Below are 71,940 nucleotides of genomic sequence, written 5' to 3'. Positions count from 1 at the left end.
TATCACTCCCGGCCTAATGTTACTTGTTGTACTAGTCAGCATTGCACTTTGTGATATTTCACTACCCTGCATATATAAAGATTGCATACAATTTCACCTTGCTTAATTTGTTTTTGTTATATTTTTTTTTATTCAGCGTATGAGACTCAATTTCAGACCCTCTCCATGAGACCTGCGCCTGTGTTGATGAGCTTGTGTTGATGAGCCTGTGTTCATGAGCCTGTGTTCATGCTTATCACACATCTGTCCTCCACAAGCCAGGGAGTTTCGCGTAATACAAGCGCTATCCTCTCACGTCGCCTTCTCCACTGGGTCGTATTTCACAGGCCGCGCATCAGGGTTGGCTCCCGCGCCCCGTACACCCACGTTTCCTTCCCCGGATGCCACTCCCGTTTCAATTTTTCTCCTAGTTTCGGGCAGGCTCTATGGCGTTCGTCCATGGGAGGCCGCTGTTAACCCTCATGCTCCCCTTCGGGGCAGCCCCAGACCCCGGGGGTCCCAGAGTACCCCACCCTCAGTAGAGACCGGTGAATGAAAATGTTAACCCTCGTGCTCCCCTTCGGGGCAGCCCCAGACCCCGGGGGTCCCAGAGTACCCCACCCTCAGTAGAGACCGGTGTATGAAAATGTAAAAAAAAAAACAGAACGATCATTTGGGGTCGAAGAGTGCCCCAGAGCGATTCTAATGGGTTCGTCAGGGGATCGGGAAAGAAAACGTAGCACTTGGGGACCACGCACAGAAGATGCTGCGGCACCATGGGGGTCATTGATACCCCAGTACATGAAAATGAAGCATAATCACAATAATAATAATAATAATAATAATAATAATAATAATAATAATAATAATGAAAATAATAATAATAATCACAATAATAATAATAATAATAATAATAATAATAATAATAATAATAATAATGAGAAGAAGAAGAAGAAGAATACAACACACAGACGCTTCTGAGTTTTATTTTATTTTATTTGAAATTACACTCACGATACAACTGAGGCAATCTGGAAGGCAAAATAAAAGTCAACAACGGGGTTGAATCAGCCTTTCAAGACAAACGAATCTCAGTAGATATGTCAAGAACAGGTTTACATGAAAAAAAAAGAAGGTTTACATTAAAAAAATATCAACAAACTGTCCGTGTTTCAGGCGCTCGGTGCTGTACAGCGCCTCCTGTGGACGAACGTCATAGAGCCTGCCCGAAACTAGGAGAAAAATTGAAATGGGAGTGGCAGCCACAGAGGGAAATGACGACCTATCCAGGCATACCATTTTAGGGACATGCGCAATGGGGGGGGTGCGTTTTTAAAACGCCCCCCCCTCCCCCCCGGGGCTTTATTTTTGATTACAATATCAACAAACTGTCCGTGTTTCAGGCGCTCGGTGCTGTACAGCGCCTCCGGTGGCTGTGAATACATGATAAAAATATCACCGTAGGATGCGTGCATTGAAAGAATCAGCCTTTCGTTACAAACGAATCTCAGTAATCTCCTTTGTAACACTCTGTGACCAGTCGCAGCTGGCCGATTTTCACCACATCCTCTCCCACCAGTTTGTCGTAGGCCTCGGTGATGGCGTCGAAGATTTTCCTCGCCGATTTCAGCTCATGCAACAGCGTCTCCGCCACGGTGCCGACCTTGACGTCGTCCGCTTCAATGTTGCGGGCGATCAGGAGACGTTGAATGGAAGGAATGAAACGAGGCGTGAGGAGTCTTTTCCTGATGCTGTAATAATGTTCGGCGTAAAAGTCATCCTCCAAGACTCGCAGACACTCGTGTTGTCTCTGGCTGGGGTGATTGATCTTGCACCCGTTGCACGCGTCGGTGCGGTACTCGTTGATCACTATGTCGAGTAGGTGATACACCGCAGTTTTCACGGTATCGACGAGTAAAGAAGACGCCCAACCGTCAAGCTCGGCGTCTTGCCGCTCGCCCGCCGCTGCATCACACTCCGCGTCGGACAGTATCTCCCCCTCTTCCGAGGAACTGTCAGTTGAGCTGTCCGAGGAACGGTCCTCCTCGTCGCGACGCAGGGGTGCAGAGTCCATCTCTTTCTTTTTATCTCCCTCGGTATTGAGCGAGGGAGACGGTTTTGACAAAAAAAAGGTTTCCGAACGAACGAGACAATCGCCTTCTTTTGAAAATATTAGAAAGGGGGGCTTATTTTTTTTTGTCGTTGTTTATAGCCACTTCATAGAACAGCTACAGCATAGGCAAACATTCAGCGAGTAAGTAAGTAAGTAAGTAAGTAAGTAAGTAAGTAAGTAAGTAAGTACATAGACTGCATTAGAACTAGAAATCCGAGAAAACAAGTGAAATGAAAGTCAGCCTTCGTAGTGTAACAAGGAGAAACGGGGTGGGTTTAGCTAAGCGAACATTGCCAGTGTACAATTTTACTGAGAATATCCAAGGGCTCCACCGAGCCCCATGAGAACATAAGATGTTAGTACGCTCCTGCGCCAAATAATCCCAGGGAAGCGAGGCCGAAGAATTTACACCGCTCCTTCAATTCGATCCTCTCCTCTTCTTCCCTTTTTCTTTGCTCTTCCTCCTTTCTCCTCTTCAGCCTTTCTCTTTCGAGTTTCTTCTGGGCCGCCTTATACATCTCGTTGGTGTAGTGGTTTCCTCCATTGAAATCCACCATCATTTCATCTATTTCATCCAGAAGACAGCCCCGGAGTGTCGATCGCAGCGATTGTTCTTATGTCTTCGCCCTCTGCCTCTTTTCTGAGACAGCCGTCGGTGACAGACTCGGGCGAAACGTCCTCTTTGAAAGCGTACGCATCCCCCAGGATGGTGTTTCCGGACGCACTCTTTCTCGAGCCTGTTTTACCGACCAGAAGGAGTCTCAGTTCTTCACGGGTCGCAGAGCCTGCGGGGTTGGAGAAACGATGGTTACATTTGAATCATTCTAGAAAAAAACAAAACAAAACATGAAACACTACGTTACACTAGGCTATTCTTTTGTTATCTTTGTATCGATGTTGACAGCAAGCAGTTTGTCTACATAAATCGAGTACCACAAGCAGCACACAACCCTGGGATTGCACTTTACCTTTGTATCGATGATGACAGCGAGCAGTTTGCCCACGTAACGCGAGTAGCACAAGCAGCACACGTCCCTGAATCCGGCCTTTGGTCGCCAACATTTTCAGTAAGCTAAGAAAAGGAGAAAGGAAAAAGAGGTGAAATTAAGGCACATTCAGGGAAAGTCTTTCAGATCAGATTACCAAGTTAGACCACACTGAAAATACGCGTTGAATAAACCATGACCCCAAACTGGTCGGTTGTCCCACGTGTTTCCCCGTAGCTGCTCCGGGCGCACACACAATGAGCCCTGGTTTCGCGACGCGGGCGTAGCAACAACCTCCTTCTCCTCCTCACTGCCTCGTGTGTGTGTGTGTGTGTGTGTGTGTGTGTGTGTGTGTAGGAGGTTCTGGGTTCCTCAAAGACGGTGGTGTTCGCGAAACCCACCCTCCCCAAAGCTAAGGGCTCGCCAGCTAGGCCCGTGAGAGCGAGGGTCCGAGGTCCAAACGAAAGGCTGTGTTCGCGTAACCCGCCCTCCGCAGACCTAAGCGTACGCTACCGAGGCACTTGAGAACGATGTAGAGGGAGCAAGGATGAGGAGGAAGCAAGGAGTGTCTGAAGTCCAAACGGAGGGTGGTGTTCGCGTAGTAGGCAGGCCACAGAGCTGCTCTTTCACTAGCGAGGCGCTTGAGAAAGATGTAGAGGGAGCAAGGATGAGGAGGAGGCAAGGAGTGTCTGAAGTCCAAACGGAGGGCGGTGTTCGCGTAGTAGGCAGGCCACAGAGCTGCTCTTTCACTAGCGAGGCGCTTGAGAAAGATGTGGAGGGAGTAAGGAGTACGAGGAGCAATGGAGAGCCCGAGGTCCTCACCATAGGGGGTGTTCGCGTAATAGGAAGGCCAAACAGCTTCTCTTTCACTAGCGAGGCGCTTGAGAACGATGTAGAGGGAGCAAGGAGGACGAGGAGCAACGGAGAGCCCGAGGTCCAACTGGAGGGCGGTGTTCGCGTAATAGGAAGGCCAAACAGCTTCTCTTTCACTAGCGAGGCGCTTGAGAACGAAGGAGAAGGAGCAAGGAGGACGAGGAGCAACGGAGAGCCCGAGGTCCTCACTCAGGCCCATTTACGCGTAACCCAAGGCCCATCCGGCAAAGCGCTCACCTGCGAGGAGCAGGAGAATGGAGCAGAAGGAGGTCGCAGGACTAGGAGGCAAAGAGAGTCCGAGGTCCTCACTTAGGCCGGTTTACGCGAACACTGCCGAGAAGGAGACGATGATGATGATGATGATGATGATGATGACGATCTAAAGTTGAGAGTTGTTTCCTCCGGCGGTTCGGGGTCCCTCCGGACCCCAGTGTTTGCCATCGTAACTTACGAATGGCGGTTCGGGGTCCCTCCAGACCCCAGTGTTTGCCATTGTAACTCACGAATGTGTATTGGGGTTGCGAAATACCCCATCGTGGGTACGCTTTGACCCCATAGTAATCGTGGAGTAGAGAACATCCCTGCTCCTCTCGAAGGCCGGTTTACGCGTAACCCGAGGCCCATCACGGTAAGCGCTCGCCTGTGAGGAGCAGGAGAACGGAACAGAAGGAGGTCGCAGGACTAGGAGGCAAAGAGAGTCCGAGGTCCTCACTTAGGCCGGTTTACGCGAACACTGCTGAGAAGCAGACGACGATGATGACGATGATGATGATGATGATGATGATGTGAAGTTGAGAGTTGTTTCCTCCGGCGGTTCGGGGTCCCTCCGGACCCCAGTGTTTGCCATCGTAACTTACGAATGGCGGTTCGGGGTCTCTCCAGACCCCAGTGTTTGCCATCGTAACTCACGAATGTGTATTGGGGTTGCGAAATACCCCATCGTGGGTACGCTTTGACCCCATAGTAATCGTGGAGTAGAAAACATCCCTGCTCCTCTCGAAGGCCGGTTTACGCGTAACCCGAGGCCCATCCGGCTAAACGCTCCCCTGTGAGGAGCAGGAGAACGGAACAGAAGGAGGAAGGAGGACTTGGAGGCAGGGAGAGTCCGAGGTCCTCACTTAGGGACGTTTACGCGAACACTGCCAAGAAAGAGACGACGATGACGATGATGATGATGATGATGATGATGATGATGATGATGTGAAGTTGAGAGTTGTTTCCTCCGGCGGTTCGGGGTCCCTCCAGACCCCAGTGTTTGCCATCGTAACTTACGAATGTACATTGGGGTTGCGAAATACCCCATCGTGATTACTAAGGGGTCACACAGTACCCACGGAACACAGAGCGCCCGAGGTCCCCACTTAGGCCGGTTTACACGTAACTCGGGGCCCATCCGGCAAAGCGCTCACCTGCGAGGCGCAAGACAACGGACCAGAAGGAGGAAAGAGGACAGGGAGTAACGTGTAACCCGGGGCCCATCCGGCTAAGAGCTCGCCTTCGAGGAGCAGGAGAACAGAGCAGCAGGAGGTAGGAGGATAAGGATGCAGGGGGAGTCCGAGGTCCTCATGGAAGCCGGTTTACGCGAATACTGCCCTCTGCAAAGCTAAGCGTCCGACAGCGAGGCGCAGGAGAACCGAGGAGAAGGAGAAAGGAGGATGCTGATGCAGGCAGAGTCCGAGGTCCTCGCTTAGGTCGGTTTACGCGAACACAACCGAGAAGGAGAAGAAGATGATGATGATGACGATGATGTGAAGTTGAGAGTTGTTTGCCCCGGCGGTTCGGGGTCCCTCCAGACCCCAGTGTTTGCCATCGTAACTTACGAATGTGCGTTGGGGTGGCGAAACACCCCCCATTGTGGCTACTAAGGGGTCGGCAAATACCCCCGAGGTGATGAGACAGCGGTAACGAAATACCCCCCCCCCCCCCCCCCATTGTGGCTACTAAGGGGTCGGCAAATACCCCCGAGGTGATGAGACAGGGGTAACGAAATACCCCGTTGCGAGCAACGCGGGGTAGCGAAATACCCCACCACAACATCGGTAAAGGTAGCGAAATACGAGTTACTAAGCGTGTCGGGGTTGCGGACAAATTGCCAGCCAGAAAGACAGAAAGAGTGCACACCACTGACAAGGACATGTCCCGCACCAGGCCGTGGGTGGCGAGGAGGGATCGAGGCGTAGCAGCATCAACGGCATCAACATCTGCGTCAGCGTCGCAAACCTCTTGGGGAAACCGCGGCTCCTTCAGCGGAAGAAACTTAGGCACATCGTGCACTGCTGCTGCTGCTGCTGCTCCTGCTACTCTATTACGACCCGCTACATTTCATTATCAAGGCCTAGCCAGCAAAGACGCAGAAGACAACACGGTCGGCGGTGGTCACATAATAGACAGGTCCGAACACGAAACCTTCTCCAGAAAGACAGAAGAAGAAGAAGAAGAAGAAGAAGAATTAGAAGAAGTCAGTGTCCATCTAACTGACGAGTTTGAACATGACAAGAAAATTGCCTTTGTTTGGGCCGAGGCGCAAGCATCCGGCTTTGAAATCTCATCGCAACATTACCAGGGTGACGACTCGGAAGATGACTCGGAAGATGACTCGGAAGATGACTCGGAAAAAGAGTCGCAAGATGACAACGAGCACTCTGAGGCCGAGCTTCGCGACGAGGATGCTATGGGGGGCACTGAGGATGGCGGTGATGATGGTCGCGATGATAATTACAGTGAAGACGACGACGTAGATTACGACGAAGCTGTAGGCGATTGCCACAAAGGTGGCGGCGATGACGATTATCACGAAGATGGTAGCGACGAAGACGACACCGACGACTACGATGGAGAAGAAGAAGAAGAAGAAGAAGAAGAGGACGAGCAATCGTCGCAGTCGATTTATCCCAAACCCCGCGACCTAGAGCAGCGAGGAGGCCCCACCGAAGAGGCTCTAGCCGCGGTCCGAGATGAGGCGTCCTCGTTCATGGCGTACTTTCCGCCCGAGATAGAGGACGCCGTGGTCGCGATGACCAACCTGGAAGCGTCCAGGCGCCGCACCGCCATCGACGGTTGGAAGCCCATGGGCCGCGCCGAGTTCCGAGCCTATGTGGGGCTGCTGATACTCGCCGGCGTGTACAGGTCGCGAGGCGAGGCCTGCGAGAGCCTGTGGGACGCAGAGAGCGGCAGGTCTGTGTTCAGAGCCACGATGCCGCTCAAGACCTTCCGGGCTTACTCGAGCGCCCTGCGGTTCGACGACCGAGAGACCAGAGAGGCCAGGCGTCGCAACGACCGCGGTCAATACGACAAGCTGGCCCCGGTCAGAGCGGTGTGGGATGAGTGGTGCGGGCGCTTGCCTCTCATGTACCGACCGGGACCCGAGGTCACCGTGGATGAGAGACTGGTGCCGTTTAGAGGTTTGTGTGATGATGATGATGATGATGATGATGATGGGACGTATGGGATGGATAGTCGGTTTTCCTCACTGTATTTTTTTTTGTACTTTTTGTATTTTTTTTGGGGGGGGGGCTTTTATTTGGTTTTTCTCCCTGTGTGCTTGTGAAACTGAGATACGTTCTGAACTCTTTCACTCGCTTGGTGCATGTGTGTCCGACTGTCTCTCTGTGGTGATTGTGATGATATTGGCATGTATGGGACGGATATTAGGCTTTCCTCAATTCCTCAATGTATATTTTTTGTGTACTTTTGTGTGGATTTCTGCCTGCGTGTTTGTGAAACTGGGACAGCTTCTGAACTCTCTCTTGGTTTCTTGTCGTATCACCCACAGGAAGGTGTCCGTTCAGGCAGTACATGCCCAGCAAACCGGCCAGGTACGGGATCAAGATATGGGTCGCGTGCGACGCCCAGTCCAGCTACGCGTGGAAAATGCAGGTGTACGCCGGCAAGCCCGACAAGCTCGGTCCTCCCGAAAAGAACCTGGCCGCCCGAGTGGTCATGGACCTCACCGAGGGACTGGCGCCTGGACGCAACGTCACCTGCGACAACTTCTTCACGTCGCGCGAGCTCGCGACGAGGCTTTTTCGCGAAAGAGGCCACACATTGCTGGGCACCCTCCGAGCCAACAGGCCTGAGATCCCCAGAGAGCTGCGCTGCGTCAAGGGCAGGGCCGTCGGCTCCACCCAGGCCGCGGTGCTCCGCGGCGGCCCGGACGGCTGGTCACCCAACGCGGTCGTCCTGTCCTATGTGGCGAAAAAGAACAAGAACGTGCTACTCCTCACCACCTCTCCGCGCTACGTCGGGCCCTCCGGGTCGCCGCTGGAGCCGAGCAGCAACCCCGACGGCGGCGGGGGCGGCTCTGCGAAACCCTCAATGGTGCTGCATTACAATCGCACCAAGGGAGGCGTCGACAACCTAGACAAGGTTGTGGGGACCTACAGCTGCAGGAGAAAGACTTCTAGGTGGCCCGTGGCCCTTTTCCACAACATGGTGGACGTGGCGGCCTACAACGCGTTCGTCCTCTGGAGGGAGATCCACCCGGACTGGATGTCGGGCAAACTCAACAAACGAAGGCTGTTCCTTGAGCGTCTGGGCAAAGCGCTCGTTCTCCCGACGCTCGAGGCCAGGGGACGACGAGGAACGCGAGGAGGAAGGCGAGAAGGAGAAGGAGAAGGAGAAGGAGAAGCCGTCTCCACTCCTGATTCCCGCCGCGACGAACCGCGGGAAACCCCGGTCAAGAGGCAGAGGTGCCGCGTCTGTCCCAGGAGCAAGGACGTCAAGACCAAGATCGTTTGCTTCGCCTGCCACGTGCATGTGTGCTCGAGGTGCGCGCTCACGTACTGCCCCAACTGCGCCGCGGCCCGCTGTCCGGTTTCGCGACGAGACCCCTCCGACGACGACGAGCGCCGGGGCCCACCTGTGTCTGCTTGACCCCTCTTCCTTTCTCTCTCTCCCTCTCCACCTCCGAAGATGGTCGAGAAAAGCTACCTATTGACACACCAACTACTCGTAGGCCGAGCGCGTCTGCGTCGACGACTCGGGACATTCACGAGCTCCTTCTCCAAAGCTCACGTCACTGGGAATGGACACGTACGGTCGTGACAGCAGCAACGACGGCGAGAACGGCGACGAGGGGATCCCGGTCTCTGAATCGGACCGAATCGGACCGATTGGAGAGCGCGAACCGGGGGAGGAGCGATCGTCGCGGAAACCGAACGAGCGTCCCCGTGTGCTTCAGGGATCACCCGCCAGTCGCTACTGGGACAAACACAAAAGAAACGCACCGGTTCAAGCCGTGGCTCCGTTCGACGGGACGTGCGCGTGTTCCGTTTGCAGAGTCGAGAAAACCCGGCGCGCTTCAAACGCCACCCCAGAAACAGCGAGAGACGTCTTCCGACACTATGCGTGGATTTTCGATCCGCCGCAACCGCGCGGCCGCCGTCGCAATCGATGGAGGGTTACAGCCGTTTAGGTGTCTTTGTCTGATGCTGCGACGGGACCCGCTTTAACCGGGGGTCCGCCTGACCCCCACCTCCCCCACCCCAAGCTGCCTCCGCAGCCCTTTGTTCCGTTTCGTGACGAGATCTGGTTCCGCGCTACCGGGGTCCGCGTGACCCCCTCACACGCACACACCTCTCTCCCTCAACCCCCCCTCACCGAGCCTCCGCGCAAGATCCAGCTGCACCACGAGCTGGGGGTCCGCGTGACCCCGCTCCCCGAGCGTTTTCTTTTTTTTTTCTTTTGGTCCAGGCCCAGGGCTGCACAAGGGTTAAGTAGACTAGACATTGCTGGCGCTCACGGTGAAAGAATTTTGTCAATACGACCTGTACTTTTCATTTGGGAGCGATTTGTTTCGGCCTGACTTTTCTGTTAATTTTAAGCAGCAAAAGTGAGGTGCATGTCTGTGTGCGTGTGTACTGAGCCATTGGGTGCAGTCACTATAGCAACCAGGCTCACACCTGCCTGCCTAACGAGCTCTGTCTCTCACTGTGCCAAGATTCATCTTAAACACTTCTCTTTCAACTGCTGCTGTGTCCACAGTGTTTGCTCTACAGCCATCATTTTACCCTCAAAACGAAGACATCCATGTTCTCTTTCCAACACCGTGTCTTTCAAAGGTCAGAGTTTTAAACCTTTAAAACTGTGTGGATCCAAGTGGAGGGATCACATTTTAGTCATTCAGTGATTCAAAGAATATGAACTTTTATTATTCATTCAGATGTTTTCCGATTCTAAATTTTCTTTTCTCATTATTTAGGTTTTTCTAATTTACATTTTAAACATTTTCAGCTCTTTTCCAACTTCTTCTGTGTGGATTTCAGCTTTTAGCAGTTCAGCACTTTTGTTTTCAGGTTAAAATTTCTGTATTTTTCATCTCATTCAACATTTTTAACTTAAAATTCAGCAATTAATTTATTCCAGTGCATTTATTTAGATTCAAGCATTCACACTGCAGTTTCTTCAGAAAATGCACTTTCTAGTTTTTTATAATTTTTAATATTCACATGTTTACATTTTCAGAATTGTAAAACCTTATTGTGGATGTAAGTGCCAAATTATGTGGACATTTTGCATCCAACTCATTGTGTAACACTTTATTTTTGTATTTGACGGTTTTGGCCCCAGGAAGATTAGCAACCACTGTTGTGGAAGCTAATGGGGTTCCTTATAAATAAACAAATAAACAAACCTTTGCCATTTCTGTTTGTATTCCTCTTCAATAAAAGCCCACTCGCATCACGTATGCCTGCATCTTGGGTCCTTTAATAAATTCCACACGGCTCGCCTCGCTGACCGTGACAAGAACACACCATTCTATAACCTCAAAATATTTTGCAGTTGTTGGAGATGACTGGAAAAACACTTTCAGTTTGAGTCCTTGTTCAGTCCTCTGTCGGCTTTCCATTATAATATTGTTAGCTCTGCTAGAGCCACTCGCCGAGCTGGGGAACCACTGCATCTAGTGCTCCGATTACCACTGGGACCACTGTTACCGTCACCCTCCACATCTGCTCAAGCTCTTCTCTGAGCCCTTGGTACTCCTCAAGCTTCTCGTGTTCCTTCTTCCTGATGTTGCTGTCTTTCGATATTGCTACGTGTATTACTATGGCCATGCTTGTCTACCACTACTATGTCTGGTTGGTTAGCTATCGCCATTCGGTCCATCTGTATCTGGAAGTCCCACAGGATCTCAACTGTGTCATTCTCGACCACCGTAGGGGGCGTCTCCCATTTTGACCTCAGAACTTCCAGGACGTACTCGGCACAGATGTTTCAGATTACTACGCCGGCCACCTTGTTATGGCGTTCCATGTATGCCCTCCCTGCTAGCAATTTGCATCCTGCTGTTTGTGTGCTGGATTGTCTCAGGGGCATCTTTACTGGGGCTACTGCGGTCACTTGGGTCTTCACCTAGCACGCCATGGCTGACTGATCTGGATAGGGACAGTGTCATAGGGCAACTTCAAGGTGGTGTCCCAAAAAACAAGTTGCAGCATTATTAGGAGTGAGCTCTTTTGTACCATCTCCAAATTAAAGACCGAGTTACATGACATGACATGTGAGAGACAGCTTGAGAAGTTTCAGTCCACACATTAGTTTTTTCATAGCCGAATGAAGTTATTTCAAGTGGATGTTTGTGTCGAGCATGATCATCCCTATAAAGAATTTAAATTGTCTAGTAACAAACGATAAAGTAACATTGACTCATCACTGAAGACTACAGGAGCTATGAATAGAAAAATATTATTTTAATTTCAAAGGTTTACAGTTGAATACAAGATGTTTCCAACCAGTTCATTTAAGATTCTGAAAATCTGAACTGCAGTACGATCACATTAGCCACATCTATCATCAAACTCCTCTTTTGTTGCACTTTTTATCCCGTGACTCATTTGTTTAGTCGTAACCATGTTCTGGCTTTTTTTTTTTAATCTCAACCAAAGAGACATAAATGCCACAAAAGTGCACCTGAAGCTCAGTAAGCAGAATTTCACAATGATTTGTGCACATTATTGAATGGTACATGTGGGTGTGGTCTCCTCATTACCACCATTCATTTGCCCATTCATGTCTCACTGTGTCTTTTGCTAAACTTGTCGTGGACCTACCTAGAGATGGAAAGCTTCGCACCATAACTAGAAAGAATGTTCAAACGAGCCACTACTGGTGCTGAAAATTTGGTAAAAAGCATCCATGTGATGACAGTTAATGACTGAAATGCAGACTTCATTCAAGGAACTAAAGAAGTTTAAATAAAGATGAGTTTGAACTATTTTGGTAAAGAGAATATTTCATACATCCCTCACCTTTGTCACAATTATGCTGCCCTAGCACACTCAGTAATTAGTTTTTGAATGTGAAATATACGATTCACTAAATATTCTCAGACACTGTTTTCCCTCTGCAGATGTGCTCTCTCTTTATTTAGATTGTTGCTGACATTTAGGAACCGGATGTCTTAGAAATTGTTTTTTCAAAAGTTGTGATTTTTAGAGGAACATATTCTAACTCTTTTAAAGAAGTGAACTGATAAAATCGTGTGCTGTACACGTGATGGACAGCAGCTACTCTGTCAGGCCTAAAATGAATAACAGGAAGCAGCCACAAAATTCACTTTTTATTCCCTCTGATACCATAAACATACTTTATCTCATTTCTAAATGATGCAGTAACCCAGTTAACTTGAAGTCTTATATAATCCAAATATTCCAGAAATATTCCAGAAATTAGTCTTCCAAAATATTTTCTACAGTTAAAAATACTGACTAACAGAAACAGGTTATTAAAGCTGCAGTTTTAATTGTTACCAGGCATAAGTGTTTATTAATGTGTTCATCAGCAGATTAGGTATAAACAGACAACATGGTATAACATTGTGTTAATAATGTAAAACACTCTAAGTCTGTATGTAAAGTAAATGAACAATTTACTGTAGCATTGCTGTAGATAAATACAGCGTGCACACATGGGCAAAACAGTTTTAAACAGCAGTTTACTTTATATAAATGTGTTGAATAATACTTTTTCATGTTAGCTGTAAGATTTGCTAATATGCTAAAAAGTTTCTTAAATGCTTACAGAGATTTGTGTGATAGCAACATGTGTTTATGTAAGATTGTGATGCATTATTGCAGAAATTTTAGCTCAGTGGTTTTGTTGCTTTTTCACAAATCCATTTCATTTTGGTCTCACATGGAAGATCGTTCCAGCTCTTGTAGAAGTTTGCTTTGGGATACAACGCTGCACAGTCCTCATTGTTTTCATCATTTGGTTCTCCATCGTTCCAGTACCTGAAGCAAATGACGAGTTACACTGCTGAGACAGGCCGGGTACACCCTGTTAGCTGTAGTAATGCAGATTGTTGTTTTGCTTTGTGCACTGCATTTTGCATTACATATGTATGTGTATATAGAGATGCATATGTGTATGTATGTATACATGTGCATATATGTCATTGCTGTATGTATAGATGATATCAAGCTGATAATTGTAATAATTTTAATTGCAACAAAAGGGATTGGATTAATTTGCTCTACTGCGCCATCAAGTGGACGATTCAAGTGAAACAGGCTATTTGATTATAATGATGTGATGTGTAAACCTCTAAACTGAATAAATAAATTGTTTTCATGGTTATTTATCCCGAATATTGTCTCAGTATGTCTGATACAAAAGAGAAAGTGGAAACTATCAAGACAGAGTTTTGGTATGATTGTGTAACTGTGTAATCATGCCTATGTACATCTGGATAATGATACAAACTGTGTGGCGCTTCACTTTTATAGGATCTGTGTTGTTTATTTATATTATGGTTCTTATCTTTTGTGATATTTATTACTATGTGCATACTTTATTAGAAAAGATGAGTTTAAAAAAATCTCTTCCTTGCTGGTTCCATCGAAGAAGAAATGCTCAATTAACTATGTAGCACGTACGTAACCCAATTCCGCAACACAATGTGATGGGGGTAATCAGCTGTGTTTTGCTGCCCAATTTATTTCGAATCTGGCGCGAACCGGCGAGCCAGTTCCTGAATCAGTCACATGGTACGGACTGCCCGCGAGGCCTCGAACGTCACTGCATACGTAATCAAAGCAAGCCTCGAGACCAATGACTGTATAAAAGACGCGCTTCACAAAAACTCCTCCGAGATTACCCGACTCACAGGACACATCACTAGTTTTTATCATAGTTCATGGTGGAGAATAGCTGCTCACATACGCATGTGTATCCGAAGATCCATACTTGGCCTGCCTGGGGTTGAAAGTCTCGATAAATGCACGTCATTTTGGCGGGTATGGCTTATGCGAGTGTGACGCTTAGTTTGAGCTGTGAAAAATAATAACATAATTTTTATATTTCAAGATCACAATAATATTCCAATTTAGAACTACAAGTTAAAAAAGAACTAACACAAATAAAATACACTTCCATTTTTTTCCTAAACCACGTGGAGCCGCAGTATAAAGACTAAAGAGCGGCTCTGGAGCCGCAGGTTGCCAACCCCTGTCCTAGACCGTGGTGTTACATGTAATAGACAATGAAAACAGGACTACATAAAATGCAATTTGGTCAACAATTGAATGACTATAAAATATATTGAGTCTTTGCATGTGCTAGTGAAGTGCCTAGGTAGATTTGATCACTGTCAATAGAAACAAGTCATCTGACTGACAGAGAGAATACCAAGACCTCAGGAGGACAGTTCATCCTCAATCAATCCTTTTCAGCTCGTTTTAGAGCTGAAAAAGCTTCTCGGATGAGAGGTGAAATGTCTTCATGAAAAAAGTCCACTCGCTTTCTTTCCAAGCTTTTTAGAATAGACAGCTTACTATAAGTAACTTCGAATTGGCAGTATATATTTTGAATTATATACATTCAAGTTCAAAAGAAACTTGAATGTAACTCCTTGTCCAAACCTGAAGTCATTTCTCTTAATTTGCACAATCAGACAACAACATAACAAAATCAACCAGAGCTCAAGTGGCTGTTTAGAAGGATCAGCTTCTTCCTGAGGTCCTTCCTCACCTCCAAACACCCACCAGAGGAGCCTCTGCTTCACAACCAGCAGCTGTTAGTTTCATTTTCAATGTAATCGTTTTATCTGTTTAAAAATTACACATCTTTAAAAAAGATCAATGTTTCACTGTATGGTCGAATTCTCTTATTCATGCAAGTCCTTAAAATGCATTCATGTATATGAAATATGTCTAGTCAGGCGAAGAGAAGTCACTGTAATAACTCCATATGAGGCTCTCAGTAAGCTAAAATGCCTACTAGACATATTCATATACATGAATGCATTTTAAGGACTTGCATGAATAAAGAATCGACCATACAGTGAAACATTGATCTTTTTTAAAGATGTGTAATTTTAAACAGGATAAAACGATTACATTGAAAATGAAAACTAACAGCTGCTGGTTGTGAAGCAGAGGCTCCTCTGGTGGGTGTTTTGGAGGTGAGGAGGACCTCAGGAAGAAGCTGATCCTTCTAAACAGCCACTTGAGCTTCTGGTTGATTTTGTTATGTTTTGTTGTTCTGATTGTGCAAATTAAGAGAAATGACTTCAGGTTTGACAAGGAGTTACATTCAAGTTTCTTTTGAACTTGAATGTATATAATTCAAAATATATACTGCCAATTCAGAAAAGAGTTATATTATTGAAAGTGTTAACTTTAAATGCTTACAGAGATTTGTGCGATAGTAGTATTTACAGTAAATACTACTATCTATCACTCATTTGCTTTCACTTTACTGTTGTAAATACTACTATCTGTTTAAGAATGCCTCATTACAGAAATGTTACCTCCTAGATTTTGGTGCTTTTTAATAAATCCGTTTTATTTGGCCATCACATCTCGCATTGTTCCAGGTCTTGAAGAAGTTTGCTCTGGGATCCACTGCTGCACAGCCCTCATTGCTGATATTATTCAACTCCTTTCACTCATTTGCTTTCAGTTAGTCCACGTTATTCTCCTTTTATTACTATTTACATTGCTTATTCTGGAGGAGAATGTAATTTAGTAAATGACCATTTCCTACAAATACAAATCACCGTTGACTTATAAAAGTTTCACATGTGTAACATATTAAACTTTTACCCTTCAGTGACAAATGTTCCATCCCACCATTTCCAAGTCCCTTAATAATCTCTGCAACTCTTGTTTTTCCTCCTCTGCAGAAACTCATCCTGGTTTTTAATAAATTATGTGTCAGATTGATATGGGGAATAAACCATGAAGTTTGCCTCACACAAATGGTGTTTAATTTACAAAAGCAAAGCAAATGATGGATTGGGAGGGCCTGATCTTAGTATCGCACATAAAATTCCATCCACCCATCCATCCTCTTCCACTTAGCCACAGCTGAACACAGACCTGTCCCCCGAACCACCTTTATAGAACCTACGCACGAGCAAAAACATAATCCGAGCAAATATTACATTTGCATTACAGCAATTCAAATCTTGCATGTAAATTCAAGAACCTGTGCTTACAGCAGCATTTGTGAAGAAGCCATTGCACCCACAAGACTGTCTGAAAGTTGAAAAGTAAAATTTACCGAATTAGCTTTTATCAGTTATTGTTTGCTGTGCAGCAGTGGAAATACAACTGTCAGACAACTGTTAGTTTACTGCTGAAGAAATATTCAAAACCAGAAGATTCTAAAGCAAGCTCTGAAGCCTCTGCACTGCTGTCCTATTAATCTGCTGTACAGTGTTACAGATTTTATGATTTAAAAAATCATCATAATCAGAAGTGCACGTCATTCCTGAGAAAAACATTGTGTCTTTGTCAATTTAGTAAACTTATTTTTATAAAATGTTTTTATGCTGCAGCCAGTGAGTACGCTTCACTCAGTGAAACAGCTGTACACATCTGGCTGCAGAGGTCCACTTACTGTGGGTCCAGTCTCCACTGTAATAGTTCATCCAGATGATATTTCAGGTTCTCTGAACAGTCAGTGACAGGCTGTCTTTGGTAAGTAGCTACTTCTGTCTGGTAAATAGTTCAGGCTGTTGCTGTAATGCTGTATCAATCTAAAGGGTCTTGTTACTATTACACGCTATGCTAGTAGCTGCTGTGTGCTAAGTTTTTATGCTTTGTGGTCGTCACTGTGCAGCTAACCAGCAGATAAACTGTTTTAGATTCATCACTCTGGTCACCAGGCTTGGACCTGCAGACCACACAAGAGTTCTAGCCCGTAACGATAACACCATGACAAAGATCCCGTGTTGATATACGGCACTACTGCTGAGCTGAGCAATAAATTCCTTTTGGTCAAATTTTAGTAAAAACTTGTGTGTTTAAAAAAATAAGAAATGAAAATAATCTCTGTATATGACATGTACTTTCTACAGATAAGATGTAGTAAATATCCTCACTCTTCCAAAAGAAATGAAGGCCATGTAAAAATGAATTGTTGTCATGTGCCATGAATTCAGACGTACCCCAAGTTCCCTCTCCTCCCTGAGCAACATCTGGAGGTTGGTTGCTGTTTGGTTTGCTCTTGTGCACCTAACACTGCATCCACCAACTCTTCATGCACCACTGACAGTTACATTGTGAGTTTGAGTTTCTTCTTCATGTTTCCTTAATAAACTTTTTCTTAATTAGCATTTCTATCTGCACCTGTCTTGCTGTCATGGCTGTGTGGCCTAGTTTTGACAAAATCAAGTAAGCACAGCCTAGGCCATTTTCATGGTGCAAAGATCCTTCTTCTGTGCTGTATAATTATAATAAAATACAATCATCATACATAGTCCACAGCGGTCCCTGTTCTGCAGGTACTCTGGTTTAGATCTGCAGAGTGTGAAGGGTTGTTTCTCTCTTTATGTCAGTTATGGACTGGAAACTTCTGAAGGGTGTACATTGATTGTATCACATTCATTTAATAATAGTCTCTCTTTTTTGCCTTTGCCATGACTTCAGAGCAACTTGCCAAGTTTTTGAGCAAAATCAGATTTAGTTCACAGATGTTTTCTGTGCTGCCTACAAATTCCAATGAACCTAACCATCCATATTTATGTTTCCACATTTGTTCTTATTTATTTAGAAAAATAACAGAAATACACGATTAAAAGACACAAGAACAAGCATATCAAACAAATACCATAGCAAAAAAAGTAGATCCACATAAAAAACATACGGTATACGTGTTACAGTTTAATGCCAACTTGTCTAGTGCATAGCATTTACTCTATATGCTTTTATATCCAAAATAATGTTAATTATTATTATAATAGTTTTTTTTCTTGATACTAACCAGGCTGGCTTTAGGTTTAGTGGAATTTCTTTTAACAACAAATAATTTTCACACAGACCTCTAAAGTAATTAGAATGTTAACTGCACTGTTGTAGACTCTGAAAATGAAAAATAACCCAAAAACTGATAAATATTTCTTGTTAAAAATGCTTTTTTTTAGCATCATATCAGGAGTGAAAAGAGTTTTTCTTATTTACATTTCACACATCCAGTGCAACTGCTTCACGTCACAATTTCCATCATAGCGCGTCTTCCAGGGATTAAGGGCAGAGTGAACTGCAACCCCACAATGTTCTCCAAAATCTCCGCCGTTGTTTGGTTCTCCATCCATCCAGTACCTAAGAAAATTGCATCATGTATCGTTAACTTCAAACCACACACTGCCGGTCAAAAGTTTTAAAACACCCAATATTTTCAGTTATTTATTGCAATTCAAGTCATTCAAGTCCAATGAATAGCTTGGAATGGTACAAAGGTTCACATCAGGTGAACTGCCAGAGGTAAAAAAAAAAAAAAAGAAGGTACGGTTACCCAATGTACATTTTAGAATTATACAGAAAGGCCTTTATCAGGGAACCCAAAACAGAGGTTGATGAAGCCTTGAAAGCTGGTGCTACTAATTCCTACAGGTGTTCCAACTTTTCTGGATTACCTACAACCACCTCTGTCTGCATAAAAGCAGTGTTGGAACACACTGTGGTATCATTACCTTGTGAGCATCAGTTGAACATTACTGTACTGGAGAAAGTAGTGTGTTGCTACAAAAATGGCAAGAAAAAGGCAATTAACAATGGAAGAGAGACAGACCATCATAACATTTAAAAATGTAGGTCTTTCCCAAAGAGAAACTGCAAAGAAAGTCAAGGTGTCAGTGAGTACAGTTTGCTTCACCATCAAAAGGCAAGAAACTGGGGCAAACTCTGACAGGAAGAGGTCTGGCAGACTCAAAGCCACAACTGAATCAGAGGACATGCTTCTGAGAGTTAACAGCTTGTGTGATAGGCAGCTCACAGGACAACAGCTTCTAGCACAGCTTAATAGTGGTCGTAGTAAGCAAGTCTCAGTTTCAGCTGTGAAGAGAAGACTTCGAGCTGCAGGTTTGACAGGATGAGTTGCTGCAAGAAAGCCATTGCTTAGACGTCAGAATAAGACAAAGAGGTTTTCCTGGGCCATGTAACACCACCGTTGGACTACTGAAGTCTGATATAAATCTTTAGTTCATCACAAAGGATCTTTGAATGGCGTGGAGTAGGTGAAAGGATGGTTCCAGTGTGTGGAATCAACTGTCAAACATGGAGGAGGAAGTGTGATGGTCCGGGGCTGTTTTGCTGGATCCAGGGTCGATGAATTGTACAGATTGAGAGGCACCCTGAACCAAAATGGCTACCACAGCATTCTGCCATGCCATACCCTCTGGTATGCTCCTAGTTGGTCAGGGGTTCATCCTACAGCAAGATAATGACCAATACATAATTCCAAGCTATGCCAAAATTACCTGAGGAAAAAAGAACAAGATGGTAAGCTTGAAAACACGGAGTGGCCAGCACAGCCTCTACACTTAAACCCCATGGAGGTAGTTTGGGATGAACTGAACAGAAGAGTGAAAGCAAAGACATCTACAAGTGCCACACATTTATGGAAACTGTAAGAGACATGGGAAGAACTTTCTGAAGAATTTTGAGTTCTATTGTAGAAAGAATGCCACAGGTGTGTTCAGCTGTTATATCTGCCAAAGATGGCTACTTTGATGAGTCAAAAGTAAAAAATCAATTTTCGTCTATAACTTGATTCTATGATTTTGAAGTCAAATTGCTTATTTATACTATGCTTTCATTTCAGAGTGCAATGACATATGAAACTGTATAATTTTCAATAAAAAAAATGGAAAAATTGGGGTGGACTGTCATTGCTGCTACGGCAGTCATGTGGTGTTTGTAAAGGAAGGACCCAAAATGCAGGCAAAGGCCGTTTATTTACAGTGATGGCAAAGTGACAAAAACAGGAAATAAGGAACAGGGGGCTCCAAAACCTAAACTGGGAAAACTAACCTCATACAAACCCAAACTGAAACACAAAACGTTAAACACTGGGATACCTGGAAGCATGAGGAGACAAAAGGCACGGGAACATGGGGCGAGACAGCCAGGGATGACAGGGAGAATGTTGAGCAGAGAGATGCTGAGAAACAGCAACTAACGCAAACGGACCGACAACAAGCAAAGGCAACCTCACACTATAAGTACACACATAGAGGGAACAAGGAATGGCAAACAGGAGGCACAGCTGATCCTAATTAACATGACGAGACAAGAGACACAGACCCTAAAAGTAAAACCGGAACCCACAGACTGAACTACCGACACAGACATAGGGACATGACACAGACTCAGGGAAATGAAACAGAGCACAGATGGAGCACACTGACAGAGATAACTAGGCACACAGCAAAGGAGGCACAGGAAGAAAACCTCTCAACTAGAATACATAATCAAAATAAACATCAAATCATCAGATAATAACCATAATAAGAAGAATAATAAACACAAAATGCTGGGTCACCAAACCAGCACCATGACATGGTCTAAAACCTTTGATTGATAATATATATAATAAAATTAATCTATTTAACATAAAAGTATGAAGAAATGATTTGGTGCTGTTCTCACCTTTGTTGCACCTCTGTGACATTATTAATCCATACCCAGTTCCCCTCGTTCTCCATGTCAGTGAGTCCAATCCAGAATCCATTCTCCCACTTACTATTACTGGTTTTCATATTTTGGATCGTGGTACTCACATATTTCTAAAGAAAAAAGAAAAGAAAAAAAGAATCAGTTAACACCTAAAATAAAGTTTTCAAATGACCTAATTATAACAACCAATATAGAAATTAACTCATTTTCAGGGCACGACCTTGACTTGTACAGTACCAGTTTGTGGCTACATTACATTCACCTGCTCTACTGTTTTTGAGCAGTTTGAGCCTGTGTGTTTTGATGGAAGAGGTGGAAGAACTTTGTAATGACATAAAGACATCATCTTGTCCAAATGATGTTGTTCCAACACATTTCTTAAAAAAGATTGCCAAGGTGGTCAGTTCTGACATTTTAGCGATTTTTAATAGCAGTCTTAACTCAGGTGTTGTGCCAGCCTGCTTTAAACATGCTGTTGTGCAGCCTGTGATTAAAAAAACTAATCTCGATTCCTCTGTTCTTGCAAACTTCAGGCCTCTTTCAAAGCTTCCCTTTCTGTCAATAATTTTAGAAAAGAATGTATTTGTTCAACTGCAATCTTTTTTTATACAGTCACCATGTTCTCGAGAGGTTTCAGCGCCTAAATTGTGGAATGATTTGCCTCTCCACATCAGACAGGCTCCTACCCTCAATCTTTTTAAATGCTATCTTAAAACACATCTCTACTCATTGGCTTTTAATACTGCATGAGAGTTATTTACTTATTTATTTGTTATTTGCTATTTGTTATTTGGCATTGATGTTAATTGATATTCATTATTTTATTGTGTAATGTGTATGTTTGTACAGCACTTTGGTCAACACCACTGTTGTAATTAAATGTGCTATATACATAAATAAACTAAACTAAACTACATAACATTTTTTAATTTTTCCATCACCTGTACCTTATGTTTATTAACAGTAAGCAGATTATAGCATGTTGACATGATTGTTTGCTGTTTTTTGCTAATTGTTTACTTGATTTTTTAATAACATATATTTCTCTTTAAATTTATTTGTTGACTGCTTGTAGTTTGAGTTTTGGATGTCTATTCTGGACCCAGAAAGAACAGCTGGTTCTTGGGTAATAACATCTAAATGAAGATAAACATGCTCGATATGAAAGATTGAACTTTATAATCAGCTCTATGATTAGCAGAATTTAAATCCATGTTAATCACTCTCTGTGGTCTCTTAGGCATGTAGACTTTCTGTCTATCTGACTTATTTTTTTTACAGTCATCCTTGTTTGTTTTAACCCTGGAGAACCAATGGGGTCAGAGCCGACCCCATTGGTTTTCTAGGGAAACCATGGGGTCAAATTTGACCCCATGGGTTCTCCAGGGTTAAACCCACCTGCTCTTCCTGGTTATCGATCACAACCAGGTCAGATCCACGACTAACACAGTCCTCTCTGCTCTGATGCCAGTTCTTTTTAACAGTAGAGGACTCGGTGTAGGAGAAGAAATAGCAAGACGAGTTGAAAAGAGCCCAACCAGGGAGGCATCCACCACAAGATCCCTCTGAGAGAAACAAAGGATTTATTGTTTTTTCAAGTTAACACATTTAAAGAAAAAATAAATAATAATAACATCTCACCTAAAATTGATACATTGGACTTCAGGTTTGCCTTCTCCATTTGCAGTGCTTGCATCTGTTTCTGATAACCATCATTGACGGTCTTCAGCTCCTCAATTTTCACCTTTACTTCTTTGTGGTTGTTGATCGCGCTCTCTAAAGCCTTCTTGGCCTCCTCTTCAGCTTCGATCACATCGCTGTGGTTGCTTCGGAGATAGTCAAGCTCACTGAAGAGCTGTGTTACAGCTGGGTTGGAAATGTGCAAGGAGTCCTCTTTGACTTTGGCACCTGAAAATGTTTGTGTCAAAATATCAATAGTTGAGTCACATTTCAAAATACTGGAAAATAATCTTGACACAGTTTTGTTTAGAAGGAACTAAAATAGTTTTTTAATCAACAAACCAGAACATTTTCAATTTAGTAGATGTGTTACTGCTTGTGTTAACATGATTACTCTAACATCTTATAGTGAAAGTGTGTTTTCAGCAGTTTATCAGTAAGATTCCAAAGAAAAAAGAGGGAAATGAAACTTCTGGTGAATTTTCACACTCACAGTTAACTCCAATAACAACAGCCGTTATCAACAATACAGCGTTCAGCAATCCCAGGAGCAGTATAATCGGTGGGTACTTTGGAAAGGTTGATCCACCTGCAATAAATGAACATAAAAAATATTGTAATGTTTCAATGTTTGGCAGAAAACACAACTGACTTACATTTTCCCTCTTAGCTTCTTCTGCTTTGTAGGCATGCTTGAACAAGTGAACTGTATATCCTCATAGCTGCAATGAGTTAGCGGTCAAGCCACAAACCAGCTACATTAGAAAACACATCTTATTTGCTGTAGCTATATTTAGGTTTATCTGACCTCATACAAATACAACTCCATATGCAAGCATCCTACAAAAACACACAGGTTTAGCAAATATTTAAAAATGATTTCAACTAATGTTCTTCCACTAATATAGGCAATAGTGATTTCAGGAAACTACCTGGAAAAAAGATGAAATAGAAAGAAAAGAGGAGAAAAATTGATGGCTAAACCAGTCACTGTGGAAGAAACTCATACCTTGCCTAAATATATCATTGGACGATGCGTCATTGTTCTCATTTGTCCTTCTCTGTGGATTATCCATGACTGCAGTGTTGATGGTAATGTCACTGATCTGTCTGACTTCTCTTTTATACCCTCAAAAAAACTGACTTTGAATACGTAATGCTTACTGTGGGTGTATCAGTTCTGCCTTGAATTCTGGGCCATTGACATCTGTTCGTGTTTCTGTGAAAACCAGTAATTTGATTTAGGATGGAGGTCGGCAGCCACATGTGGCTCTTTCGTTGTTAGTTGTGGCTCAAGCTTTGGGCGGAAAAAATAAAAGTAAGAAAATTTTGCATGTTACAGGGATAGTCTTCTTTAAGAAGGTAGCCTGATGGTAATGTATTCCGTGCCACAGGTTGAATGTTGTGGCGAAAACAGAGACCGCTTCTCTGTGCACAAGTGAGTGAGAGTTACATCTGCAGCACGAAGTTTAGAGAGTGAGAAAAGCCTGTAAAAGCCTGTTACTTCTTCAAAAAAAGAGGATATGTGTTTCTTCGAAAAAACTGCATCATAGTATCTGTTAGTAGTTCCTTAGACAAGTTTTCAGAAGTCAGATCTAGAAAAACAAAACAAGCCTGCGGCTTGATGAAAAACAGAAGATGACAGCACATTAAAATGAACTGAAGTCATAATTACAGACAAATAGTTGTCACAATTATTCTTTTTACTTTAAGATTATTTGGCCACTGCTACGTTTTATTTATTTGAAAGTGGACTATTTTCTATTTGATGAATTTTCCACAAAGTGTGAACTCAAATGGACCTGCAAAATTACGTTTTATTTAAAAGTAGGCCTGCACATGCAATTGGTTTTTCCCTCCTCTTCATAGCATTTATAAAACAGTTCTTTAAAGTAAAAAGCTCTTCTTCTTATAAGAAATCTTATTAATTTTGTATTAGGTATAAACGGACTATCCGTCCGTTTGCCCCCTGCCGGCGCACTACAGACACACACGCACAAGCGCACGTGCAGCTCTTTTTGTCCCAGTATTCGTGGAGGGGCTAAAATGTGCCTGTTTATGTTGAAGGTTGCTGAGCCCTGGTCTAGGGTCTTGCTTGAAATGACATTTTCTCATAAATCAGTTATCCTGATGTTTCTAAAAGTTTAAACCAGTGCTAGTTTTTTGTCATGACTACTGTACAGATGTGGTTAACCACATACTGTATAGTAATACTGTGATGCTGTTTGTGTAAGTCTATTTTAAGAGTGCTGGATCACTAGATTTCACTATATTTTTCAAATTCCACTGCTTTAGTAGAATAATAAAAATACAAGCTATTACACAAGTTCAAATTTTCATTCCTTCTGCAAATTTGTTTTGTTTTGTTTTTCTAGATCTGACTTCTGAAAACTTGTCTAAGAAACTACTAACAGATACTATGATGCAGTTTTTTTTCCGAAGAAACACATATCCTCTTTTTTTTGAAGAAGTAAATTGACAGCACATCTTACAATAAATCAGTCTACCTTAGCTATAAAGCAGGAAACAGACAGTGCAGCTTTATGTGATAACAACAAAATCCACTTACACATGCAATTAATTAACATCTAATTTATAAATTAATTATTAATCCACTATTCTCACCCATATAATCCCAGTTACATTATGACATGTTGTTTAGTACTTTGTTTTTATGAGTTGCAAAAATGCAGCTCACTGAATTTTTAAAAAAATAATATTTGCTAATTATGATTTTAATAAAACATCCATACATCATTTTTACCTGTTTAACTGATAAAACTACAGTTCTACAGTAATTGGCTGTAACTGTTGATTAATGTAATTGTCGAAAGCTATAACCAGAGGTAGAATGTAACAGACAATACGGTAAAAAGTATTCATATAAGAGAAGAGCTTGAGAAAATGTGGAGCGTGAAGGTAACAGTGGTCTCAGTGGTAATTGGAGCACAAGGTGTAGTGACTCCCAAGCTAGGCGAGTGGCTCCAGCAGCTCCCAGGAATGACATCCGAGAACTCTGTCCAGAAGGGCGCAGAAGACCTGCTGATCAGGCACATTAATTGGTGCCTGATCAGCAGTACCTGTGAGCATAGACCCTGCTACAGCGGTCAGTTGAGGACTTCACCTAACACGCCATGGCTGACTGATCTGGGTTGGGATAATGTCATAGGGCAACTTCAAGGTGGTTTCCCAAAAAACCAAGTTGTAACATTATTTGGAGTGAGCATTTGAAGTTATATAATGACTCCTGTGAAACTTTAGTTTCATATATGAAATATTTTTAGGATTCATTTTTTGAACATTGCCTCTATCCACCCATTTTAACCCTGAGGCAACAATGGGTGGGCAGAGACAATGTTTGAAAGTGAATGCAGTGAGTAATAACTAAATTAGGTGATGAAATTCTGAATGCCTTTCTTAGCATCAAAATGAATCATATCTGTCTGGCTATTGAAAATATTTTTTTTATTCAACCTGTCTTGTAAAATCTCATTTTTGAGCCTATGCTAATAAAATCCTTCACATTGCAAAAGACAGTTAGTGACAATGTTATATAGGTCAATGGTATATAGTTATATTTTTAAAAATGCACAAAAAACCCCCATGCAGAATATTTTTCAAGTTGTATAATAAAAACAAAAATATATGTAGGAAGTGCAATCTGAATAGAACTAAATACTGGAAGTTCCACCTGAAATACCATAAATACAGAACATAATTTCATTAAATATGTCTGTAGTTTTTGTGGTTTAAAACCTATTCTGCCAACCGATTTGAGATCTACTCAATCTGAAGCAGTCTGATACTCAGGTAAACATGAAACTAAGATGCAAACTCAACAATTACAGACAAAAAGTTTTGTATGCAAAAATAAACACAGTAAAAGAATTAAGAGTAATAAAAAAGTGATCATTTCACATGAGGTAGTCTGATACAAGATGCTGACCTTAAACCCATAAGCCTGGAGGCTGCAGTGATCATGCAATCAGTATGCTGACTGTGTGAATGAATGCTGCAAGAATTGTAATATTCCATCACTGATGGTCTTTAGCTGCTCAATAGCCACCTTTCATTGTTCATGGTTTTTGTTCACATGCTCTAGTAACTTCTTGTCCTCCTCTTCAGCTTCGATCACATCACATCTGTGTGTCTTTAATGTAAAATATCTAACATCAAACTAAACTTTGGAACAAAGAGCAGTTCTGATCAAAAATCACCACATTAGCATGTTTCCATGAAAGGCTCAAAATAAATTTCCAACATGTAAAATCCCCTTGTCCCCTAAGTTGCTCAGCGTTCATTTTTTTGGTGGTCGGACATTGTGAAATTCTACAGAAAAGGGAAACTGAAGTTGTATTTTTGTCACGTAGACTGTCATAGACACAGTTAATCCCAAGAACTCCAACGACTACCAGCAGAATACCATTCATCAAGTAAATGGAAAGCCTTGATTTACACTTTTTACACGCTAATATATGATCATTATCTTAAATCTTGCTTTAAAACTATCATCAGGCTTATAAGTAACAAATTTAACTTAACTTAAATTTAACTAAAATTGTCTAGTAAGAAACTATAAAATAACATTAACTCATTACTGAAAACTACAGGAGCTATGAATAGAAAAAATATTTAATTTAACAGACACAAGATGTTTCCAACCAGCTCATTTAAGATTCTGAAAATCTGAACTGCAAACGAGCCACTACTGGTGCTGAAAATTTGGTAAAAAGCATCCCTGTGATGACAGTTAATAACTGAAATGCAGACTTCATTCTGTATAGCTGTAAAATTTGCTAATATGCTAAAAAGTTTCTTAAATGCTTACAGAGATTTGTGTGATAGCAACATGTGTTTATGTAAGATTGTGATGCATTATTGCAGATATTTTAGCTCAGTGGTTTTGTTGCTTTTTCGCATTTAATTTGGGTAACACATGGAACAACGTTCCAGCTCTTGTAGAAGTTTGCTTTAGGATACAATGCTGCACAGCCCCCAATATCCTAATCAAACAAATAAAATAAAAGTTATTAGGGTCATTCTATCTCCAATCAGCAAAGTTTTTGAACATTCTCTTCTTGACCATTTCTGATTTGCATAAAAATCTTATGGTCCAAGGTCTGAATATATATAATGGTTGTTGCGGATTTCAGTTTTATATAGGAAATAGTTTTGAATATTGCCTCTTTCCACCCATTTTTACTTGAGTAGACAGAGGCAAAGTCTGAACATGAATGGAATGACTGATAACCAGATGAGGCAATTATTTTTAACATGAATATCTGAAAACCTAAGATCGATAAAGGCCTGGAATGATCACTACCTGGTCTTAGCATGAAAATGAATCTTTTCTGTAATTTGGGACATTTATATGAAAAACTGTCTGAGTTTTGGCTAATTAAAATATTTTTAAAAATTCAAGCTGTCCTGTAAAGTCTTATATTAAAAGTGATGATTTCACATGTGGTAAGACGCTGACCTTAAACCCATAATCCTAACACCTAACCAACCATAAGCGTAATGCCACGAATGCTGGAGGCTGCAGTGATCATGCAATTAGTATGCTGACTGTGTCAGTGAATGCTGCAAAAATTGTAATATTCCATCATTGATGGTCAATATCCACTTTTCATGGTTTATGGTTTTTGTTCACATGCTCTACTACAGTGGTTCTCAAAATGTGGTATGTGTACCACTGGTGGTACTTGGGCTCCCTGTAGTGGTATGCGGGAAATCTTCCCCCCCAAATTTAAGATTAAATAATATACCATTGTGGACGTATGCAAAGGTGCCAAAACGCTGATGGAAAAAAACCAGCTTTTTCCCACGGTGTCAAAATCTCAGGCACCATCGATGAGTTGGTGGTCCACAGGAGTATTGGTGGGGATGAAGAAGATGCCATCAGTGAGTCGTGAACTATTGCCTGGATGCCGAAGCTTCTGGTAATCCAGTAGCTTAATCGCCACAGCAAAAATTAAAACGTACAGCTCTGTTAGCACTTCCGACATAAATGAAGACCGAAAACTCAACAGCAGTGGTGTTTGGCTAGCAGCAGTGGCTACTGAATTTGGGCTAGCTAGTATATAATAATGTGCTACAAGGTGGCTAGCTACACAGCTATGGTTAGCCCCCCTTTTCGGGGGGCTTGTTCAGATTAAATAGAACAAGATAGAAGCATCAAAGCATGTTGAAAACACAACAGCCCTGATAAACGCAGAGTAGTTTGTTCATATGTCATCACATAAGACCGGATTTCCCACCTGCTGTGAATGTTTTATTGCAGTATAATTGTTATTATTATCACTTGTTCCATCCTGTTTATGACAGTTAATATAAATAACATTTATATAAGAAATAATATTGTCTCGTGTAAACTGTATGTGGTGCTAAATAGGCCTATACTACTGTACTTTAATGTCGGTCACAAGGGTGGTGCTCCAAGAGCCATATATTTTATGAGGTGGTACTCATTGTGAAAAGTTTGAGAATCACATGCTCTAGTACCTTCTTGGCCTCCTCTTCATTTTCGATCACATCACATCTGTTTGTGTGTCTATAATGTAAAATATCTAATATCAAACTAAACTTTGGAACAAACACCAACGCCGATCAAAAAACATCACATTAGTATGTTTCCATGAATACCCTCAAAATAAATTTCAAAGTACTTTTGAACATGTAAAATCCCCCTGTCCCCTAATATAGTTGCTCAGCGTTCATTTTTTTGGTGGTTGGACTGTGAAATTCTACAGAAAAGGGAAACTGAAGTTGTATTTTTGTCACGTAGACTGTCATAGTAACAGTTAATCCCAAGAACTCCAATGACTACCAGCAGAATACCATTCATAAAGTGTTGATTTACACTTTTTACATGCCAATATATGATAATTATCTTAAATCTTACTTTAAAACTATCATCATTAAGGCTTATAAGTAACATAATGATTTAGGACACACCATTTTATAACCTCAAAATATTTTGCAGTTGTTGGAGATGACTGGAAAAACACTTTCAGTTTGAGTCCTTGTTCAGTCCTCTGTGGGCTTTTCATTATAATATTGTTAGCTCTGCTAGAGCCACTCGCCGAGCTGGGGAACCACTGCATCTAGTGCTCCGATTACACTGGGACCACTGTTACCTTCACCCTCCACATCTGCTCAAGCTCTTCTCTGAGCCCTTGGTACTCCTCAAGCTTCTCGTGTTCCTTCTTCCTGATGTTGCTGTCTTTCGATATTGCTACGTGTATCACTATGGCCATGCTTGTCTACCACTACTATGTCTGGTTGGTTAGCTATCGCCATTCGGTCCATCTGTATCTGGAAGTCCCACAGGATCTTAGCTGTGTCATTCTCGACCACCGTAGGGGGCGTCTCCCATTTTGACCTCAGAACTTCCAGGACGTACTCGGCACAGATGTTTCAGATTACTATGCCGGCCACCTTGTTATGGCGTTCCATGTATGCCCTCCCTGCTAGCAATTTGCACCCTGCTGTTTGTGTGCTGGATTGTCTCAGGGGCATCTTTACTGGGGCTACTGCGGTCACTTGGGTCTTCACCTAGCACGCCATGGCTGACTGATCTGGATAGGGACAGTGTCATAGGGCAACTTCAAGGTGGTGTCCCAAAAAACAAGTTGCAGCATTATTAGGAGTGAGCTCTTTTGTACCATCTCCAAATTAAAGACCGAGTTACATGACATGACATGTGAGAGACAGCTTGAGAAGTTTCAGTCCACACATTAGTTTTTTCATAGCCGAATGAAGTTATTTCAAGTGGATGTTTGTGTCGAGCATGATCATCCCTATAAAGAATTTAAATTGTCTAGTAACAAACTATAAAGTAACATTGACTCATCACTGAAGACTACAGGAGCTATGAATAGAAAAATATTATTTTAATTTCAAAGGTTTACAGTTGAATACAAGATGTTTCCAACCAGTTCATTTAAGATTCTGAAAATCTGAACTGCAGTACGATCACATTAGCCACATCTATCATCAAACTCCTCTTTTGTTGCACTTTTTATCCCGTGACTCATTTGTTTAGTCGTAACCATGTTCTGGCTTTTTTTTTTTAATCTCAACCAAAGAGACATAAATGCCACAAAAGTGCACCTTGAAGCTCAGTAAGCAGAATTTCACAATGATTTGTGCACATTATTGAATGGTACATGTGGGTGTGGTCTCCTCATTACCACCATTCATTTGCCCATTCATGTCTCACTGTGTCTTTTGCTAAACTTGTCGTGGACCTACCTAGAGATGGAAAGCTTCGCACCATAACTAGAAAGAATGTTCAAACGAGCCACTACTGGTGCTGAAAATTTGGTAAAAAGCATCCATGTGATGACAGTTAATGACTGAAATGCAGACTTCATTCAAGGAACTAAAGAAGTTTAAATAAAGATGAGTTTGAACTATTTTGGTAAAGAGAATATTTCATACATCCCTCACCTTTGTCACAATTATGCTGCCCTAGCACACTCAGAAATTAGTTTTTGAATGTGAAATATACGATTCACTAAATATTCTCAGACACTGTTTTCCCTCTGCAGATGTGCTCTCTCTTTATTTAGATTGTTGCTGACATTTAGGAACTGGATGTCTTAGAAATTGTTTTTTCAAAAGTTATGATTTTTAGAGGAACATATTCTAACTCTTTTAAAGAAGTGAACTGATAAAATCATGTGCTGTACACGTGATGGACAGCAGCTACTCTGTCAGACCTAAAATGAATAACAGGAAGCAGCCACAAAATTCACTTTTTATCCCCTCTGATACCATAAACATACTTTATCTCATTTCTAAATGATGCAGTAACCCAGTTAACTTGAAGTCTTATATAATCCAAATATTCCAGAAATATTCCAGAAATTAGTCTTCCAAAATATTTTCTACAGCTAAAAATACTGACTAACAGAAACAGGTTATTAAAGCTGCAGTTTTAATTGTTACCAGGCATAAGTGTTTATTAATGTGTTCATCAGCAGATTAGGTATAAACAGACAACATGGTATAACATTGTGTTAATAATGTAAAACACTCTAAGTCTGTATGTAAAGTAAATGAACAATTTACTGTAGCATTGCTGTAGATAAATACAGCGTGCACACATGGGCAAAATGGTTTTAAACAGCAGTTTACTTTATATAAATGTGTTGAATAATGCTTTTTCATGTTAGCTGTAAGATTTGCTAATATGCTAAAAAGTTTCTTAAATGCTCACAGAGATTTGTGTGATAGCAACATGTGTTTATGTAAGATTGTGATGCATTATTGCAGAAATTTTAGCTCAGTGGTTTTGTTGCTTTTTCACAAATCCATTTCATTTCGGCATCACATTTAACGTCGTTCCAGCTCTTGTAGAAGTTTGCTTTGGGATACAACGCTGCACAGTCCTCATTGTTGATATCATTTGGCTCTCCATCGTTCCAGTACCTGAAGCAAATGACGAGTTACACTGCTGAGACAGGATTTCCTTTCAAGCGATCCACATTAATCGTTATTCACCTTTTATCTTATTCATGTAATTTATCCATCAGGAGGACAAACACAACTGACTGCTGATTTACACAAGTTTCACCGTGTGTATACGTTTAATCAGGCCTCCTCCTGACATTCTTTTGTTATTTATGTTTTCAAAAAATCATTCCCTTGATATTAATTGTGTTTTAACTTTTTTTCTTTTTTTTTTTAACAGTCCTTTGTGGCTTTTATGTCTTTAAAAAGAACTATATAAACTTTACCTAATTTTCACATTACACGCTACATTAAATTTAAAGACGCACAGTATTCAAAGACCAAGAAGACGTTTTTGTATATCTGTATGCGGAGAATGGACTAATTGTGCAATTAAAGCTAAATGAAAACATAAAAAAGTTGAAGTACAATTGTATATGTTCATCCATTGTATTCTATCTAACCAATTTAGCGTAGCAGGGGGACTGGAGCCTATCCCAGCCACCGTAGGCGGAAAAGGCCGAGTACACCCTGTTAGCTGTACCAATGTAGATTGTTGTTTTACTTTGTGCACTGCATATTGCATTACATATGTATGTGTATATAGAGATGTGTATTTGTATGTATGCATATATGTGCATATATGTCATTGCTGTACGTATAGATGATATCGAGCTGATAATTTTAATAATTTTAATTGCAACAAAAGGGATTGGATTAAATAAATTTATAATGCCTCCTAACTCATCCTAGCAGGTAAAATAAGCTGTGTAGTGTTGTTTGAGACATCTCAATGCACCATACACTTTTGTTGTTTATGTTTATATTTCTTGTTGTTTGAAATGAAAGCAGTCATTTTAGATGACACTAAACTCTTACCCTTCAGCAAGTAATGTTCCATCCCACCATTTCCAAGTCCCTTCCTCATGGACGTCTCTCAGTCCGATCCAGAAGCCCATTGGGTGATGAGGCGTATCTTGATGATCTATTGTTCTGCTTAGCCAATCCAGAAACTCAGGGTCTCTGTGAGGCATCCAAGGTCTCACACGGCGAGGAACGTGAGACTCCCAGACCAGGTCACGAGTTTGTCTCGGGGCAGCTTGATGATTTATCAAATAATTGACTGTTGAGTTCTAACAAAAAAAGAAACAAAACCAAAGATAAATTTTCAGAAATCTGCATGAACACCACTGCACAGAAATACTAACAAACCTCTTCCTCTTGGCTGTCTATGATTATAAGATCTCCTCCCTGCAGCTGACAGAAGTCTCTGGATTCCTTCCATGTTTTGAATTCATTTGATTTCAAGGGGAAGTAGTAACATACAGAGTTCATTAAAATCCATCCTGCAGGACAGTGTTTGCAGCCATCACCTGTTTCCAAAACATAATGCCACTATTATAGAAAATTATGAAACAAATCATTATGCTTTTACAATTTTATCATATACAGAAATAATGAAACAGGCCTTACTAAGCATTGATAAGCGTGTTTTTATGGTTTCAATTTCCTTTGTAACTTTTTCCATCTGACTTTTATAGTCATTGCTTCGTTTTGTCTGGTGTTCAAGCTCCCAGTTGGTTTGTGTCTGACGGCTCATTTCGCTGTCCAGCTGCTTCCTGGCTTCCTTCATGGTTTCCACTGCAGTCTTGTAAGTGTCCTGGAGGTTGATGAGCTCTTTGCTGATGCGTTCGGTATCATCGAGCGTGAGGTGAGAATCTGTGAGTTTGTTATCTGCAAGTGTTGAAGACTGTTACTTTTCTTATTCTTAAGTAACAATATTATAAATCACTTGGTTTGACAACATTGTACATCATCAGTTTTATTTAGAAATGTTATTGTAAATTTCCAAGATTTGTACAAATCATTGTAGCAGCAGTACAATGAATCAATAAGCAGGCTGACAGCAAATTACTCACCTCAGCACATTTAATCATTATGTCCATGTTGTAGCACATAGAAATGTTTAGTTAACTTTGCAAACATACACATTTTCCCTGTAACTGTGCCTTCACTGAAAATGTGATTTATGTAATGCTGAGTATGTCATTTCAAGTATGTGGCTTCTTTTGGTGACACTGTTGAGCTGATGGGATTAATTTCTAAATATATCCTGATTAAAGTATAATACAAGCATAGTGCTGGTGTCACCGCTCTTATATGTCTTATGGGGATACTGTTGTAACCTTAGAAATTGTTATGTCTATATCAAGCTTTTGCTTAATAGTAAACAGAAATATTTGTCTTTTTCAACATCCTTAGAAATGTTGTTCAACAGCTATCACCAAATGGAGCACTCTTAACTCTGCACTGGAAAAAATATCCTTTACTTAACCTGTGATCACACACTTTGGTTTTCCAGTGCAAAGGCAGCTGGCAGAGGAATGGCCAAGGAAAGGAAAGACCTCACTGAGCGAAAAGATGAGGACAAAAGCTGGTGATGATTCAGTGCAGCTGGTCTCAGGGGATGAAGCAAAAGCCTGATCAACTTCTCTACAAAAACAAGGTGAGTTTAATGTCATGATTTATTTTACTTTTTCAAGATATGTTCAAGGTATGTTACTTTAATTATATAATGCTCAAGTCATTTTCCACCTCAATGTTCTCAATATTAAACCTTGTAGCTTTATTTATTTTATTTTTGGCTTAAAAGTAAACAAGAGCAACAAAAAACCCCTAACTTTTTAAAAATTCTTTCTGTTCCTCTTTTTTCCTCTGAACACATCCTGACCAGGCTCAATGAGACGGGGGAAGTAAACAGCGATACATTCACCCAGACTGCTGATGTTCCTGTATGAACTGAAAAACTTTGAACATCCAAGAAAAAGCTGAGGTTATTTTCTTTACAGCTCATATGGATCTTGATTGACTGAACATTCAGACTTTATTCAGGACTTTGCTACGGGGAGAGAGGTACCAACATGTGTGAGCACATGTGTACACACACACAGCATCTCACTTCATGCTTGCTCTTCCCCTAGACTCTTGTGTCACTCAGCAGTTGTCGTATTATTGTCTTATTTGTTGAAATTTAGAGACCATGAGCACAAGCAGGGGTTTTTGCTTGACCTCATTCTCAGAGGCCTCGCTAATATTTAATGGTTGTGAAATATGTCAAACTTTTCTCCATCCCTAAAGTTAAACAGCTGAGAGCATCTTTAGCACAGCAGAGAAAAAGATGTGCACCATGAACCGGAGTTTAAGTGATCCATTTAAGTGATCCTTATGCCTTTGCTGCTGACGAAAAGTTTTCATCAGAACAAGCACTTGTAATTGTACTCATTGTCTTTGAAAGGCAAGGGCAGACAAAACAAATCCAGTAAATGCAGTCTATCTTTAAGTCTGGCATAGTAATCTGTCTTTTTTGATTTTATGTTTTATTTTGTTTAATTTATTCATTCATTCATTCAAAAAGTCCTGTAAGCCTTGTGCTGAGAGGGCTGTGGTCATCGATCTGTTTTATTCTAATAAACCCAAATTACGGGAACACCTTTAGATCTGTTCAGTTTTATTTGTTTTATTTTTTGTTTTTATTTTATTATTTTTTATTTTTATTGTATTTCATTTTATTTTCATTTAACACCGCTTAACTGTCAGCAACTCTCATCTCAATCGCTTCATATTGCAAGGTAGAGGTCCTGCAGTGTTAATCTAGGATAAATGTAGTCTTGGCTTCATTGATGACATAAATGCCATTTGGTATTTGGCCATAACTGACTATATACATGATTCGACCAACAAGAATTTAAACCACAACTTAACAATTTGGCTGATGCAAAGAACCATGAGGCAGTGATTCTAGCTTAAATGTACTTTGGATATTGTTAAATGTGCTTCCATTTTTTGTTAATGTTTGCCAGGTATCCTGTTTAAAGAAAACACTTTGAAGTCACTTCCATGTCTTTACATGAGGACAAACTCATTTCAAGGAAAATAAAAAAGCTCAAATTTTAAAGATTGTAAATTATTTTGTTCATCGATTTGCTGTTTAGTCATTTTATGAGGAGATGGATGCCAGCATATTTTAGTATAGTTTTTGAATTGATGATAATTAAAGGAAGAGAATAAAAACCAATTTTGTTGTGTACTAAAAAAACAGAAGGTGTTCCTGGCAGAAAATTATCAGGACTTTCCAGTTTTTCTAAAGATTTTTTTTTTTTAACAGTTTAGTTTGTTTGTTTTTGGACTATTGGCAAAGTTTGATAACCATTTGTTAAATTGCAAAAAAGAAATGATTTAATAATGAAAACATTTCTGTGCACTCCTGTAACTCATAATGACTTACAGTGGATCCCCAGGCCAATATTCAGTATCAGAAGAACAGCAGCAAGAAGTGCCAGGCACACTGCAGCCAGTCTGTGGCGTCTCCCAGGACTCATAGTGAACATGGACACTAAACAGGCAGAACATTATCAATTTTCAGCTTAAAGGCAGGTAACACACTTAACTTGGTTGAAGCTTTAAAAGAGTAAAATGTGATCATTTTAGGACTTAATATTACTGTTTATTAGTAGTTTATTTAACATCTGCTCTGTACTCTTTATTTATGATTAGAAAAATCCTGTTAGCGCATGTAAACCTTACACGTAGTTGTCTCAAATCATCAAGTCCTGTCATTATATCTTAACTCTGTAAAACCTACTTCAATCAAAAGAATCAGAAACCTGACTATGGGAGTACAATGAATAAAAAGAAAAATTATTATACCTTGTATCCTGTTAGACTGATGGTAAGGAGGATACTCTTCCTTGTGCAAATCGTCTTCATAGACAAGTGTCTGAAAACCACCATTTGTCTCCTCCATTCTCACTGTTCAGTCTAAATCAGTCATATGTCAGTGCATTTAAGCAACAATCTGTCACAGATCGTGACGCCTACTACTGAGGTCATCAACAATCAGTTCCAGTGAAATCTGCTGTCTGTAAAAACAAAGAGGGAAGTCCATCCATCCATCCATTTACTTCTGCTTATCAGGGGCCGGGTCGCGGGGGCAGCAGCCCAAGCAGAGAAGCCCAGACCTCCCTCTCCCCGGCCAGCTTGTCCGGGGTAATACCAAGGCGTTCTCAGGCCAGCCGAGAGATATAATCTATCCAGCGTGTCCTGGGTCTGCCCCGGGGCCTCCCCCCAGAGGGACATGCCCAGAAAACCTCACCCAGGAGGCATCCTTGTCATGCCCAAACCACCTCAACTGGCTCCTTTCAATGTGGAGGATGGGGACCACCACCCCGGTCTGCCAGTCCAGGGGTACTGCCCCTGATCTTCACGCAACATTGTAGAGGCGTGTCAACCAAGACAGCCCTACAACATCCAGAGCCTTCAGGAACTCGGGGCAGACCTTATTTAACCCAGGGGCCCTGCCACCAAGGAGTTGTTTAACTGCCTCAGTGACCTCGCCCCAAGAGATTGGCGGGTCATCCCCTTTGCCGCCAGACTCTGCTTCCGCCATGGAAGACATGCCAGTGGGATTGAGGAGATCCTCCAAGTATTCCTCCACCGCCCAACAATTTTCCCAGTCGAAGTCAGCAGCACTCCACCCACACTATACACAGTGCAGGTAAAACACCGCTTTCCCCTCCTGAGTCACATGACGGTTTGCCAGAATCTCTTCGAGGCAGTCTGAAAGTCTTTTTACATGGCCTCTCCGAACTCCTCCCACACCGAGTTTTTGCTTCAGCCAACGCCAGCGGAATTCCTCTTGGCATGTCGGTACCTATCAGCTGCTTCCAGAGTCCCACAGGATAACCAAGCCCGGTAGGACTCCTTGTCCAGCTTTCCCTCTTCAATGAGGGAAGTGATAGATGTTATTAATGTGTAGGTGCCACAATTACTTTCCACATGGGATCTGCATCTGCTGATCTCTTTGAGAGAATTCAAAGAATTTGTTCAAATCACAGCTGAACGAACCCTCGTCAGTGTTAGGTTCACTTTTATTTATATAATAAAATGTCACAACAACAGTTGCTTCAAGGCACTTTATATTGTAAGGTAAAGACCACCACAATAATAAGAGAAACTCCAACAATCATATGACCCCCCTAAGACAACAATGCGTTGCATAAACTACATGAATTAAATATACCGTTAGCATTAGAGAATGCTTAAAACTTACTAAACATTATACACTTAGCATAAGAGAAACAAAAATGCAACCCAAGTTTTTTTAGTTGAGACTGAATCTATTGTGCTGATTAAAGAAACAATCTTTTTTTGTTGTTGTTGTTGCTACATTAGTGTCTAGATTTTCTCATTTTCTGTTTCTATTCTGAATAAACCACCAGGATGTTCAAAACCTTCTACATTTTATCAGTTTTCACATATAAGAATTCTCCAATGACTTTTTACGTTTTTAATCATTTCTTCATTTTGAAAACAATTGATCAGTGTGACCAGGTTGTAGCATTGCTTTCAGTATGAAGAGGCTGGATGGTATACAGATACCTGCAGTGTTTGGTTCTGTAAGAACAATGAAAAGTAAAGTAGTGAGAATGAACTGCATAGCTTTCAGAGAGGACTTTGAACTATGAGTTTATTAATAGCTATAACTGAGTAAACCATTAAGAGGAAGCTGAGGAATAAACAGACAAAACAGTAAAACATTGGTGCAGTAATGTAGAACAGTATGTGTCAAGGCTCTGTGTGCGGGCAGGCGGAGAGGAGGATCCAAGCGCAGGACTCGAACATAGAATTGTAAATCAAAACCACAGCTTTATTGCTGACGTGAAAACTAAACATGACATGAATGCAGAAACCAAAGACACACAGGCATAATCCGAGGGTACGACACGACACTGGGTTGAGGAAAACACAGGGCTTAAATACACAGGGTAGTAATGAGGGAATGGGCAACAGAAGGGAGACACAGCTGGGAGAGATCAGGACTAACGAGACAGGGGAGCGAAGCTAGACACACTAACATAAGACAAGGACTTTCACAATAAAACAGGAAACATGAATCACTACTCAGAGACACGGACTCAACACAGAGAGACAGACAGAAAATGACACATGGAACTGAACTATAAGTGAAACCACAATTCCTAAAACGTGGATAACAGAAACATGAAACTCCAATAATAATAATCATCATCATAATCATCACCACAACAAGAGAACAACAAAACAATCCCAGAAGCAAAATAAACCAAAGCATAATAAACTCAAAATACTGGGTCCGACGGACCCAGAACCGTGACAGTATGTCTCTTTAGAGGATTATAAACAATATACCGAAGCACTGTCCTATAAATTAATACAGTGTATAAATGTTAACTGAAAGATTTGTTAGGTTATAATTTATTAAATATTTACAAAAATCTGTGTTTCATATGCAAGTTTGGTACCTCTACCCCAGAGGCCTGGGAGACTGAGGGACTGATTTAGTTTTAAAAACATCAGTGAAAACATTACGGAGAAGCTTCATGGAATATTACATTCAAATGTACTTTAATCATGAAAAACAAGGACTTTTCAAACTGAAATGAAGGTTAGCTTAATGTTAAGCAACACATCCCATTTTCTCTTTTCACACTGATTAAACCAAGTTGGCACGTTTCCATAAACACTTAACATTTGGGTGTAGCACTGCCTTCAACTTATATCAGTCATCATAAATCATCATAAAATTTAGATTTTGTTCCAAAAAAGGCATTTAGTATTTGTATAGTAGTTTAAAAGTATCTACAGCTCCCTCATTTAATGTGATTAAACAATGAAATACACAATGCGCTTGTTAAGATATTTGCCAGTGAAAGAGAGAGAGAGGAATTGGTAAATTCATAATGTTACAGATTTAAGGGCCTTCACACAGGACTTGGTCAACAATTGAATGACTCTATAAAATATATTGAGTCTTTGGATGCGCTAGTGAAGCTCTAAGGTGTGCTAGATTTTGTCAATAAAAACAAGTCATCTGACTGGCAGAGAGAATGTCGAGACCTCAGGAGGAGAGTTCATCCTCAAAATTTAATCTTATTCAGCTCGTTTTAGAGCTGAAAAAGCGTCTTGGATGAGAGGTGAAATGTCTTCATGAAAAAAGTCCACTCGCTTTCTTTCCAAGCTCTTTGGAACAGACAGCTTATTGTAAGTAGCTTCCAAACAGCTTTGCACTGATAAATGTTTCTGTAGATTAATGTAGAAATACATTAAAGCGTCATAGTCAAGGGAACAGAGGAAAGAGGCACATAAACTCTGACTGTCTTGCACTGCCCTCTGCTGGGAGCAAGTGAAAACACTTTTACTGATGGTTGGATCAACATCCTGAGTTTGGGAACAAGATCATTGAGTGAGGGCACACTGACAACAACAACCTAGCATTATATTTTCAGCTTTCAATCGGTTGCACAGCACAACTGTCTTCATGATGCTAATATGTATTCATATAGAGATAATAGCTTTATTTTATAATATAAAAAAATAAAATCATCACTGTCTAAGAAAATATTAAAGTTTTATTGAGCAGAATGAAGGACAGGGTGAAGAAAGGTCAGAGTGTAATATCTCCATATGAGGCTCTCAGTAAGCTAATATGCCTACTAGACATATTCATATACATGAATGCATTTTAGGACTTGCATGAATAAAGAATCGACCATACAGTGAAACAGTGACCTTCTTTAAAAATGTGTAATTTTAAACAGGATAAAACGATTACATTGAAAATGAAAACTAACAGCTGCTGGTTGTGAAGCAGAGGCTCCTCTGGTGGGTTTTTTGGAGGTGAGGAGGACCTCAGGAAGAAGCTGATCCTGCTAAACAACCACTTGAGCTTCTGGTTGATTTTGTTATGTTTTGTTGTTCTGATTGTGCAAATTAAGAGAAATGACTTCAGGTTTGACAAGGAGTTACATTCAAGTTTCTTTTGAACTTGAATGTAATTCAAAATATATACTGCCAATTCAGAAAAGAGTTATATTATTGAAAGTGTTAACTTTAAATGCTTACAGAGATTTGTGTGATAGTAGTATTTACAGTAAATACTACTATCTATCACTCATTTGCTTTCACTTTACTGTTGTAAATACTACTATCTGTTTAAGAATGCTTCATTACAGAAATGATACCTCCTATATTTTGGTGCTTTTTAATAAATTCGTTTTATTTGGCCATTGTTGTGGGTTCAAATATTGAGGATGGGCACAAAAACAACAATTGGTCCAGAAGAGTCGGTCAAACAATGATTTTGATGAACACACGCGTGGGGAGATGAGCACTGCACACACCGGCATTGATCTCCGCCCAATAATACACAAGCAGTTGTTTTTATAACATCAGGGTATTAGAACGCCCCCTCATGCGTCAAGAAGGTACAATACAATAAATGTTGACGGCTTTTGACACATTTAAAAAGAACATTCTCTCCGTCTCGAGGTCAGGTGCTTCCCGTTAATCTTCTAACTCTCACTTATCTCCTGGAACAAACTGTCCCTTAGGCAGACACAATTTTGCAGTCACAAGCTTTTGCAAACTATTATTTGAACTCTTACCTAAACATGAGTCTAACTACAGTTTGTGTGTGTGTGTGTGTTCGCCCTCAAACGCACTTGGCCTCACCCCGCCCGTTGACGCTTCTGACCTTTTACCAGACAGAAGCTCTCTGTAATATGTGTAATAATCTTAACTAAGAACATATGTAATCTATTGAATAAATGCTTTACCAAAATGCCACTACTCAAAGCTTAATAAAAAGGATATAAATGAATAAAGAAATACTAATGGATAACCTGATATATGTGTTTTGTAAGCGTGTTCTTTCCGTAGCTCAAAGTCCCTAACACAATAGATTGTCTTGACATAGCGCCAAACAAAGCTTACGACCCTCCACTAGCTGACTGAGCTTCCCTCTTTAGCAAGCACAAAAATGCAGGGTGTATATAAAAGGGTTATCACTGCACCTGTAATAAAAAATGTTAATATGAGATTATGACAATACCTGTAATCCAAGTTGTAACATAATGCCGGCAGCTTCAATAAATGCTTTGATGAAATGATAATTAATGTAATGGTAATGATGATGGTTATGAATAGTAGCAGTAAAATATTTGTCTAAACTCCACACCATTACATCTCACATTGTTCCAGGTCTTGAAGAAGTTTGCTCTGGGATCCACTGCTGCACAGTCTTCACTGCTGATATTATTCGACTCCTTTCACTCATTTGCTTTCTCTTAGTCCACGTTATTCTCCTTTATTACTATTTACATTTCTTATTCTGGAGGAGAATGTAATGTTAGTAAATGACTATTTCCTACAAATACAACTGACTGTTGACTTCTAAAAGTTTCACATGTGTAACATATTAAACATTTACCCTTCAGTGACAAATGTTCCATCCCACCATTTCCAAGTCCCTTAATAATCTCTGCAACTCTTATAGAGTGACAGGCCAACAATGCCACGGTGATAATGAAGAATCAAGAAGAACTAGGTAGAATAAATCCACATCTAACTTCTAACAGTAACATCTAACAGTATGAATTCACTTCCAGGGAAAAACTAAATGAAGACTAATGTGTGTGGATTGGTCAAGCTTCAAAAAGTCCTGCAGTCAACATTCAGGTAAAGGATGAAATCAAAGTCTTGGGAATTTGTCCGAGAAGGAATGTGAAATTAAGGAAATAGCTTTTGTAAAAATCCACATCATATCAAGATTATTGTTCCTTGCTACTGTGTTTCCTCCTCTGCAGAAACTCATCATGATTTTTAATGAATTTATTCCCCATATCAGACTGATATGGGGAATAAACCGTGAAGTATGCCTCATACAAATGGTGTTTAATTTACAAAAGCAAAGGAAATGATGGATTGGCAGGGCCTGATCTTAGTATCGCACATAAAATCTCATCCACCCATCCATCCTCTTCCACTTATCCAGGGCTGAACACAGACCACTTTCTCCCAAACCACCTCTATGGAACTGATTTTTATAACCACAACGATGGGCAAAAACACAGTAGAAAGCAGCGGAAAGGTGTGTGATCTTTTAGTGAGAGGTTACAACTCAGCAACATTTCTAAGGCTCCCAACTGCTTACACAAAGGACTACACACCTGCAAACAGAGAACACACACCAACATGTGACACAGCAAAACTGTGGGGCCATTTGTCGTTCATTGTAGATGAGGTCCCACCGCTCTTCAGTTATGAAGTGAGTCTTCTGATTGGCTATACTTGTCCCCAAGTTCTGGCACCCAGACAAGTACTCTTAGGCAAAGAAAATGAGCCATATGCCATTCAAACTGATTTAGGATGGAGCATAGTTGGCAACTCAGCGCCATGCAATGCATTAGAGACACTAGAGACATGCATTAGCTCAAACGTAAACAAATGCGTGATGAAAAATACAAAAGGGATTATGTCACATACATGAATGACATTATACAAAGGGGTGATGCAGAAGAGACTGATGATAATGGACCTGAAGGTGAAACATGGTACATACTGCACCACAGCGTCTATCATCCAAAGAAACCAGAAGGGCTGCGTGTGGTGTTCGATTGTTCAGCCAAACACTAAGGTACCTGTCTTTATGACCATTTACTAAATGGCCCTGATATGATAAACAACTTGACTGGCGTGCTTGTCCGCTTCCAACAACATCAGGTAGCTCTAATGTGTGACATTGAAAAAATGTTCCACCAATTCAAAGTCAATACAAAGGATCACGGCTACTTACGCTTTTTATGGTGGAAGGGAGGAGACATGAGCAAACCACCTCAAGCTTATCAAATGACTGGACATCTCTTTGGCGCTGTTTCATCGCCTGGTTGTGCAAATTACGGATTTAAACGTTTAGTCAAAGAGAACAGCTCAAAGTATCCTGTAGACTGTATCCAGTTTATGACCAGAGACTTCTACGTTGATGAAGGGGTAACAAGCGTTGAGACAGCGAAAGACGCTGCACAACTCACTAGAGAAGCATGTGAGCTTTGTGCAAAGGGTGGCCTAAGCTTACATAAGTTTGTGTCTAACAACACTGTTGCACTCAAAGACATTCCTGCTTCAGAATATACAACAGAAACAAAAACAAAGGACATGACATTCAGAGAATCACAAACAGAAAGAGCACTCTGTATTTACTGGAACATAGAAAAGGATTATTTTACATTCAACATAGCTGTAAAGGACCAACCCCCAACCAGACGCAGCATCTTGTCCACAGTCGCAGCAATATATGACCCCCTGGGATTCATTGCTCCGTATGTTCTTAACGACAAAATAATCCTACAGGAAATGTGCCGCCAAGGTACAGACTGGGATGATCCGCTTCCTGAACATCTCAACCCACAATGGCAGTGCTGGAAAGAAGATCTGCACAATCAGAAAGGGTTGCAAATAAACAGATGTTATGTTCCTGCATCGTTTGGAGATGTAGAAAAAGAGAATCACATTACTTTTCCGACGCAAGTACAACAGGATATGGACAATGCACTTACCTAAGACTGATAAACAAAAACAAAGATGTACACTGTGCTTCCACACATTTGTTTCCAATAGAGTGCAAAGAATATGCAACAATACTACACCACAGCAATGGTTCTATGTACCGACGAGCGAAAACCCCGCTGACATAGCATCAAGGGGCACAACAGTGGCGGAACTGCTATCATTGAACTGGCTCACAGGCCCTCAATTCTTATGGGAAAGGAAATTAAAACTCCCAACTAAAGAATCTATTGAACTTTTGGTGGGAGATCCAGAGGTGAGAAAGGTGCAAACACTTAACAGCCAAATTACAGAACACAGAAGTCTCTGTGATCGTCGGACAAGGTTCTCAACCTGGTCACATGCTGTCAGTGCCATAGCACGTCTCAAACGGTTCCTACTCAGAGACAAATCAAAGTCACTCAGCACTGTAACTGAAAGACAAAACGCTGAAACGGTGATTATCAAAAACTTACAAAGACCAACATTTTCAGATGAGATAAAGACATTAAGCAAATAAAGGGTATTACCTGAGAGCAACAGAATGCACAATTTGGATCATTTCTTGGACAAAGACAATATGCTCAAGGTGGGAGGAATGCTACAACACTCATCGCTTCCAAGCACATTCAAACATCCAACTGTCATGCTAAGAGAACATCATATTACAAAACTCATAATCGCTCTCTGTCACGAAAGAATAAATCATGAATCTCCAAAAGTTGATTCTGTTCATCTGGACGTAGCGTTTTGTGGGAGAAACGTTTTGTCACTCATCCAAGTGACTTCTTCAGTCTCAGCTGACTGCAGGTTTCCCCAAACCTTATAAACAGTATATTTGCATAATGACTGAAACCAGCCCACTGAAGGAACAATGGGCTGTGAGGTCAGTTCCTTAATCATAATTATGCAAATTCCTATGACCATTGATCAACAATCACTGACCAAAACCCACTGATCAAAGAACACTGATCAATGGCCATGAGTACCATTCACAGAGAGTTGGGGAATGGCTGCAATCACAGCATTGTAAGATGGCGAAAGATGTACCCTTAGGCCCCCTCCTCGATTCAGAGATGGTCTTTCCCTTTTCACGTAAATGGCCTCCTTGACTCCGCGCTCAAACCAGCGTTCCTCCCTGTCCAGGATGTGTACATCCTCATCATTGAAAGAGTGTCCACTGGCCTGTAGGTGTAAATAGACTGCAGAGTCCTGGCCTGACGAGGTGGCTCTTCTGTGTTGTGCCATCCGCTTCGCTAGAGGTTGTTTGGTTTCCCCGATGTATAAATCCTGTCAATCCTCCTGGCACTTAACAGCGTACACTATGTTACTCTGTTTGTGTCGGGGGACCCGATCCTTGGGGTGGACCAATTTTTGGCGCAGCGTGTTTTGGGGTTTAAAAGCCACAGAGACCCGGTGTTTAGAAAAATTGTGTCTCAGCTGTTCCGATACTCCTGACACATACGGGATCACTACAGGTTTTCGCTTGGGCAGCGGTTGTCCTTCTCTCCTGGATCGGCTGGAGCTTTCTTTAGGTGTCTTTCCAGCTTTGACAAAAGTCCAGCTGGGATAACCACATTTACTCAGGGCCTTCTTGATGTGCTGTTCTTCTGCCTCCCTGACCGCTGTGTCAGTGGGGATGGTGTTCGCTCTGTGTTGTAGCGTCCTGATGACACCCAGTTTGTGCTCCAGTGGATGATGAGAGTCAAACCTTAGATACTGATCCGTATGTGTAGGTTTACGGTACACGTCAGCTTTTAGATGTCCCCCATTACTGCTGGAAATCTCACAGTCTAAGAAGGCTAACCTGCCACTTTTCATATCCTCCCTGGTGAATTTGATGTGTCGGTCCACCGAGTTAATGTGATCCGTGACATGTAGTATGTCCTGAGATTTGATTTTCACCCAGGTGTCATCCACATATCTGAACCAATGGCTTGGTGGTGTTCCAGGGTAGGATAGCAAAGCCCTCTTTTCCACTTCTTCCATGTACAAATTGGCCACGATGGGTGAAACTGGGGAGCCCATGGCACACCCATGTTTCTAAATCATGAAGGAAAGAGCTTCAGAATGAACAAAATACGGTCCAGCGGTTATTGGATTCCCAAGCTAAGCCAAAAGGTATCAGACTATGTCCGTCAGTGTGTGTTAAGAGACTAAGGAGAGCTGCGGAAGGTCAAAAAATGAAAGATCTCCCCACAGAAAGAGTCAAACACTCTCCGCCTTTCACATACTGTGGTATTGATGTTTTCGGCCCGTTCCTAACCAAACAAGAAAAGAAAAGAAAAGGTACGCTCTCCTTTTCACTTGTTTCTATTTACGAGCAGTACATGTAGAAATGTTAGAAGACCTGACTACGGACGCTTTAATTAATGGACTAAGGTGCTTTATAGCTCTGAGAGGCTCTGTCAGACAAATAAAATGTGATCAAGGTACTAACTTTGTACATGCCAAAAATGAACTGTGCAGCACTGAATGAAATAAACACAGGAAAACTGACACCTTCCTATCTGAAAAACAATGTGATTTTGTGTTTATTACACCCCATGCTAGTCCCGCAGGTGGAGTATGGGAACGACAAATTCGGACTGTGAGAAACGTCCTCAATGCCACACTTGCTCTCCCAAAGAGACGACTCACTGACTCATCGCTCAGAACTTTTCTCTATAACGCAACTGCAATAGTAAACAGACAACCTCAATGATCCAAACTACCATCTACTAGGGCTGGGTATCATCACTGATTTCTAGAATTGATTCGATTCCTTACATGAGGTTTTTTACCATGGCACACTCCTGAAACTCATTATCTAATAGAACAGCAGTGTTGTGTGATATGTGCGGCTGGTGGATGAGTTTTGGGGATTTATCTGGCTGATCCATTTTCTTCTGTTACCAAGGTGAACCTGCCAATTAGTTTTGGTTTGATTTACCCTCCTAAGATGAAGAGCATTCTTAGACATGACTTAACTAGGCCTTCTTATTTTTTACTTTCACAGTGCACTGAGAGTTTTGTTTGGTAATCTCTCTCATTTAAGCAGGCCTGCATGAATGGAACTGAAAGCGCTACACAACATTTCTGCCCAAAACGATCGCAAACTGAGCTTCTCCACATTACAATCGGCTCTGGAAAGCCACTTACTTGGGATGCAATCAGATAGTGAGTGCCTCTGTAAAAGGATTCAACGAGGTAATCCATCCTAAAATTCTTCTTTTTCTTTTTTGAAATGACGTCATATTGCTAGCAGTAGAAACTTAATGGAGCACGAGAGGTTCTGCTATCAGCAATAAACATGGGGGACTGACTGGACTGACAAAGGCTTGACTGACTTGACAGCAATACACAAGATGTGACAAAAAGGTGGATGTATGTATGTATGATTTTTTTACAGGAGCAAAGGTGACAGCATCATCCTAGGTTTGCATGAGCTTTGGGGCCGTGCAAACTTAACCTTTTAATTGCCAAGACCAAAGGTGTGAAAACAGCTGTGTGCTGCCTTTTGTTTCTGTAAAAGGTATTTAAACCCAGGACAGTGGTTAGCATGGGGGGTGGGGTCTATCCTAGGACCCTTACTGGATACAGACGCTCTGGTCGGGAGTCGAACCTACGACCCCTGTTCCAAAGGCGTATTCTGGTTCTGGTTCTGGTTCTGCAGGTCTAAGCACATGCATGTTGGGTTTTATTGATTCTAAATTGGCTGTAGGTGTGAATATGAGTGTGGAGGGTTGTTCCTCTTTATGTCAGTCCTGTTATGGATTGGAAACCTATGAAGAGTGTACATTGATTTATTGCGTCACATTGATTTATTTATAGTGATTTTTTTTTCTTTTGCCACGAATTCAGAGCTACTTGTCAAGTTTCTTATCAAAATCATATTCGGTTATAGAAATTTTTTTATTGAAAAAACATGACAAAAACACACAATTCAAAGACACAAAAACACGCCTATCAAACAATTAACACAGCAAGAACAGTAGATCAATTTAAAATATTCTTTCAGTATATGTGTTACTTCTTCTTATAGGTGGTTTTCGTCATCTTGAATTTACTCTATGGATTATTATTTCTAAAATAATGTTAATTATTACAGGCCTCTAAAGTAATTTGAATGTTACTGCACTGCTGTAGATTCTAAATATGAAGAATTAGCAGAAAACTGCTAAAATAATTTATGGTTAAAAATGTTTTACTCATCTCTATTACAGACTGCTTGAGCATCATATCAGGAGTGAAAAGCGTTTTTTTGATTACATTTCACATATCCAGTGCAGCTGCTGAAAGTCACACTTTCCATCATAGCGGGTCTTCCAGGGATTAAAGGTGGAGTGAACTGTCACCCCACAATGTTCTCCCACATTTCCAGCGTTGTTCGGTTCTCCATCCATCCAGTACCTAAGAAAATTGCATCATTTATCATTATTTTCAAACAACTATGCATATAACATAGTTAATCTATTTAACATAAAAGTTTTAATGAGATTAATGGTGCTGTTCTCACCTTTGTTCTACCTCTGTGACATTATTAATCCATGCCCAGGTCCCCTCATTCTCCATGTCAGTGATTCCAATCCAGAATCCATTCTCCCAGATAGTAAAAGTGGTTTTCATATTTTGGACCATGTTACTCACATATTTCTATGTGAGAACAAAAAAAGAAAAAAGAATCCTTAAACATGTTTTACAGAACCAGTTTATGGCTACATTACATAACAAATTTTAATTTTTCCATCATTAACAGTAAGCAGATGTTAACATGTTGAGATTGTTGTTTGCTTTTTTTTTTTTTAATTTGAATTACTTGATTTTTTTTTTGGTTTTTGCCATATATTGTTCTTTATTTGTTGACTGCTTGTAGTTTTGAGTTTTGGATTTCTGTTCTGTTAAATGGTGACCCAGAAAGAACAGCTGGTTCTTGGATAACATTATCTAAATGAAGATAAACATGCTTGATATAAAAGACTGTACTTTATAACCAGCCTTACAATTAGCACAGTTTAAATTCATGTAAATCCCTCTCTGTTGCCTCCAGCATGTTTGTAGACTTTCTGTCCCCCCGAATTTTTTTTTTTTTTTTTTTTTACAGTCATTCTTTCTTGTTTGTTTTTCAACCCACCTGCTCTTCCTGGTTATCAATCACAACCAGGTCAGAGCCACGACGAATACAGTCCTCTCTGCTCTCATGCCAGTTCTTTTTGACAGTAGAGGACTCGGTGTAGGAGAAGAAATAGCAGGACGAGTTGAAAAGAGCCCAACCAGGGAGGCATACGCCGCAAGATCCCTCTGAGAGAAACAAAGGATTTCTGTAATTTCAAATTCCTTATCCTGAATTAAAAAATTAAAGGATATTAAACACAGATACAACTGTCTCACCTAAAATTGATACATTGGACTTCAGGTTTGCCTTCTCCATTTGCAGTGCTTGCATCTGTTTCTGATAACCATCATTGACGGTCTTCAGCTCCTCAATTTTCACCTTTACTTCTTTGTGGTTGTTGATCGCGCTCTCTAACGCCTTCTTGGCCTCCTCTTCAGCTTCGATCACATCGCTGTGGTTGCTTCGGAGATAGTCGAGCTCACTGAAGAGCTGTGTTACAGCTGGGTTGGAAATGTGCAAGGAGTCCTCTTTGACTTTGGCACCTGAAAATGTTTGTGTCAAAATATTATTAAATGGAGGCAAAGTAACATTTCTCCATATTGGAAAATAACCCGTATGCTGTTTTGAACAGAAGGACGTAAAATGATTTTTTAAAACTGAGAAACCAGAACATTTTCAATTTAGTAGATGTGTTACTGCTTGTGTTAACATGATTACTCTAACATCTTATAGTGAAAGTGTGTTTTCAGCAGTTTATCAGTAAGATTCCAAAGAAAAAAGAGGGAAATGAAACTTCTGGTGAATTTTCACACTCACAGTTAACTCCAATAACAACAGCCGTTATCAACAATACAGCGTTCAGCAATCCCAGGAGCAGTATAATCGGTGGGTACTTTGGAAAGGTTGATCCACCTGCAATAAATGAACATAAAAAAATATTGTAATGTTTCAATGTTTGGCAGAAAACACAATTGACTTACATTTTCCTTCTTAGCTTCTTCTGCTTTGTAGGCATGCTTGAACAAGTGAACTGTATATCCTCATAGCTGCAATGAGTTAGCGGTCAAGCCACAAACCAGCTACATTAGAAAACACATCTTATTTGCTGTAGCTATATTTAGGTTTATCTGACCTCATACAAATACAACTCCATATGCAAGCGTCCTACAAAAACACACAGGTTTAGCAAATATTTAAAAATGATTTCAACTAATGTTCTTCCACTAATATAGGCAACACTGACTTCAGGAAACTACCTGGAAAAAAAGATGAAATAGAAAGAAAAGAGGAGAAAAATTGATGGCTAAACCAGTCACTGTGGAAGAAACTCGTACCTTGCTTAAATATATCATTGGACGATGCGTCATTGTTCTCATTTGTCCTTCTCTGTGGATTATCCATGACTGCAGCGTTGATGGTAATGTCACTGATCTGTTTGACTTCTCTTTTATAGCCTCAAATATCTGACTTTCAGTGCCGTGCAGAGAAGTTTAAAGGGGCGGGTGCTCAAAGTTAAAAAGGGGCACATTGAACCAGGCTGAATAACAACATTGCATCATACTATATCACTGTTGTGATGTGGTGACAAGACAAAGCAAACGTAGCCTATGTTTTACCTGATGGGGTACAATGCTGCTCCTGCTGCTGATAGTGCAGGAGGGCCAGGCTGTGTTGATCTGAGACTGTAGACATTAAAAGGTCCATAGGAGAGATGCTGATTAAACAAGTGTTATGGGATAATAACAAAATGCAAAGATTGGTGACAGCGCTTGGAACCATGAGGCAAAAAAAACCTGAGAAATAAACTAGGCTCTGCCTGTGAATCACTCTTTGCCTCTCTTCCTCCTTCATCTCCTCATCTCATCTATCACTCTCCACTTGCTGTCCATCTGAGAACAAGGTACAATCTGCTATTGCAATAAACTATTGTTTAATTATCCACACTTAACAACTCTTGCACTTAATCTATAATACAATGATGACAGAAAAATGTTATAGAAGCAAAATATTCCAGTTGTGCTTATTATTATTTTTTAGACGGGAAACTGTTCTTGAAGTGTATTGTGACAGAGAGAGAGAGAGAAAGCTGTGCATGAAGTGTGATTTTATCGTGGTGGAAGCAAAACAGCAAAAGTAAGAGGGAATTCATGACGATGTTTATGTGAAGCACAGTTTGGATCTTCTTTTGCTGCTGGTTCAGTCAATATTGTTTGGAGAGAGATCAAACCTGCAGCTTCTGAATCTAGCACAAAAAGGGCGTAAACACAAAGCACAGACCCACCGAAACATCAGAATCAGTGAGCTGTCGGCTTTCAGCCCCGACCTTGTCCGTGCCATCGGGTGAGAAAGGCGACATCTCACTGATTCTGATGTGTCGGCGGGTCCGCGCTTTGTTTTAAAATCTTTGTGCAGAATCCGTGTATCTGCTCTCATTTACTGTTTTAGCTGTTTGGTGGTTGTTGAAATTTTGTGAGGTTAAACCTGAGCAAAATAAATTTATATTAAAAAATCGAATCAGGATTTTAATGAATCGATATCACGTTATCCAAGCTAGAATCATTTTTAATCAATAAATCGATAATCAAAACCCACCCCTACTCATAACCAGTGTGCTCTGCCATCAAGGGCGATCATTGGTTAATTGTCATCATGTGACTGATGCAAGCCAGATCTTTTTAGTTAGCAAAACTGTGATTAACAGTTGAATATTATTGTTGAGGGGCACAGGCAGGACTCCGCACGCACACACACATTAAAAAAAAAAAGATTTTTAATTTAAAAAAAATTCTCAAACAACAAAAAGGGCACTTTTGGCACCCATCAGTAAAGGGGCGGGTGCTTTTGCGCATGACACATTACTAGAGTGCACCAGTGAGTGACAGTAACATCTGCGGCACGAAGTTTACAGAGAGAGAGAAAAAGAAAAGTGTGTTTATAGTTGTAGCTACTGCAGCCAAAAGAGTCTAATGGGCCCAGTAGTGAGCAAAATGTTAGTATTCACCTGTAGGCTATGTTCAGTGCATCCAGGAATAAAGTTCTGCTGGTGCAACCCTCCATTTAACCCCCCCCCCCCAAAAAAAACAAAAAACCCATGCAGAATATTGTTCAGTGTGAAATTTTTAGACACAAAAATAAAGTAAATGTTATTTTCATTCAACTTTCATGTTGGATTAGGAAAATATTTCAAGTTCCGTCCGTCCATCCATCTTCTTCCGCTTTATCCGGGGCCGGGTCGGGGGGACAGCAGCCTAAGCAGAGAAGCCCAGACCTCCCTCTCCTCAGCCACCTCCTCTAGCTTGTCTGGGGGAACACCAAGGCGTTCCCGGGCCAGCTGAGAGATATAATCTCTCCAGCGTGTCCTGGATCTGCCCCGGGGCCTCCTCCCGGTGGAACATGCCCGGAAAATCTCACCCAGGAGGCATCCTTGTCAGATGCCCGAACAACCTCAGCTGGCTCCTTTCGATGTGGAGAAGCAGCGGCTCTACTCTGAGCCCCTCCCGGATGGCTGAACTTCTCACCCTATCTCTAAGGCTACGTTCACACTGCAGGCGAAAGCGCATCAAATCCGATTTTTTTGACCCTATGCGACCCATATCCGATCATGGTATGACAGTGTGAATGGCACAAATCCGATATTTTCAAATCCGATCTGGGTTACTTTCGTATGTGGTACTGAATCCGATACATATCCGATGTTTTAGAAAGCGACTGCTGTTTGAATGATCATGTCGCATTAAATCAATCTTTTACGTCACTGACACAAGTCAGACACCAATTAGCAGCGCCGGAGAAGGGCCCGAGAAGACATCGCGAACGCTTCCTGGCCATCCAGTGTAGATGTCAGTGAAACTGTTGGGAAGACAACGTGAACATTTTATTTGCACTGTATAATCTGCAGATTTTGACAGAAATCTGCAACTATCCTTTGAAGCACCGCTCCTCTCTAAAACAGCAATAAGGATCATTATTAAGTTATTTACATTATTATGTAAATAACAAAATAACTTAAAGCAAAAATTGGGAAATGTAAAGTCCGAAGTCTTTATATTAAGGGCCATCAGTCAAACAATATTGTTTGCTCTGGGTCTAAACAGAGCGCGTTGTGTGTGACGTCTTCTTTTGCGCATGCGGGCTGCTTTGAGCGTTCACACTAGAGCACGTTTGTTGTCGCATTTTATTTGTAGTGTGAACAAGCAGACCAAAAAATCGGATTTGATCAAAAAATCGGAATTGAGCATTAAGACCTGCAGTGTGAACGTAGCCTAAGGGAGAGGCCAGCCACCCTTCGGAGGAAGCCCATTTCCGGCGCTTGTATCCACGATCTCTCTCTATCGGTCACTACCCACAGCTCGTGACCCTAGGTGAGGGTAGGGACGAAGATTGACCGGTAAACTGAGAGCTTTGCTTTTACGCTCAGCTCTCTCTTCACCACGACGGACCGTTGTAGCGTCCGCATCACTGCAGCCACAGCACCAATCCGTCTGTCGATCTTCGGCTCCCTTCTCCCATCACTCGTGAACAAGAGCCCAAGATACTTCAACTCCTCCACTTGGGGCAGGAACTCTTCCCCGACCAGGAGTGAGCACTACGCCCTTTTTCCGCTGAGAACCATGGCCTCAGATTTGGAGGTGCTGATCCTCATTCCCACTGCTTCACACTCGGCTGCCAACCCTTCCAGTGCGAGCTGGAAGCCATCACCCGATGAAGCCAACAGGACCACATCATCCGCGAAAAGCAGAGATGAGATTCTGAGGCCACATAAGTGACAGCCCTCCGCCTCTTGGCTGCGCCTAGAAATCCTGTCCATAAAAGGGCAGCCCTGGCAGAGCCCATCACCCACCGGGAACGAGTCTGACTTATTGCCGGCTATGCGAACCAAGCTCTTGCAAAGGTTGTATAGGGATCGAATGGCCCATAACAATGGGCCAGACACTCCCGCGGCACCTCCCACAGGACACCCCGAGGGACATGGTCGAATGCCTTCTCCAAGTCCACAAAACACATGTAGACTGGTTGAGCAAACTCCCATGCGCCCTCAAGAGGATAAGGAGGATAAAGAGCTGGTTCAGTGTTCCACGACCAGGACGAAAACTGCATTCTTCCCCCTGCATCTGAGGTTCGACTAACGGACGGACTCTCCTCTCCAGCACACTGGCATAGACTTACTCAGGGAGGCTGAGGAGTGTGATCCCCTGTAGTTGGAACACACCCTCCGGTCCCCCTTCTTAAAAATGGGGACCATCACCCCGGTCTGCCAGTCCAGGGGTACTGCCCCTGATCTCCACGCAACATTGCAGAGGGGTGTCAACCAGGACAGCCCTACAACGTCCAGACCCTTCAGGAACTCAGGGCAGACCTCATCCACACCAGGGGCTCTGCCACCAAGGAGTTGTTTGACTGCCTCAGTGACCTCGCCCCCAGAAATTGCATACTCTGCTTCCTCCTCGGAAGACGTGTCAGTGGGATTAAGGAGGTCCTCGAAGTATTCCTCCACTGCCCGACAATTTTCTCAGACGAAGTCAGTAGCGCTCCGCCAGCACTATACACAGTACAAGTAGAGCACCGCTTTCCCCTGACGGTTTGCCAGAATCTCTTCGAGGCAGTCCGAAAGTCTTTTTCCATGGCCTCTCCGAACTCCTCCCACACCGAGTTTTGCTTCAGCCACTGTCCGAGCCGCATTCCGCTTGGCCTGTCGGTACCTGTCAGCTGCCTCTGAAGTCCCACAGGCTAACCAAGCCCGATAGGACTCCTTCTTCAGCCTGGTGGCTCCCTTCACCTCTGGTGTCCACCATTTGGTTCGGGGGTTACCACCACGACAGGCACCAACCACCTTGCGGCTGCAGCTCATTGCAGCAGCTTTGGCAATGGAGATGCTGAACATGGTCCATTCAGACTCAATGTCCCCAGTCTCCCTCGGAATGCTGTTGAAGCTCTGCCGGAGGTGTGCGTTGAAGATCTCACGGACTGGGGCCTCTGCTAGGCGTTCCCAGCACACCCTCACTACATGTTTAGGCGCACCGGGTCTGTCCAGCGTCCTCCCCCACCACCTTATCCAACTCACCACCAGGTGGTGATCAGTTGACAGCTCAGCCCCTCTGTTTACCTGAGTTTCCAGGACTGGTGCCACGTGCACTTATGGACACTCTTATGTTCGAACAAGGTGTTTGTTATGGCCAAACTGTGATTTGCACAGAAGTCCAATAACAAAGCACTGCTCAGGTCCAGATCAGGGAGGCCGTTCCTCCCAATCACGCCCCTCCAGGTCTCGCTGACGTTACCCACATGAGCACTGAAGTCTCCCAGTAGAACAGCAAGCCGAGGGGATATTAGACAATCTAATATTTCAAGTTGTATAATAAAAACAAAAATATCTGCAGGAAGTGTAATCTGAATAGAACTAAGTACTGGAATTTTTAACCAGAAAATCTGTCCTATTTTTTGGTTTAAAATCTATTCTGCCTACCGATTTGAGATCTACTGCCACACTCTAAAAAGTAATTAATGGGACCTTTAGTCATTACTTACATATATATGTTGTTGTGAAATGAAAAATCAAGTTCTTAAATACTATTAGACTTCCTAATTAAAAATTTTATTTTATTGAGTTCGGGTGACACATAAATTATGCCTCTTAACTCAATATATAATCGTGATTTGTCTGAATTTAAAATTTTCTTTTAATCCAAAAACAATATAATTTTAAGTTCTGTCGATGTAAAATACAACTTGACGTGTAAACAGCTCACAGTTCCCTTCTTCTACTCAAGCGGACATATTCAACAGGACGTGTTCAAGGTTTATCAAGAGCTGTGTTCGTCGCGAACGGTGAGTAATTTTATGCGAAATTACACATATTTGCAGTCGCTCTGGATTTTGTTAGTTTACTTTAAAACAACGATGTAACATACATAACATACATCTTAGCTTGCCCCCGCGTTTGTGTGTTTTAATATACACACAGCAGCTAATTCCGCGATAGCATAAATTGTTGGGCTCTTTTTGGAAAATTTAACACTGACGTTACTCTAATGCAGACCACTGTAATTGTCTTATAATTTTTAAAAGATAGCGGACGTTGTTAGCCCCGGCGCAAACTACTATGCTAACGTAGCTAGCCAAGCTAAGTTGTGTTCACTGTGAGTTTATTTTTGAAATGTGAAATTTATTTTTTGAAGGGAAGCATTTTATGTTAGTAATTGGTTAAGAATTGGTTAAGAAACGCTTCTAAATTTTCGTAACGTTACGGGGTGAAGTTCAACCCCTTTGGCTTCTGCGCAGGAAGTGCGGTCGCCATTAGTCCGGTGTGTCTGTTGACCGCTAAGAGCAGTTCTTCACCGGCTGCTCGGCCTATTTTCACAGGTAAAAGACCAGACGTAAGTGCACTGTGCCGCATATGGTAGGGTAGTTAGCTGTCCCTAATTTTTGGGGACTTTCCGTGTTTTGTAGAGACGTAGAGGCGACGTGCATTGGCACTGGCTGTAACATTGATATGCCTCGATAAAGTTTGAAAGTAAGAAAAGTCAATAGCGGGCCGCCATCTTGGTTGGGTCCCCATTCGCCGCCAGTGCATTTTTTCTATTGAGGAATGTATTCACCCATGGTAAATAATGAAAATGTTTAAATATTTTTCCAAACAGATAAGGCAAGAAAGGTCAATAATCCCACATATGGTTTCAGTAGTATGCCAGTTTTTTGCAACACTAGGGTGCACAAAAATGACCATACCTGTTGACTCAGCATTGATTCCAATTTGGTTTTGGAGAATGAAATGAAAACAGATCAAGTGGGATTATTGACATTGTAGCTTGTGTATAAAAAAGTTTGTTTTTGTTTTTTTTCGTATTTACTGTCAGAAATGATTCTGTCCTGTCATGCCACACCTTATGTTTGCTTTTGTTGATTAAAAAAAACTATATATATTATATATATATATATATATATATATATATATATATATATATATATATATATATATATATATATATATATTTATTTATTTTTTTTATTTTTTTTACTTAACACATTCCTCAGTAGAAATACATGCACTGGGGGCGAGTGGAGACCCCTCCAAGATTGCGGTCGGTGGGGATACACGCTCCAACAGACTGGCCCAGTCCATGTCACCTCTATGTATATTTGATCTATGGAAAACCACGTTAGGCTTTCCAGCACCCAGTGTATTCAGGTCTGTGTAGTTTTGAATGTTTGGTTCTAGCTCACACAGCTTTGACAGGTGAAACTTATTCACTGTATTGAAGACTCACAGGTGAAGTTGAAAATACTATCTTTTTTATTTTTGTGCAGGCACGACTTTCTGGTGTTATACACTGTCCTGGCGTTGCAGATCTAGGGGTTCCAGTTAAGACGCGGTCAGCCTTCTAAAGAAAGTGGGAATCTCACCGAAATATTCAGTTACTTTGCTGTGTTTCTTGCCAGGACAAAGGCTCAAACCATCATCTTCTCCTGGTATCGAATACCAAGGGACCTTCTGAAGTAAGCTTTAACAAGTAAGCTTGAATTGAGTAATTCAGAATCATGAAGTATGGATTGGCCTTGCAAAATCTGTAAATTTGCAACCTCCACTAAGGAAGAGCTGATGAAACATTATAGGTTACGCCATATCCCCAGTGTGCAGCCTCTGCCATGTCCTTACCTAGATTGTTTTTGTTCATTTAAGTCATGGGGTAGCCTAAAATCACACATATCAAGGAAACACTCAACTCACTCAACAGTGAGAACCTCTGAAATACTCAGTTTCTGTTGCCAGTTCTGTAATGTGGGCACATTTTCCACTGAAAAAGAGTATTTTGAACACCTTCGTCAACATTTGAAAAAGCAAGAAACTGTGTCCTGTGTTTTCAAAAATTGTAGTTTCAAAACTAACATTTATGGAACATTTGCGTCACATAAACATCGCAAGCACACTCCCCACTCTTTAGATGAGTTTAAAGAAGACGTTTTAAAGAGGTTTGAAAAGCCTTTACAAACAGATCAGTGCAGCGATGTAGTTAATCAGGAGGGTGAACAATCTGACATTGAGGAGTTTAGAGATGATGATGTGAATGTACTGCCAAAGTTGATTGAAAGAAGCTTGGCTCATTTGATGTTGAAATTAGAGAGTTCATTTCATGTTCCCAACCAATGCATTGATGAGCTTGTAGAGTCGTTGCACTTTATTTGTCATTCAGCTTCCGCTCCCATCTTGAAAGACATTTTACAGTCCTGCTTGAAGAGACACAACTGTGAAGTTGATGAAGCCATTGTGTCTGAAATGGTGAACAACATATGTGTTGCTAACCCTGTTAGCGCTGCCCTTTGTGATGGTGGTCCTCTCTCTTCTGCCTTCAAAAGAAGAAAGTATTTTAATGAACACTTTTCTGTCGTGGAGCCAATTGAGTATATTCTTACTGGAGAGAGTAGCTTCCAGTATGTTCCCATTCTAAAGTCTTTACTTCAGGTTCTTAGCAGGAAAGATATACTAGACCTGATCTTAAGTGAAGCAGAGGCGCAGAGAACTGTGTACAACTCATTTCATGACGGCACCTTTTACAAAACCAACGAGTTGTTCTCAAAAAATGACCTTACAATTGCGCTAAATCTCTATGTGGATGACTTTGAGATTTGCAATCCTCTCGGTACATCCAGGAAAAAACACAAAATCACATCCGTATATTGGGTGTTAGCTGATGTCCCTTCATTGCTCAGATCTGAGCTAAACTCAATCTTCTTAGCAATTCTTTGCAAGGCTGAGGATGTAAAGAGATTTGGTTACAGTGCTGTGTTAGAGCCACTGCTCAAAGATCTTGTGGTCTTAGAGGAGGAAGGACTGTATGTTCCATCACTGGGCAGAAGAGTCAAAGGCACAGTGTTTAGTATAATTGCAGACAACCTTGGTGCCCATTCTATGGGGGGATTTGTTGAGAGCTTTTCCAGTTCATATGTCTGTAGGTTTTGTCTTGGTGAAAAGTCACAATTTCAAGATGGTGAAGTGAGAAATAAGGCATTCCCACCCAGAACAGCGGAACAACACACACTGCATGTCCAGGCTTTACAGGAAAATAACAGTTTGGTGCATGTTTATGGAGTGAAGAGACAGTGTGCACTGACGGCAAAACTTAAATATTTTCATGTTTTGTCTGGATATCCACCTGATGTGTTGCATGATCTCTTTGAAGGTGTAGTGCCCCTAGAAATAGCGCTGTGCCTAAGACTATTCATTCACAACAAGTACTTCACTCTTGAAGAGCTGAACAAATGCATCAAAGAGTTCCCCTATAAATGGTCGGACAAAACCAATGCACCACAGCTTGTTCCTGTGAACTTTGCCCAACGGAAAAGTGTGGGGGGCAATGCCCACGAGAACTGGGCTTTGCTTCGTCTCTTGCCACTCATGGTTGGATCAAAAATCCCTGAGGCTGACCCAGCATGGGAATTGCTTCTTGTGCTTCGAGACATTGTTGAGCTTGTTGTGAATCAAGTGCACACAGAGGAGACCATTTGCTTCCTGGACAGTAAGATATCTGAGCATAAACACAGGTTTCTCATGGTTTTTCCAGAGCAACGCCTCATTCCAAAACACCATTTCCTAGAACATTATCCAGAACTTATCAGGGCTTATGGTCCTCTGGTGTCACTGTGGACAATGCGGTTTGAGGCAAAGCACAGCTTTTTCAAGCGTGTTGTCAGACATACTCGTAGTTTTAGAAATATTCTGCTGTCACTGGCCATGAAGCATCAGTTGTTGCTTGCTTATAACCAACATGATTCCAGAGCTGTCAGACCATTACTACAGGCTACAACACTGTCTACAATGGATGTTAGTGTGCTGCGAGAGGATATCCAAGAAGCACTGCAGGCTAAGTTTCCTGGTGAGACATGTGTCCAGATAGCCAAAAGTGTGTGTTACAGAGGCACCAAGTACACTAGTGGAATGATCCTGGCTTATGGTTCCACTGGTGGTCTACCAGATTTTGGGGAGTTGATCCAGATTGTGGTTTTGAAAGGCAATGTGGGATTCATAGTGAAAGGTGTAACTGCTTGGTCAATTGAACATCTGAGGAGCTATGTGCTTGAGAAAACTGGTACAGTGAAAGTCATAGAGGCAGCTGAGTTATCAGACATGGTCCCCTTGATTTCTTACATTTGTGGCGGAACAACCATTATGACCCTTAAGTGCAGCATTTATGTTCCATAAATGATTACAATACTTTGTGTGGAGATTTTCAGCTGAAACATGACAAACAAACCCAAATCTCAGTCTTTCTACTATTTTCAGAGATGGCATATAGTTAATTGGCTCCTAGTTTCCATACATGGAGATCAAATTTTATTATATTATGCACTATTTAGCTGTTACTAAGAATTAAAGAGAAATGTCAAAAATTTGGTCTACAGGTTACCTAATGTCACAACCGTCTCAACTTCGAGTGATCCTTGCAGATCATGATGTCCGTAAAGTTGTACTACCATCTGGAATCCCAGAAACGGTGGATGACCTTTATTCAGCCATCCGTGATACCTTTTCCATTACAAGAGACTTCTGTCTTCACTATAAAGATGCTGATTTTGGTGATGAGTTTTTTACCCTTGTTTCGACAACTGACCTTAAGGACAAGGACACAATCAAGATTGTGTTTCTCCAGGACCAGGAGCCTACAATAACCTTGACCTTAAGTGATGTGACCAACGTGAGTGATAATCCATCTGAGGAGGACTCTGTTGACACCTCATCTGTGTCAACTAATGACACTCTGATTCTTTCCGCATCTGAAGATAGTCCAGGGCACCGTTACCAGCGCTGGCCTGTTCAGTTTCAGATTCCCAGCTTTTCTGACCTCACAGAGATCCAAATTCGGTCAGCCAACGAGCGCTTCCGAAAAGATGGGACTCTTCTCCCTACAAAAGATTTAATTCCACTGCTTCCTGACATCCTTAGAAAACTAGCAGAAGCTATTTATAAGTATACTGCTTATCCATCCAGTCTGCAGATAAGTGAGGTTGCAGAGGCCCTGACTCTAAAGCATCCCTGCCTGAAAGAACCAGGGTCCTTCAATGGATGCTATGGGTGGGCGCAGCGTCTAAAGTACAAGATGAACAATTTCAGAAGCAAGCTTAGAGGTCTCGGCTGCCCTGAAGTTGAAGTAAACTCACTTAAGAGGAAAATGACATGTGACCAATACCCGGCAAAGAATGTCAAAAAACCAAAGAAGGCTGAGGTGAACTACCTACCCCCTCATGCTCAAGGTGAAACTAGTGAAAGTTTGGAAAAAGAGAGACTCGAGCTACTGAGTGAAGTGATGAAAAGGGACAACTCCAGAGTGGTAGCTCAGAAAATGGACAAGACGTTCAGCCTTCGTCGGGAGGAAATAGTGAAAGAGGCCCCTGCCATCAGTGACTTCATGAAGCGCTGGCCTGCTCTTTTTAGCGAGGTACAGGTGAGATAAAATGTTTATTAAACCAGTGTTTTTGTGTTGTGGATTGATGAAATTACAAATTGAAGTCAGATAAATAAAAAATTTAGAAATGCAGATATTTACACCTAATACATTTAAATGTTTACAAATGCACATTTGGATTTTCATTTATGAATTATTTATACTTATGTCTCTTGTTGTATTTTATTCTGGTGTGCCCTGCAGATATGTGAAGAATTTAAGAGGATAACAACAGTCAGCCTTGAATCAACCTTTCTGGCCAGGCTTGACCAATGCACCCCAAAACTCATGGCCTTGACCCTGTCAAAAGGAGGAGCTGCAGGTCTGAGAATGAGGCAGATTAAGGACATGCTTCTGCAGGTATAATGAATAACTTTATGAATAGACCTTTATTTGCATCTGCCTTACTTTTTTCATGTCAAATGTTGATATGGCTGCTTTGAACAAGGTCCATTGTATACTAACACAATTTTTTTCCAAAATTGTTCATATTTTGGTTACACTTGCATCTAGGGCAGGGCAAAAGAAGAAAATATGTCGTCTGTACAATATACACTGTTTATTATTTTTAAATAAAGCTCTATGATTTACATAAAGTGTTTCACACACGCAAGCAGGTTAACAATACATAACATGGAGGAAGACTGTATCTGTGCCAGTTACATTGTAATTGAATGAATGGATATTTATTGTTATTATACAAGTTCAGAGCACAAGTACAACAAAATGTATCTTTATTTTAGTGTTTTTACTTATGAAGAAGGAATGTCCAGGTGACAAGCGCAGCGTTTGTCAGATCTCCGCAGAGTGAGACAGCCATGCCCCTCACTGTGTGCGGAGTAAGCAGGTCCCAAACAATAAGAAACTCAGGAGAATAGCCAGATCACCTTTTCCACCTTATTCCAAATGAACTTTTTTATTATTTAATTTAAAAAATGCTATATTATGGATATCATTTTCAGTATATGAAGTAAGCTACTTACATCTGATTTTTTTTTAACACATCTATTTTTTTATATCAATCAGGACAACACAGTTGAAAAGCGCAGAGAAATTGCTATTCGCTGCCTCATAGTCTATCTTGGAGAGAAGGAGGAGGATCTTTTCAAACAATACAGCGTAAGTACTTGAGTTGGTTTTTAATTTTTTGTTTAGTTTTGAATGCATGTCTCTGTAGGGTCTTTGTGTTTTGTTCATTGGATTTTCTGTTCAGGGTTGAGTATTTAAGTTATTCAGTGCCATAGACGTCTTTAGACATCAAAATTAATCCGAACGCTCAGTGCCATAGACACCTCTTGAGCTTTTTATTGAATTGAGAAGGTGGTGGAGTTGATTACATGGATAAAATCCCACCAGCGTAACAGTCGGCTCTACTGAGAACGAGTGGCGCGATTTTTGATCCAGCTCGTCATTTCGAGCTTGAGGTGTCTGCAGCCTGACGTCATGGTTTTTCTAGCGATTCCAGTGAACATGAACCGGATTTATCTGACCAGTATCTCCTGTTAGAAACTTCTGAAGGCAGCAGGGACCAGAATAATGAACGATTTGCTGCATAAAACACACAGAAATTGTTGATAGACGAACCGATGGCCGGGTGGGGGGTGAACAGACTAAGTCGCGCACTCACTTGTGCACATGCGGGAGTAACACACACACACAGACTCTCTGAATCATAAATCAGTCGCTTTTTTCTTATATATTTTTCAAATGTTGAAATTGTCTATAAACAACTATTTTTATACACAAAATAATCTGAGATGTTGCATGAATCATTGAAACACGAAATATTTACATCAAAGTCACTGATCTGCTAGAAAAACCTATTTACACAAAGCGCTTTTGATCCAGAAACAGGTGTTTTGTCATGAAAGTTTCTCTTTTCTACTGCAGATTTCTAAATAACAGATGTAGAAACATTTTTTTTTGCTGCTGAAAGAAGAGAGACTCATTTTTGTCATGGTGGTTTCAGAATTCACATAGTCATAGAACAAAATATTCTGTGAGCCTTCAAAATCAGTGAAAAAGCTAAATATGTCTGGCACTGAGGGGGGTATGAAATCTGAGAGTGGCTGGCACTGAATGAGTTAAGGGACATTCCAACCCCAAGTGAAGATATGTCTATTGCCATGTATAAGTGAGAAAAAAGCATTTCAGAATTACAATCCGAAGATGTTTATTGCCATTGTCATTGAACATAATTTGCTGAATAGAAACCTGTTTCCGTGATAAGGTGCAACATAAACACACAGGATAAAAAATTTTGCAGCCAGCGCAGTCATTTTCCTGATCTGGCAGCAGCTTTAGCAGAGCATAAACAATGGAAGTGAATGGCAGGTACTAGCATTTTGTGTGCAAAAGTGATTAAAATCACTCAATAATGATACCAAGTATTCCTGGGGAGCTCAACAATCATGCTGACTGCAAATGAAAAGTATGAATTGACATGAAGGATTTTCAGGAGCCGATTTAGACTACATTACGACAAAGCACTGCTGTAAGCCTCCACATGGTTATAACACAGCAGTTGAAGCCACTGCCGACCAGTGTCTATATACCAACATGCTATTTGTGCAATATTTCTTCAACAAATCAAAGACCCATCCATTGTTACTGCAGCTTACTATGCTTGTATAGTAGTGGCTGTGTGTGTTTGTTTATGGAAGCTGGAGGCTTTTTCAACTGTTGCGTTATATCCATGCACCATGCAGTGGATGTTTACAGCGGTGTTTGTCGTAACTGCAATGTAGTCTCAAGTCTAAATCAGCTTCTGCAAATCTTCCGTGTTACTTTTGCACTTTTCATTTGCCTTGAACATGATTACTGAGCTCCCAAGAAATATTTGTTTTCATTACTGAGTCATTTTAATCACTTTTGCACACAACATGCTAGCACCTGCTATTCACTTCCATTGTTTATGCTATGCTAAAGCAAATGGATTGCTTCCGGATCAGGAGAATTAGTGTGCTGTTTACAAAAGGCTTGTTTCTCACTTTCTAACTGTGGCAATATGACTATAGATAAAATTTCACTTAGAAGTGGAATTACCCTTAAAAATGATTTATTAGATTTTCTTTTCAAAGTGGAAAAACAAAACTGTGAAAAACAAGACATTTTTTATTTTAAACGTTGGATTATGGTTTAATCTAGCTTTTAAAAATTACAGAATGACAAAGTAAAATCACTAAAAAACACAAAAGACAACCTGTTTTAGCTTATTTTCCTACCTGTAGTAGTTCATTCCCTTATGCACGTCATCCTGAAGTGCTTGAGCTATGTATCTTATACATCGTAACATTTAATTTCTCCTACAAGGATGAGGAGGAGCTCAACGCAGACCTTGCAATGCAAATCATGAAGATTGCTATCATTGGTGATGGGCCTGCAACCATCATCGTTGAGGGATCCAAGATCCTGGAGAGGATTGATGTTGCCAGATCCTGTGCTTTGATGATGGGAGTAATCTACGCGCTGAACCTTACCTATCCCAAGCAGCTGAAATTTACCTTTGAGGTATTTCAAAAGCTATGCCTTGAGCTTGATGGACAAAAAGCCAGCCCTAAAGTAATGAATCTTAAGTTTGGTATTTTCTAGAGCAGACTTGATAGACCATTCGTGAGTGAGTTTCACAAAAACCTTATTCCTGCATTTCTGGCACTACTTCATTGTGTTTTACTAAATTTTAAAGCGCTATTCTTAAGTGTTCTGAGTTAATGTTTTGCCGTGTCTTAAATGCTGTTATTTGCACATTTTTAGGGAATGCGTTTAATTTCTCCCATGACCTGTGTTCTGAGGGTACTGGTGTGTTTTAAAGTTTGTGTAATGCCCTCTTTAGCTGGCCTTAATCTTGAGGGTGAAAAGTCAAATATAGAAGAGAATCAAGAATGCTTTTTAAGAGTGCTGACAAAGTTGTATGAAAGAAGCTTTGCTCATTTTATGTTTAAATTAGTGCATTTAATGTATAGCAGCCTGTCATCCTTTGTTTTGATTCACTGTCACATGTAAAAAAAAAAAAGAGGATTCAAGTAGTAGGTTGTATTACAATTTTAATACACAGTTCCTTAAGTTTCAGCGGGCAATTTGTGTTCTAGGAAACTGAAGCCCACAAATCTTGCACTTCGCACGCACGTTAAAGAATTGTGATGTTTGTTATTGTAATTAAATGGGTCTAACTCATTTGAATACATCTGTCTGAATTTCTATTCTTTCTGAGCACCAGGTACGAGTCCCTTAGCTGATGTCCAGGTATTTGGCATCACATCTGCCGCATTCAAACAAATGCACACAACATCCATTTCTTTTTCTGAAGGTCATGACACAAGAGCACAAACAGCGCATGTTAAGGCTGACCTTCGTTTGGGGAAAAAAGTGATCGACAAGTTTATAAGGTCTTAGAACCTTGACTTCTTTGTGGGCAGGCACCACCATGCATGAGCCTGCCCACGCGGTAGTCATGGGTATAAGACACAGCCAAATGATCAAGGTTGTATTTTGGAGCGACTTAGCCTGCTGGGAAACAGGTAAATGCCCTTATAGAATCTCCTGTAGGACCAAAAAATTACTACACTGTAACCAAAATATCATATTTGACCAACATAAATACTATTTATGCCGACAGTTAAGTTCATTTTAATTATAAATGTGTTTTATTTTGATCAAAAAGTTACTTCACCATACATAAATATAATCTTGGATCAACTTAAATTCCTGTGTATTTGTTGACAATTATTAAGTTCATGTTACTCAGAATGTGTTTTTTTGTGGCCAAAAAGTAACTTCACTATACATAAAATTCACGTTGGATCAACTTAAATTTTTGTGTTCTAGTCGAAAATTATTAAGTTAATTTTACTTACGAATGTGTGTAATTTTGGCCAAAAAAGCTACTTCACCATACTCAAAAATATTGCTTTGAATTAATGTTATTCTGCCAGAAGTTGGCTTAACTCAAAAATTCTAGTGGAAAACGTTAACATGTTTTTTTTATTTGAACCAATGTTTTATTTATTAGAGTGCATGAAGCAGTCTGATAACTCAGGTAAACATGATACTAAGATGCAAACTCAACAATTACAGACAAAAAGTTTTCTACGCAAAAATAAACACAGTAAAACAATTAAGAGTAATAAAAAAAGTGAACATTTCACGTGATCATGCAATCAGTATGCTGACTGTGTGAATGAATGCTGTAAGAATTGTAATATTAAATCACTGATGGTCTTTAGCTGCTCGGTATCCACCTTTCATTGTTCATGGTTTTTGTTCACATGCTCTAGTACTTTCTTGGCCTCCCCTTCATTTTCGATCACATCACATCACATCTGTGTGTGTGTCTATAATGTAAAATATCTAATATCAAACTAAACTTTGGAACAAACACCAATTCTGATCAAAAATCACCACATTAGCATGTTTCCATGAAAGGCTCAAAATAAATTTCCAACATGTAAAATCCCCTTGTCCCCTAATATAGTTGCTTAGCATTCATTTTTTTGGTGATCGGACATTGTGAAATTCTACAGAAAAGGGAAACTGAAGTTGCATTTTGTCACATGGACCGTCATAGACACAGTTAATCCCAAGAACTCCAACGACTACCAGCAGAATAAAATTCATCAAATAAGGCTTATAAGTAACATAATGATTTAGGACACACCATTTTATAACCTCAAAATATTTTGCAGTTGTTGGAGATGACTGAAAAAACACTTTCAGTTTGAGTCCTTGTTCAGTCCTCTGTGGGCTTTCCATTATAATATTGTAGATTCTGCTAGAGCCACTCGCTGAGCTGGGGAACCACTGCATCTAGCACTCCGATTACACTGGGACCACTGTTACCTTCACCCTCCACATCTGCTCAAGCTCTTCTCTGAGCTCTTGGTACTCCTCAAGCTTCTCGTGTTCCTTCTTCCTGATGTTGCTGTCTTTTGATATCTCTACGTGTATCACTATGGCTGTGCTTGTCTACCACTACTATGTCCAGTTGGTTAGCTATCGCCATTCGGTCCATCTGTATCTGGAAGTCCCACAGGATCTCAGCTCTGTCATTCTTGACCACCCTAGGGGACCTCTCCCATTTTGACCACTTCCAGGACGTACTCGGCACAGATGTTTCAGATTACTATGCCGGCCACTTGGTTCATAGTTCATATTATCATAGGACAATTTCAAAAACAAGTTGCAGCATTATTAGGAGTGAGCTCTTTTGTACCATCTCCAAATTAAAGACCGAGTTACATGACATGACATGTGAGAGACAGCTTGAGAAGTTTCAGTCCATACATTAGTTTTTTCATAGCCGAATGAAATTATTTCAAGTGGATGTTTGTGTCGAGCATGATCATCCCCATAATAAACCTAAATTGTCTAGAAGAAATTATAAAGTAACATCAACTCATCACTGAACACTACAGGAGCTATGAATAGAAAAATTTTATTTTAATTTCAAAAGTTTACAGTTGAATACAAGATGTTTCCAACCAGTTCATTTAAGATTCTGAAAATCTGAACTGCAGTACGATCACATTAGCCACATCTATCATCAAACTCCTCTTTTGTTGCACTTTTTATCCCGTGACTCATTTGTTTAGTCGTAACCATGTTCTGGCTTTTTTTTTAAATTTTTTTATCTCAACCAAAGAGACATAAATGCCACAAAAGTGCACCTTGAAGCTCAGTAAGCAGAATTTCACAATGATTTGTGCACATTATTGAATGGTACATGTGGGTGTGGTCTCCTCATTACCACCATTCATTTGCCCATTCATGTCTCACTGTGTCTTTTGCTAAACTTGTCGTGGACCTACCTAGAGATGGAAAGCTTAGCACCATAACTAGAAAGAATGTTCAAACGAGCCACTACTGGTGCTGAAAATTTGGTAAAAAGCATCCATGTGATGACAGTTAATGACTGAAATGCAGACTTCATTCAAGGAACTGAAGAAGTTTAAATCAAAAATGATTGTTTTGAACTATTAAATTATTGTCATCTGTTTTGGTATAGAGAATATTTCATACATCCCTCACCTTTGTCACAATTATGCTGCCCTAGCACACTCAGAAATTAGTTTTTGAATGTGAAATATACGATTCACTAAATATTCTCAGACACTGTTTTCCCTCTGCAGATGTGCTCTCTCTTTATTTAGATTGTTGCTGACATTTAGGAACCGGATGTCTTAGAAATTGTTTTTTCAACAGTTTTTTCAAAAGTTATGATTTTTAGAGGAACATATTCTAACTCTTTTAAAGAAGTAAACTGATAAAATCGTGTGCTGTACACGTGATGGACAGCAGCTACTCTGTCAGGCCTAAAATGAATAACAGGAAGCAGCCACAAAATTCACTTTTTATCCCCTCTGATACTCACCATAAACATACTTTATCTCATTTCTAAATGATCCAGAAACCCAGTTGATTTGAAGTCTTATATAATCCAAATATTCCAGAAATATGTTATTAGCCTTCCAAAATATTTTCTACAGCTAAAAATACCAAACAAAAACAGGTTATTAAAGCTGCAGTTTTAATTGTTACCAGGCATAAGTGTTTATTTATGTGTTCATCAGCAGATTAGGTATAAACAGACAATATGGTATAATATTGTGTTAATAATGTAAAACACTGTAAGTCTCTATATATTTTAAATGAACAATTTACTGTAGCATTGCTGTAGATAAATACAGCGTGCACACATGGGCAAAACAGTTTTAAACAGCAGTTTACTTTATATAAATGTGTTGAATAATACTTTTTCATGTTAGCTGTAAGATTTGATGTAAAAAAGTTTCTTAAATGCTTACAGAGATTTGTGTGATAGCAACATGTGTTTATGTAAGATTGTGATGCATTATTGCAGAAATTTTAGCTCAGTGGTTTTGTTGCTTTTTCACAAATCCATTTTATTTTGGTCTCACATGGAAGATCGTTCCAGCTCTTGTAGAAGTTTGCTTTGGGATACAACGCTGCACAGTCCTCATTGTTTTCATCATTTGGTTCTCCATCGTTCCAGTACCTGAAGCAAATGACGAGTTACACTGCTGAGACAGGTCGGGTACACCCTGTTAGCTGTAGTAATGCAGATTGTTGTTTTGCTTTGTGCACTGCATTTTGCATTACATATGTATGTGTATATAGAGATGCATATGTGTATGTATGTATGTATACATGTGCATATATGTCATTGCTGTATGTATAGATGATATCAAGCTGATAATTTTAATAGCAACAAAAGGGATTGGATTAAATAAATTTATAACTCCTCTTAACTCATCCTAGCAGGTAAAATAAGCTGTGTAGTGTTGTTAGAAGCAACTCAATGCACCATACACTTTTGTTGCTTATGTTTATAGTTTTTCATGTTTGAAATGAAAGCAGTCATTTTAGATGACACTAAACTCTTACCCTTCAGCAAGTAATGTTCCATCCCACCATTTCCAAGTCCCTTCCTCATGGACGTCTCTCAGTCCAATCCAGAAGCCCTTTGGGCGACGAGGCGTATCTTGATGATCTATTCTTCTGCTTAGCCAATCCAGAAACTCAGGGTCTCTGTGAGGCATCCAAGGTCTCACATGTTGAGGAAAGGTAGTCTCCCAGACCAGGTCACGAGTTTGTCTCGGGGCAGCTTGATGATTTATCAAGTAATTGACTGTTGAGTTCTAACAAAAAAAAGAAACAAAACCAAAGATAAATTTTCAGAAATCTGCATGAACACCACTGCACAGAAATACTAACAAACCTCTTCATCTTGGCTGTCTATGATTATAAGATCTCCTCCCTGCAGCTGACAGAAATCTCTGGATTCCTTCCATGTTTTGAATTCATTTGATTTCAAGGGGAAGTAGTAACATACAGAGTTCATTAAAATCCATCCTGCAGGACAGTGTTTGCAGCCATCGCCTGTTTCCAAAACATAATGCCACCATTATAGAAAATAATGAAACAAATCATTATGCTTTTACAATTTTATCATATACAGAAATAATGAAACAGGTCTTACTAAGCATTGATAAGCGTGTTTTTATGGTTTCAATTTCCTTTGTAACTTTTTCCATCTGACTTTTATAGTCATTGCTTCGTTTTGTCTGGTGTTCAAGCTCCCAGTTGGTTTGTGTCTGACGGCTCATTTCGCTGTCCAGCTGCTTCCTGGCTTCCTTCATGGTTTCCACTGCAGTCTTGTAAGTATCCTGGAGGACGACCAGCTCTTTGCTGATGCGTTCGGTATCATCGAGCGTGAGGTGAGAATCTGTGAGTTTGTTATCTGCAAGTGTTGAAGACTGTTACTTTTCTTATTCTTAAGTAACAATATTATAAATCAGTTGGTTTGACAACATTGTACATCATCAGTTTTATTTATAAACGTTATTGTAAATTTCCAAGATTTGTACAAATCATTGTAGCAGCAGTACAATGAATCAATAAGCAGGCTGACAGCAAATTACTCACCTCAGCACATTTAATCATTATGTCCATGTTGTAGCACATGGAAATGTTTAGTTAACTTTGCAAACATACACATTTTCCCTGTAACTGTGCCTTCACTGAAAATGTGATTTATGTAATGCTGAGTATGTCATTTCAAGTATGTGGCTTCTTTTGGTGACACTGTTGAGCTTATGGGATTAATTTCTAAATATATCCTGATTAAAGTATAATACAAGCATAGTGCTGGTGTCAAGGCTCTTATATGTCTTATGAGGATACTGTTGTAACCTTAGAAATTGTTATGTCTATATCAAGCTTTTGCTTAATAGTAAACAGAAATGTTTGCCTTTTTCAACATCTTTAGAAATGTTGTTCAACAGCTATCACCAAATGGAGCACTCTTAACCCTGCACTGGAAAAAATATCCCTTACTTCACCTGTGATCACACACTTTGGTTTTCCAGTGCAAAGGCAGCTGGCAGAGGAATGGCCAAGGAAAGGAAAGACCTCACTGAGCGAAAAAGATGAGGACAAAAGCTGGTGATGATTCAGTGCAGCTGGTCTCAGGGGATGAAGC

General features: G+C 40.9%; 4 protein-coding genes across 4 annotated transcripts in view; all 4 read right to left on the bottom strand.

Moving 5' to 3' along the window:
• Positions 1-17,973: 17,973 nt before the first annotated feature.
• LOC134645524 (CD209 antigen-like protein D) lies at positions 17,974-23,613 on the bottom strand. The gene is made up of 6 exons (XM_063498987.1): positions 23,545-23,613; positions 23,029-23,124; positions 22,497-22,763; positions 22,254-22,420; positions 20,829-20,965; positions 17,974-18,500 (listed from the first exon to the last, which is right to left on the bottom strand). Exons 1-6 carry the CDS (start codon positions 23,609-23,611, stop codon positions 18,356-18,358), a joined length of 879 nt encoding a protein of 292 aa, XP_063355057.1. The 5' UTR covers positions 23,612-23,613; the 3' UTR covers positions 17,974-18,355.
• A 7,882-nt stretch (positions 23,614-31,495) lies between these two features.
• LOC134645523 (C-type lectin domain family 4 member M-like) lies at positions 31,496-36,798 on the bottom strand. Its single transcript, XM_063498985.1, has 6 exons — positions 36,702-36,798; positions 36,280-36,387; positions 33,468-33,728; positions 33,207-33,367; positions 32,874-33,127; positions 31,496-31,973 (listed from the first exon to the last, which is right to left on the bottom strand). Exons 1-6 carry the CDS (start codon positions 36,796-36,798, stop codon positions 31,823-31,825), a joined length of 1,032 nt encoding a protein of 343 aa, XP_063355055.1. The 3' UTR covers positions 31,496-31,822.
• Positions 36,799-48,512: 11,714 nt separating this feature from the next.
• Positions 48,513-50,914, bottom strand: LOC134646251 (CD209 antigen-like protein D). Its single transcript, XM_063500077.1, has 6 exons — positions 50,844-50,914; positions 50,326-50,421; positions 49,785-50,051; positions 49,528-49,694; positions 48,913-49,049; positions 48,513-48,806 (listed from the first exon to the last, which is right to left on the bottom strand). The coding sequence occupies exons 1-6, from the start codon at positions 50,908-50,910 to the stop codon at positions 48,662-48,664; spliced, it is 879 nt and encodes a 292-aa protein (XP_063356147.1). The 5' UTR covers positions 50,911-50,914; the 3' UTR covers positions 48,513-48,661.
• Positions 50,915-69,542: 18,628 nt separating this feature from the next.
• Positions 69,543-71,940, bottom strand: part of LOC134645995 (C-type lectin domain family 4 member M-like) — a 4,412-nt gene continuing 2,014 nt past the window's right edge. Inside the window, exons 3-6 of the mRNA XM_063499647.1 lie at positions 70,939-71,199; positions 70,678-70,838; positions 70,344-70,597; positions 69,543-69,954 (exon numbers count right to left, since the gene is read on the bottom strand). Coding sequence (XP_063355717.1) covers positions 69,804-69,954; positions 70,344-70,597; positions 70,678-70,838; positions 70,939-71,199 — 827 coding nt within the window. The 3' untranslated portion in view covers positions 69,543-69,803. The remainder of the gene's footprint in view (positions 69,955-70,343; positions 70,598-70,677; positions 70,839-70,938; positions 71,200-71,940) is intronic.

This window comes from Pelmatolapia mariae, linkage group LG16_19 (assembly GCF_036321145.2).
Source record: "Pelmatolapia mariae isolate MD_Pm_ZW linkage group LG16_19, Pm_UMD_F_2, whole genome shotgun sequence".
Taxonomy (NCBI): Eukaryota; Metazoa; Chordata; class Actinopteri; order Cichliformes; family Cichlidae; genus Pelmatolapia; species Pelmatolapia mariae.
The sequence above is the reverse complement of the archived record's forward strand: the minus strand, read 5'-3'. Positions and strand labels throughout refer to the sequence as shown.

What these genes read in the sequence shown, in the direction of transcription:
- LOC134645523 (XM_063498985.1), bottom strand. Translation starts at nt 36,798, where the DNA reads ATGGAGGAGACAAATGGTGGTTTTCAGACACTTGTCTATGAAGACGAT. An exon ending in TCAGTCTAACAGGATACAAG is followed by an intron (nt 36,388 to 36,701) that starts GTATAATAATTT and finishes CTGCCTGTTTAG; the next exon opens with TGTCCATGTTCACTATGAGT. An exon ending in TATTGGCCTGGGGATCCACT is followed by an intron (nt 33,729 to 36,279) that starts GTAAGTCATTAT and finishes CAACACTTGCAG; the next exon opens with ATAACAAACTCACAGATTCT.
- LOC134646251 (XM_063500077.1), bottom strand. Translation starts at nt 50,910, where the DNA reads ATGGATAATCCACAGAGAAGGACAAATGAGAACAATGACGCATCGTCC. An exon ending in CAATGATATATTTAAGCAAG is followed by an intron (nt 50,422 to 50,843) that starts GTACGAGTTTCT and finishes CATTTATTGCAG; the next exon opens with GTGGATCAACCTTTCCAAAG. An exon ending in TTGATAACCAGGAAGAGCAG is followed by an intron (nt 49,050 to 49,527) that starts GTGGGTTGAAAA and finishes GTTCTCACATAG; the next exon opens with AAATATGTGAGTAACATGGT.
- LOC134645524 (XM_063498987.1), bottom strand. Translation starts at nt 23,611, where the DNA reads ATGGATAATCCACAGAGAAGGACAAATGAGAACAATGACGCATCGTCC. An exon ending in GTCCAATGTATCAATTTTAG is followed by an intron (nt 22,421 to 22,496) that starts GTGAGATGTTAT and finishes TGTTTCTCTCAG; the next exon opens with AGGGATCTTGTGGTGGATGC. An exon ending in GTCACAGAGGTGCAACAAAG is followed by an intron (nt 18,501 to 20,828) that starts GTGAGAACAGCA and finishes CAATTTTCTTAG; the next exon opens with GTACTGGATGGATGGAGAAC.